The sequence below is a fragment of the Myzus persicae genome, unplaced genomic scaffold, assembly GCF_001856785.1.
Source record: "Myzus persicae strain clone G006 unplaced genomic scaffold, MPER_G0061.0, whole genome shotgun sequence".
In the NCBI taxonomy this organism is placed as follows: Eukaryota; Metazoa; Arthropoda; class Insecta; order Hemiptera; family Aphididae; genus Myzus; species Myzus persicae.
The window spans coordinates 26,470-91,644 of record NW_019101247.1 but is presented as its reverse complement, the minus strand read 5'-3'; the positions used below and the strand labels follow the sequence as shown (position 1 = coordinate 91,644).

At 36.2% G+C, this 65,175-nt stretch overlaps 1 protein-coding gene across 1 annotated transcript; it reads right to left on the bottom strand.

Moving 5' to 3' along the window:
* Nucleotides 1–36,573: 36,573 nt before the first annotated feature.
* Nucleotides 36,574–44,846, bottom strand: LOC111028380. Its single transcript, XM_022307006.1, has 3 exons — nt 44,227–44,846; nt 42,651–43,721; nt 36,574–39,727 (listed from the first exon to the last, which is right to left on the bottom strand). Exons 2-3 carry the CDS (start codon nt 43,708–43,710, stop codon nt 38,511–38,513), a joined length of 2,277 nt encoding a protein of 758 aa, XP_022162698.1. The 5' UTR covers nt 43,711–43,721; nt 44,227–44,846; the 3' UTR covers nt 36,574–38,510.
* Between the last annotated feature and the right edge of the window lie 20,329 nt (nt 44,847–65,175).

Below are 65,175 nucleotides of genomic sequence, written 5' to 3'. Positions count from 1 at the left end.
CCGAAAACCGATGCAATAATAATTTATGTGCACCGAACGGATATAGGTACTATTATACTACCTTACGACCCTTATAATATATAATAATAATAATATTTTATTACATTTATTATATCGTAGACACTAGCCGCCGCCGACTGCATCATAGTAATATTATATATCTACCTATATACGATGCACCGCACTCATTTAAACGATATAATATATATACATATATAGTTGTAATACATAGAGATGGTTTTTCTCGATCAAAAACGTCATATCTTGCTGCTAGCCGAGTGCATGTAGGTACTAATAATAATATAATCCGGCAGTATTTGGAAATACACTGCACTTATAGGCTCATAAACTCACTGCACAGCGTAATACAACCAACGAATGTATAATTTGCGTTAAATACAACCAAACAACCACAAAAAAAAAAAATAATATGATTTGCACCACATTTAAAAGTTAATTAGGGTAATTTATACCTCATCGAACTAGATAATAAGGCGTTGCGTAGTAATTGAAACCTACCTAATTGTGATGAATTGTACGCACGGGTATAAATGAGTAATGTTTCAGTTATTAATAAAATATGTAAAATCGGGATTATTATAGAATTCATTTTCTAATGTTCGTATTAGTAATAGACAACAGTCCATGATATTTATTCACTTATTAGGTGCTATAACTGCAGTTATGATGTGAGCTCAGTAAACTTATCAGGTTAATTTCAATAATTGAAATTGAAAGTGTGGCACAGATTACCAAAATTAATATTTAGGTATATTTAATAATATAAAAATTTAAATCATAAATATTTTTAGGGCAATTATGGTATGGATATTTTTGGGAACCACATTTAATCAGCTCTGGGCCTTCGCTGTTATACAATGCAATAATAATAAACAGAGAGGTTCATCTGCTTGATCAGTATGCTTTACTTACATATTTTTTCCTTCAATAATGCAGTTATTCAAAATATGATTTTTGGATTTTTTTAAATATACTTAAAGACAGTATTTTCAAATCCTTTAGATTTTTTTGTTCTACTTAGTGAGTCCTGCGGAGACACAATAATACAAACTTCTAATTAAAACGATAACCCCTATTCTGCTGTAATTTTTCCTTACATTTTAATGCATTAGAATCAAAATTTGAACAAATAGTTTTTGAATTATTTAACTTTGCGTTGGTACTAAAGATAATAATATGTCCATGATAATGGTTTGTGGGAGCTATAATGATTTGAAAATTTCAGCAATTCTTATCAATCTATCAACATTAATTATTGGTAAAAATGGTCAAGTACCTATACTAAATTCTAGATCCAAATATCCAATATTACATATATTTTATACATCTTTGTAAACCATTTTTAAGAACATTATTTCCAGTAAAAACATTTCAATTACTAAGAAACTGCTGGTTCGAATTTTGAATTAGGTAGATACATCAAAATGTACAAAAAAACATCAGCTAATAATTTATAATAAAAATAGGTATTTTATTTTACGCCACTGGATGTCTTTATAAGTACCTAAGTATATTTAAAAATTCCAAAAGTCAGGATTCGAATAAATTTATTATTAAATGAAAAATGGGGGTTAGCATGCTCGATGAATCACCCTGTATATACCTATTTTGTAGAATATATTTAAGGTCCATACACACATCGGCACGCTCTCACTTTTAATCCACAGTTTATACTCGAAGGAATGGCAAGTGTTTTTTTCATTTTTGTTTTGGGCTTTTTCGTACTTAGTTCTTCTTTTTGTACACGGGCAATATGATTTCAATTTTACGCGCATCGCATTAAAGGTGTACACTATACGATGATAGTAATAATAATAAAATACTATACATTATTCTCCGAGTGTAATTTAAAATTCGTCGCTATCTTGATCGTAAATAGTTTCGAGACGCAATCGGAATAAATTACAACACACGTCATCGTCGTCGACAAGTGACTTTAATGCTTAATAATAATATAATGTATAAAGCTATCGCAGTTGTTCTGTTATTGTTGTTATTATTATTGTTATAACATATATAAAAATACCGAGAAACAATAAAAAATAAAAAAATATTGCAATAACTGCAGCAGTGGTCGCATCGTTTAACCTCCGTTTACAATAATATTTTTACTTATCATCGAGCCCTACCGATAATCAACGAAATATTTAAAAAATAAATATTATATTATTTTAATGTTAACGATCGGTGGTGGAAATAAATCCCAAATTCCCAAACGATGTTCGTTGTACACGTCTTATACATCATAATGTCGTAAACTATTATAATAATAATTATAGTTAATCCCTCGCTCGCGGTGGAAATGTATTGCATCGTAAATTATTAGCGGCATAAGGTCATCGTTTTACACACTCGATGTGATTTTCGACTTGGCCGTTGCATCGATATTTTTCTCGAAATAAACGAACCATATAAAACGAGTATATTATATTATATGACGTAGTGAGTAGTGACTAGTATGTTCAATGGGCATTGACCGAACCGCCGCGGAAGCGAAAAAGCACATAATATATAATATATATGTATGTATCATTTATTATAATATATAACACAATAAAGCGAACAAAATATAAAACAACTCGTTTGAACGAGGAAAAATAATGTTCACTGCAGTCCGTATATATTATACATTACATCAGGTACACACGTTTAATAATAATAATAATAATAATAATACTGTACATTGTGTTGTTAATTTATCGCGTGCGATAATTTTTCATCCGACAACATTTTAAAGGATAATATTATTTATATTATAATATGGAAGGTACCTATACGACTATACGGACGTTCTTATATCTATAATTTTTTATAGTACTCACCTACCGCATGCACGTAGGTATAGTGGTTGCATTTAAAAGTTGCACGAGATTCTTCGTGAAACCGTTTTCGACGAATAATCGCACTTTAAATGGTATACGATTATTATTGCTATTATCATACCGTTTACCGCACGTGAAACTATAACGTCACGACTTGCGATGTTCATGCGCGCGCACGTAAAAGATATTATAGTAATAAATACACGATCGAAGATCTATATTATTTATTATTTATACCTGCATAGGTGATATTATGCGTACAAACTATAATCTGCATAGTATATGCGCCGACAACGAAACGCGGCGATCTGCAGTTTGACCGAAAACGTTTTCCCCGACTTGCGGCGAAGGTCTGAAATTTGAAGAAAAAAAGGGGTTTTTTTGATTTTTCAAGTTGCATTTTCAGAATTCATGTCTCGATCCTCTGCAGCTAGTCCCTTTATAGACTTTCACTCTGGCGTGCTTTTTAAACTTTAAATATAATATTTAAGTGTATTTTTAGACCGTGTATAAATACATCGTCTTCCTATATGCCGGTGGAAAATGATTTCCCATCGCTGTACGTCAATATTCTCCTTATCGACTTTACAGTATAATTTATTGAATTTATTATTTTCATCCGATGTGCAGATAATGCTCTCTGCTTCAGTCCTGCAGCTGATTCTCTCCGTGACGACATTCTCGAATGATTGACTTTCCCGGTGGAAGAGCTATAGGTACATAAAACAGTGATAAAACGGAACGATATCAATTCGATATCGTTAAATATTAAAGCGTACCTATTACCTACGGCGATATATCATTTCGTCCAATTCATAGTTTAAGGCACTGCGGAGACGAGCGCAATTTCACGATTGTTCGGGGGAAAATAAATAATAACAAAAATACAACAAAAAAAAAAAAACGTTAAGAGAACCCTTCGTCGGCGGCGAGCTTTTTTCGTCACTGGCACGTGTGGGGCTCTCAATTAGAACGCGGAGGCGGCGGTGACACCTCGGCGATCGCGACGCCGCGCCGCCGCCGCCGCCCGTCGGTTTATTCACGTGCGCGCGAGCCAAGTTGAACGGCCGCCCGCCACAGCTTACCGGTTAACCCAGGCGCTATTTTGGCCGTCATTGACATAGCCGCCGCCGGTTATTGCACTTTCGTCTGCCGCCGCGAGTACTTAATAAACGCGCGGCCGTCGTCTCAAAGAGCCGCGGCGAGAACAAGGACGAGCGGAACGAGAAAAAATTAAGTAACCGTTTATGAATTTTTTTTCGCCGTTTTATAGCCGAATGTTAAAATAAAAATTCCGCGACATTATGTCCGCGCGCGTAAAAAAAAATAAATATAACATAATATGTTTATAATGTATAACACACATATACGCACACGACATAAAATCGCGTCGATATTATATGTACAATATTATAACTGCGCTGCAGCTGTGCGCGCAGGCGTACATAATAATATAGGTAATACAGGTACATTATTGCGACGTATATATGATTATACTATATCGTACAGCGATGTATTTTTTCACCATTATATTATATTACGCTGCGAAGATATTAATCCTGCCATTCCTGCGCGCAGGCTATAAACGTTTTATATTAACGCCGCGGTACATAGGAGCGGTATGGGTGGGCACGTGTGGGCATCGTATAATGCCCGAGGGTTGGGGCGCGGGGGAAGCGGCGCGTGTCCCGCTTTAACGGGAGGGCGACAAAATATTTACGTAAAATGTATAGATAGCAGAAATACTATGTAGGTATATACTGCAGCAGTCCAAAAGTGAAATATTATTATCGATTGATTTCAATGTAAAGTGCATTATTTTTTGTGGCCTAATGCATTCCTACAAGTATCTACATAATTAGTTTCCACCACTTCAAAGGTGCCTCGCTTCTATTTGACATTTTTTTGTATTTTCAGGTAACTATCAATTTTTAGAACATATTATTAATTACACATTTTACACGGTTATAATACAATGTAAATTATTTATTTAATCGTGGTATTTGCTTTAATAGTTTTTTAGGAATTCCTCATCCGCACCAAATGTCAATCGTTCTATTTATGAATGTAAAGACGTCTTTACATGCACGTATAAACAGCGATTATCGGTCGTGTTGTCTTACCGGGTTTAGTCAAACAAATAACAACCGATTTGTCAGTCGGAGATGGTACATCGGAATCGAGTTTATTTCTAGTGTACACTGTTTATTTATTGTGCGCGTGCCTAAGTTCGGTATTTTGTTTTTGTATTATTGTTTGGCTTCGTTAAGATAAAGAAAACGTGTTAACAACGCTGAAAGTTAAACCGTCGTTTTCCTCTCGTTTGCGTGCCTCTACAGTTCGGACGATTCATTTTTTGAGAGCATTATCGCGTCGAAAATGCAGGTTTTGGTCATTATTTTAAACGTTTTTCGAGTGTAGTACGTAGGGTATTTAAATCCGGGCTCTAGTGTATTATAATTATCATCGTCACATCGTTGTTTTTATTATTATTAATGTACCAACAGACAATAATAACAGTTACAGCAGCAGTGTTGTGTTTACGTCTCGGGTCTCAGGTCTGCGAGTCACGTGCATAGTCCAAGTCATCCGCGCTGGAAGCGGAGGGTTAAAGTATGTAATATTATTAAACGTACAACAATATTATTATTATTCGTCGGACACTATTTATTTCGACCACATCAAAGGGACCCCGAGTTGCGCTATAACGCGTGTAGCCGCAGCTTGTTCCGCATATTCTGACGGGCCGCCCTTAATTTCGACCGGCGTCGAGTATATAATTAATACTTACACGCCGGTTGCCAATACCGTGGTAGCTATATAGCCTCCTTGACGTATATTTACCGTCTGTTTCGGTCTGGTGCTCCAAAGTAAGTCATATACACGCAACCGCGTTTCAGTGACCCCTGCAGCACCTATATACATAATATGGCGACGGACGAACTTGCTGCTCGGAGCCGAATATTAATTCGCCGCTCGTCCCAAATAATATATAATGAATAATGATAATAATACACGTTCTTTTTACACTCGTTATTTTTTTTTTTTGTCCTATGTACATGCTGAAAACGATAAAGTCCAACTCGTCCGAACCGAGACGGTCCAAAAATAAAACGGCTTGATATTTATACTAGCGTTTGAGAAGAATATTGCGTTGTCAAACTCGGTAAAACAATTTTTTTTCCTCTCAGACCGAAAAGTTCTGAATTGCGCCGTGAATGATTGCCCGGAAGAGGACTGTTGTACAGGACAGGATCGGGGCCCATAATAATATAATAACCCTGTTTATCATATAGGCTCTTTCATTTTTTCTCAGCCCTTTAAGTTGTCGTAAATTATTTTTATAAGCATAACGTATAAATATAAAATAATCACATGAGCTCACATACTATTTATTTGAAACAAATATAGTAAAATAATTCACATAAAATGTTCATGATGGTGTGTTGCGGCGAATTAGGGGAGAGCGGGGCAAGTTGAAGAATTTGGTTTTAAAAATGTATTAAGAGTTTTCATTCTTGAAAACATTAAGAATCAATATATTGCTGTTGGGATATAAATTATATCAATAGAAATTGTTATATAATAACACGTGTGCGGCTTGTGTTAGCATATTTTGTTTGTCAATTGCATTACAATATTATAACGTTAAGGCTGTAAACACTAAGGCGTCTACAGTTTTCCAAAATACTAAGTCAAAAAAGCATTACATTGTGTTATATAAATAGTTTGATATAAACTAAACACAGTTTTTACTTATTGCAAATCGATTATTTGAATTTTCCAAAATGTTATTCAACACATAGTAGTAATCCACTGAATTTACCCCCCCTTTTTCCCCATTGAAATTGTCAAAACTGAAAAAATTATTTATAAAACATAAAACACAAAAATATCAATAATCCTTGCTATGATTATAAGCGTTTAAGAAAAATCTCATGTTTTCCATTTACTATAACACCGCAATTTCCTAATCTTATTTCCTTATACCCTAATATGAATTTATGTGATTTATGGTATAAGTTGTAACGTGATCAAGTTTCAGTATAGGTGGAAAAAAAAGTTTTCGTTCCTTATTTGGCCTCTGAAAAACTTACATTTGGGGACTACAAAAATAGCCTTATCAAAAGTTTATCCTCCCTAGGCACGTGCCTATATCACACCTAAACGCGTCAACCTGATCCTGAATTTTTGTATGGAAAAAATTCAGAATTAAACGTGGTTGAACGTGGTTGAATTTAACGACAAAGAATATAAGAGTTAAACATTTTATCATCGTTTATTATCCTTAAATGTATTTTTGCAACTTTAAAGTTTTATACCCGAAGACAATATTATCAGATATTTAGATTTTTTCATACTATTCAAGTGCGGTGCTCAATGTAAACTTTTATAATAAAAATGAAAACTGCTCATTTTCTACTACAGTGAATTTTTAGGCACATGGTTTTTGTTCGAATGGTTAATGCACCTTAATTGAAATTTGAACGAATGGTTTCAGAGTCGGTTATAATAAACTATAGGTATGTACTAAAGATAATAATCCTTAATAATAATAGTCTTACACAAAATCTAAAATAGAATAATAAAATGAATTATTTCGTTTACTGTCTATTACTTATTATACTTGGGAAATTTTTACAGAATAAAATGCTAATATATTTATATTAATAACTTTCAAGAATTTTCAAAGCATCATGGGTAGTCGCAATATGTTCAAATTTTAAGTAACCTATATCATGGACTATTATATCCTTAATACATACAATATAATAACAGTTCATTCAAATTATGATTATTATATGAATATAAAAATAATATGGTTTTCTTAATAATTTACGATGGGAAAAAAAGGATGGTTCTAGTTTAAAAACGAAATGTGTATCGATGGAATCAAGTCAGTAATGGCATACAAAATGACGTATTTGAAAATATAGATTTGACTACTTACAAATTCCAAATATTAGAATTTTAATAAATTCATTATTGAAGGAAAAATGCAGCTTATCGTTTTACTTGGTAAGGCACCCTGTATATTAAACCATAACGACTATCGAAATATATATTATTATAAAATATAATGTTATTGTGTGCAACATTGACAACCAGCTAAACATTTCTGTATAAAGCTCAAATATAGATAAATAAAAACGTTCCATTAAAAATACAAATTGTGTCGACAACGGTATGACAGATGACAGCCAGTTTTCTGGCTGTTGTATTTTATACAATATATTGATATTTAATTAAATAAATTACTATTGCTCTAAAGCACTTTTAAGTTGAACAGCCGCGGTTTAATCTATTCCGGCGCACGTTCGAGCGAGGGGTTAGAACAATACATCAGTGAAAATTAAAGTTATTTAGAAGCGTTCCAGTTTCTTCTTTCCATATTCATTAGGCATATAATACAAAATATTATATACATATAATCAGTATACATCCAATATTTAAGTACAGAATAATATAGATAATATTACAATGCATATACAATTTGACACCCGATTTATTTATTTTGTTATTTGTATTAAATAGGTATCTATTCCGTGAAAAATCACGACCGCAGAAAACGATCAAAATCACTACAACAGCTACCGTACGAGTCGGATGAATTTCGTCTGATGGCGAGCTGATGTGAGGAAAATAAAATAAGACAACGGGTTCGAGTGATATGGCTGTTGTTTTCCGTTTACGAAACAGCCAACAGGGCCGACCTAATATATTATAAGAACAGATTTTTTTCAGCCAACACCGGTCGTCATCGCATGTCTGCAGATGAAGAAGTCACATCGGCCGTGTGCGCAACGACGACTATAATGTATTTGACTTAGGAGTAATATCGGTCACGACACCGATTATTATACAACCGGCGGCGGCTGGGATTGCAGCCTGTTCGGTACGATATTATTACGATGATGGTATACGCGGGTGAATAGGTCGCTAACGAGATGATCTCGATGGTTTTGTACCTATATATATATATATATATATATGGTCCATTGTGAGACACCGCGAGACCGCCTAAATAAAATCTAAGGTAGGCACAGCTTCTTCCCGCAAACAGTTGTGAGAGAAAGGTCGTTACGAAGCTCGAGGTATGACGTGTGTTATTAGGGCGTTGGTAATTTTTCTAAATACTATATTATACGTGTAATACACCTATATATCCACTCTGGAACTGTTAGATTATTACCATAATATGTCCATGTATAATAATATATTATAATCAGTATATAATTATACATGAGTTTTAAAAGGAATTCGTACAGTGTAGGTATTTCATCAGCAGGTATTCTTTTAGAGTCTTAGACCAATACATATGGTATATGCCATCATGGTACATTGCAATGTACTATATGTTGGTTTTCCAAGAGTTGTGGACGTCGGCACGAAGTCTGATATCGATAAAGACAATAAATTATCAAGTATCTCAATATTAACAATAATAATATGACGATTGGCGGCCATAGGCTGTATACCTACTTGCATGCAGGTTAAAATACTTTTGAAATGTGTTTCAAGTAGGCGTTAAAAAGGCAATGCACTTTTAATTTTTAAATACATAATACTTGTCTATATGAGAGCTCTTCATAGAAGTTTTTTTTCTTGTTGATAGGTACCTGTTTAATATTTTCTTAATTAAATGAAGACAATATTATGTTAAATGACAAATTCCAAGATAAGTTATCGTAAAACAATAAAAACGTATACTTGAAATTTCCATTTAGTATTTCGTATTATTTTTCTGATATAAAATCACAAAACGAGTGTTTTAATGCTATTAAGAAGTACCTATTACGGTCCTCCAGCGCGGCTAGGCGCGGCTTATCTCTATATATTCGTAGATATCTAACGCGGTATAATGTATATATGTATATCCGATATATTATAGGCGTATTATTTGGAGTATACTTCCATTATAGGACAGGAAGGAGTGCTCCGAAGTGTAAAATTCGTTTAAGTATTACACACATTTTACAGTATACCTACTTATATACCGCGGGTTACTTTGACGCACTATACTATATTTGCATACCAGTCGGACTGCAACGTGTCCAGGTGGGTTTGCGAGCACTCTGGAGAGACGGCGACTATGAATTTTCATTCATTGATGGCTTTTTATCGTTATCCATAGGCCACCTACATGCAATGTGTTCGTCGATCTGCAAAAATTTAGACGATCGGAAGGTTTAGAATAATATTTTTTAACCTAACTCAAAACTTTTAATGAGTTCCTATATCATTATCATCGAACTCTGGGGTTTGTACAATAATAATTGTACGACGACCCCACGGCACAAAGAAGTTTGTGGAGTACAAATTATTTTTGGCGATGTTAAATAATTTAATTATGTAGGTTTGTATTATACTCGTGTTCCAAGAGTTCCGAAACCACGAACGTTTATTGATTATTTTTCGAATATAGGTACATTATTCATTTGTATAATTATTATTTAATATAACGTCGTATAAAGTATACGTACAACATACTTATAAAAATATTATTGTTTATATAGGTATTACCAAATATTTATTAACCGTTATGTTATATTCAGTATTTCAGTGGTTTATATTGTGGATGATGCGCTTATATTCCAGTATAATGTCTCCAAAAAACGAGTTTTAAGTTATGTATAAAAAAAGAAAAGTTTTTAAGTGGAAATTTAACATAATCGCGCAAACTTTAAAGCCGTTTCCCCGAAAGAAAACAAGCCGCCGGAATATGACATAATGATAACGTATTGCGTTTTAACCGATATGCTATAATAAGGTAAGTTTTTTAATCTTATCAAACTACGCCTGACGTCGGAGGTAAAAGATACGTGTTCAACATTAAAATCTAAGTAGAATATTATGACTATTTTTACATAGGTGGTATGTGCATAAACCATGTTCTTCGCATATTATATATTAGAGACCTAACTGCATATGACGTGCAGTCTTCTTCGCCTACAGCACACTGCACACCACCGCCGTACGGCTATGGTATACGCACACATCTCCACTTCTCCCCCTTTATATATATACGAGACTCATCGACCATGTTGGTCGCAGATGGGGCGGTAATGACCCTTTCGTTGTTGTTTTTTTTTCATTATTCCCCCCGAAAAGTATATGAACGAAAACATTTTTCAGCGTTCCAAATCGTTACTAATATATCAAAACACGAGACTGCAGCTACGGCAGTTATAGAAAAAAAAATATGGAAAAACCTTATAATATTCACATTTCTACGGAATTCGTAGTTGTAACGCATGCGATGTATTTATACAGAGTTCGAGAATCGAGACATGAACTATCTAACGCTTACAAACAGAACATCAAGGAAAATCGTTAACATACGCATTCGTGAAAAAATTTACGAGCCACAAGTATTATTGTAATATTAGATACCAATATTAAATAAAGATTTGGGACAAATCCAAAATCATCATCTCAAAGAATGCACTTATAATGACTAAACATTGAAAAAATGAATTATTCAAAATGGAAATTTTTTAACAATCAAACTTTTTAATGTCTATATTTATATTTTTTTAAATTAACTTTTGTACTGTTTAAAAAAAAAAATTTGAGTGTTTTTACCGTAGCAATCTATAATGAATTATAAAATAATGTTGTACACAATATGTTTAGAATATAACTAGAATAACTATTGTCTAGAGTTTGGTAAATAGCTAACTATAAATTAAAATGAAATAAAATTCCATGGGTTTATAGCCTAGGTCGACGTCAAGCCATAAACACATTGATATCAATGTTTAGTATCATTGTATAAATATTAAACACGACAAATCAAAACTCCTTACGGAAATATGATTTTCGAAATCAAAAATCAAAATCCTTTTATAATTGATTTTGGAATTTGAAAATACAAAGGATTTGAAACCAAGCCCAATTCTGGTTATAAAATATTATTACGTATAGATATGTTGTACTTACAACACGATCGCTGGTACCTACACACCGCATAATATATCGATTAAATAATATACTATCGATTTTAACCGAAAGAAGGATGTACACCGAGATTCGTAAGTCCGTATAAGTGTGTAACTGTCACATCATGCGTGTATATACATATACAGAGAAAACGCATATGTTGCGTCGGGCCATCCTTTTTATTGTTTTCGTCCATCCACCCAAACAGTAAACACCCTCGCCCACTCCTGACGACGTTGTGGGTACGTGACGTTTTTTTATGTATCTACTCCGAGTTAATTAATTGTATTGGTAAATTATTATTATTAGTTCAACAACGAGGGTAGGTATAGACGTAAAGAACTGTGTTTATATAGTAACTATTGTAGTTGCGGTGCAGTGACGAAGATACCATCTATACATCATGTTATACCGAATGGCGATAAATTCGATACGATTGGGGCGGTGCAAACCTCATAGTAAAGTTTTTTTTTTACGTTTTGACTAACACTCGTCTTTTTTATTTTTATTACACCGTGTGAAATTTTTAAGGTGTATAATACGGTCTTAACAAGAATGAAGATCGAAAATAATACGTGCTTCAAGTTTTCGAAGATTAGGTATCGCCTTAAATACGTACCCAAACAATTTGAAAAGTGTAGTTTTAAATCCATTATAATAATTTAGTTTGTATTTCTATACTATAAAATATAAAACGGGGCCTGATATGACACGGCAATTGGCTAGAGTCACTAATGTGTTTTAAGGGCATCGGCTGTGTCATTAGCTCCAGGATGGGTGATCACCCGTGTTTTTAGTGACGAATCCTCACCTCATAACACGTGTTCGAAACTAATCGTATCCACAGTAAAAACTGACCAATAACCATCAGATTATAATTACCTTAAATGTTAAACCCTTTCTGAGGCTAATTTATAAAAATAACTTAGGTACCTATCTATAATTCATAATAATATAATTTTATGTATATTCTATTATTATAGATATTTTGTTAGATTTTATTTATGAAATCGTATGAACTAGTATTCTTCATAATCAATTATTTTAGAAAATATTATGTTGATATGGAAAACGATGACAACGAGATATCAATCAAACATTTAAAAAAAACCATGCGGTCATTTGAACTAAAACGCGTTCTTGAACTTTAAGGGTTGTGGGGAGCGTGTAAATAACTTAACCTATCGACATGCAATTTTATTCACTTAATTTGTATACATGTTAGAACCATTTTAGGTGGTAATATTGAAAGAAATCAAAATTGAGGGCCACCCTGGAATACTATCAAATGTCATATATATCGTTGTACCGAATGGCGATGAATTCGATACGATTGAGCCCCACAACGCATACCTCGTCGTAAAGTTTTTTTAGGTTTCGACTAATACTCGTTTTTTATTTTTATTGTACCTACAGCGTGTGAAATGTTGAAGGTGAACCCGCGAGATACTTAAGTTAACCCCACCCACACCCCTGCCGGCTACAATGTCAACACGCCTGTACACTTCCGCTGCTGCGGTATCCCCTTCGTCAAAAGCTCTATATAATATTATACCGTATACCGTGTTGCCAGTAGATGGTATGTATATACATTTATTATGTACACACGAAACGTCTACACCGCCTATACGTATATGAATTAAACGATCGATGTTCGGTTTTCCGGTGAGAATAATAATAATAAAAACAACAACAACAATAATAAATACGGGCGGTGAAAATGCGTCGCACGATGACATTACGGTTTTCGCCGGATTAGGCGTTACCTATACTATATTTTATAGGTACCTATGCATAATAATATTATTATATAGAGCTATAACATAGTATAGTAACTAGTAAGTGTCCGGTGCCGTCGGCCTTGACATTGACGCGGGTCATTCGTACATTATATTTTATATGCGTTACGATTATTGAATACAATTTAATATTATATTATACTGCAGCGAGCATAGAAAAGACACGACAGTTTTTCTGTTCCCACAATGACTCACTGGAGCCTAATAAATAATAATGGCATGCATCGTTTCCGTCAAAATTAATATTTTACTCGGTTTTTAATTCGTGTTATGCATCCATCGATTAAAATTATTATTCAATTTGTTGGAATCATACCGACTGGTCATGTTATTAAAGCTGTGCAGGCATTATCGTGCAGCGAAGATGACCATTTTTATTTATTGTTTATTAAATTTTGAATTTTTTTCTTGAATAAATTGCGTCTAGTAAACGTAGTAAAAATATACGATGGCAATTGATGAAACTATTTATGAGTAATATAAACCTGTTGAAAATAATTATTCGGGACGGCGTTACTACCTACAAATTTGTACTGCTTTTCTTCACATTGTAGTTCAGACAAATAAGACAATTTTGTCTTTCTCGTAGATTGCGAATTATTCACTTGGTAACGGATACTTCACCATGACGCGAACCTGACTTGTTAAAACCGACCGATGTATGGATGAGTTTAAAAAATCGAGTTAAATATTGTTTTTGGTGGAAACAGGAGTGTTTTTATTTTTAGAGGAAATAATAGCTAGGATCCGGTTATCATAATAATGACATAATGGCAGTAATTATGATAGAAATTAATTGCAAACATTTTCAAGTAGCTAAAATACATTATTCGTTATGCATTATGCATCATTCATCTATATATTAGATGTACATTGTACGGGTATAGGTACAAAGAAAAAAAACTTAAAATTCGACGCTCCCGAAAATTAAGGCATCGTCCGCGTGGGGTGGATAATAGTATAATAATACATGTTAATAATAATATTATACAGTTTAGGTACGCCACAGAGCTTTGCAGCGTTTTCTCTACTTTTTTTAAAATTCTTATGGCCATTCCCGCCAACGCCGATCGTCCGATTTAACATGTGGTACCGCCGGCTGATCGCACGACGATACTATGTATAGCGCCGCGCGGTCAGTAATTTATAAGATTATAATATTATAACGCTCTAGAGAGTAGGAGGAGCAGTAGAAGCGACCGCTTTGTTAGACTACGTTCAGTTTTTTAAGTACATATTTTATTTTTTATTTTTTTGGGGCCAGGCGGCGGCGGCGGTGGACGAGGAAAAGATTCACACGAATAATAATAATAAAAAAACCTAATAATAATAATAATAACGATCCCGGAGATGAGGAGGTAAAGGAGAAGACGATGAAGAAGGCGTTTTGGCACGCGACCGGCGGACTATCGTCGTATATTATACTCTTACATCGTATATAACGCCGCCTCCAAGTTACATCGTATCGTACACTGAACGAGGAAAACGTAATAAAATCCGGCCTATATAGTATACACACACACATGCATGTATATATACTATACAGGGTGTTTCACCAAGCACGCGCATCCCCTTATTTTCTTTGATAATGCAGTTATTTAAAATGTGATTTTTAAAATTTTTCAACATACTAAAATACCATATTTTAAAATTCAATTGGTCACAGGATAATAACCCTTAAATGCACCCTAAAATGCACCCTTGATAAGTGCAAAAAATCTCAAGAATTTAAAAACATAGTCCTTTATAAATGTATTTGAAAATTTTAAAACTCAGAATTTGAAAAATTCTATGAAAAAATGGGGGAGAGCATGTTGGATGAATCATCCTGTATATGTGTATTATGTACACGGTATATGCGTTTTATTATGTAATAAATATTGTATAAAATGACTAGAGCGTGTACTATAGCCCTATATATTTACTCGTATATATATACGTTTCCCCGAGAGACCTGCAGCAGTACCACGACCAGTCCCGTCGGGGTCAGCGCTTTGACATTATGATATTATAGCCGGGTCCGATCGGCCTACACCCCGGAAGGGGCAGGTGCGCGCGATATTACAATAATGTATTGTTTAATATTAACGCGAAGACGGACAGACAGAGAGAGAAAGCGAGAGAGAGTGAGCGGGACAGAAATCGTCGCTGTAATAAACGAAAGCTTCTGGGCGCACTTAACGGCGTAGGTACTAGGCCGTGCGCGTACAATACGTGTTCATGTACATATAGATACACGAAATAATATGTATATACAGAGTGTGCTAAAAGTCGGTACCTTATAACATAATACAAATATAAAATACTTGGCACATGTAACAGTAATAAGTAATAACGCATGACACGCGCGACCTTTGCAGCGACCGTTCAACGCGTAAAACATAATAATATTTCATCGACCGCGATAGCTGTTACACGCCGATCGATATAGGCGGGCTGCCGTGTTTTCGTGCATGCTGTGATTAGCCTTTCGGGAAAACGCGGGTGGCCCGTCGTTTACCCATAAAATAATATGATATCATTATTATTATTATTATTATTATTGTTACATAGTTTGATGCGGACGTGGCTCGGGACTCTGGGCTAGGTGGTACCTATACCTCGTGAATTATTGAGCAACACGATTGTTTAACGATATGAAATGTACTTAAAAACAAACAACTGTGTGTTATAATATTGTTATGAAGTAATATTATAAACTGCTTCGTTAATTATATCTATTAATATTAAAGTTTGTTTTTATTAATATATTATTCTTTTTTTTTATGCTTTACGATTTAATATATTTTGTAGAGTATGTATTTAGTAGTGTTTTTAAATGCTTTATACATCAGTTAATTATTGCTTAGGAATTAATGTAGGTTCGATTTAGTTTTTAGTTACGAGAAAAATCTCGGAATATTTTGACGGAGATATTTCTTGGTAGAGTTTCTGTACTATATAGACGAGACTTTCCTGTTCACGCACTGGTTTACCACGAATCGCATTGGCATAAAACAGAACACGGTACCCGTGGGATCGCCGACACCACGTCCGTCATAGGCCATGGCACATTCGAGTATGTTAATATAAGAATAATATACATTATACATTTAATAATAATAATGTATTCTATAATTATATGAGTATATGACTGGCGATTGGAATTGACGATAACTGATTTAAGTATGCGATTTTGTTTTTAGTCACTGCATTATGTCGTTATAATATAACAATACACAATGGTGGATAGACGTATTACAGTTGAGTCCGATGGACCCAAATGTACGCCTAATTCAGTCCAAAAAATATTCTAGGAAATTAAGTTCAAAACATTTTAAAAAGAAAAAACAATTTCCTTCAAATTTCACAGGTTTAGAAATGTCGACACACAATATTATGTCAAGAAATTCTAGTCAGAGTAAAACATTTGACTCAATTAGGCTTATTATCTGACGGAATTGACTATTGCGTATTGAGCCATACATATAATTCCAAATCTGGGACTGGGACAGAACTGTATAATTTCCAGGGGGATATATTATGGTTAAATGTAGCAGGCTTCAACCTTCAACTTACTATCTATATTTTGCAACCAAACATGATGTAGTAACGTAAATATATATATAAATTATGTACATAAAATATAAATAAATTAAGTGGTAATATTATGTTTTCTTTAATCTTTGATGTAATTTAAAAATTATTAGTCAGTGTAAAGGATGTGTTTTTGAATTCAATGATACATCATTATTATTATTATTATATGTAATAAATGATTCTATGTATTATACTACGATTAGTTATTTCTTAATTCGATAGATTTAACTGATTTTTTCATTATATTTTTGTATCACTGATTTCTACCGAAAATAAGAATAGGGCCAAAAATATATAAACATAACTCTATTTTTAGCACCATTGCCGTGTGCCCACTCTGTATAATACAATTCAGTACCTAACGGCATACCCTAATATATGGCATTTGTGGTGTAATTGTGTAAATAGCTAGTCAAATATTTTAAAAATTGCGATGCTATTTTAGAAAATGTTATACAAGTAATGGCAGACAACCTAAATCTCTATATTATGTTTAATATTTTTTAATAAATTACAATAAACTATCTAAATTGTTCCACAAAAGATCTGTTTTAATCGTTCAAATTTAGACAAATTGAATTGAATTATTAATGAAAAAAATATCGAGACTTAACACTAATTGTTTTTATTTTATTTCTGATAAATTTTCTTTGCGTAGAACCTTGTATTAATATTTTTTAAATAGTTAAATAGACATTTTATGAATTTTTAAGTACAAAATAATTTAGTACATAAAAGTTAAATATCGATCGAATTCTGCTGATGATTGCATATTAAATAATAATACATTGTGACTTAATTGTCTACCTCCTGCTATTCATGATTATATACATTTCGATGTATGTATAATTTATTAAAATAAGACGCAATAATCATTAATCAATATAATATTATATGTCTGATTTAATAAAAATTTATTTCAAAACAATCATACTTAGTCGTATGAATTTGCGATCAGCTATACATAGGTGTGTGCAATGGAACAATAATACAATAATTAAGTAATACCTTTAAAATGTATAATTTTTAGGTTTGAATAATTCTTATAACTCGTAAAATACGATTTTGAATCCAGTCAAATGCCAATACGCTGCCTGATTCATTGGGTCGTGATAAAGTCTGATAATATCAGAAACTCGAGGTCCGCCGCCAAAACCTGGAGGAGTTCTAGACTCTCAATCGACCACGGTATAAATATTCAACCTACGAGGACCGCAGTCCATTTGGTATTACTTATAGGTAATAGGTATATATATATATACCATGATGTGTTCTGTCTGTATACGCAGTCACAGTTCTGAGAAAACGTGCGGTCGTTGTGGCTGCCTTCTTCGCGTCCCTCTGCAGGAAGTGCACATCATAATTTATTATTTTATACGCAAGTGGAACTCCGTGAGAGTTTACCTCGAACAAACCGTTTTCTTAATTTCGTATGCTCGCGCCGACCGCCGCCATCTCGGCAATACGACTTTTGCAGTGTGGAGGAGAGAGTGAACTTTTCGACTGCAAAATCTACGGACAGCCGCTGTCATAGAATCGTGCGCGTAAATCTCCGAGGTGACCGCACGACTTTCATCGGGAAGTACTCACTCGCCACGGGTGGTAACAATGACATTTTCGGTTCGCATAGTTGGCGTCTGCAGCCGGCATTTCGCCGTCAGCTGTTTTCCGAAGTTTTCAAATCGCGGTTATAAGCTGGTTAGCCCCGGGTCACACCGATCGCCGGCAGTGTTACATTATATACCAGCGATCAGATAACAGCGGTAAGTCTACGGAAAACGGTCGCCGTTGACCGTTGGCCATTTTCTCCACGTCACTCTCAAATCTCGATCAAACGCAGGTTTTCGCGTTGCCGTCCGCGAGATAAGCGTAATGTATTATATTATTTGGTGTGGCGTAGAGCGAAGAAATTCCGACGAACGGGTCTTGAACGTGTTTCACTACCACAACCGGTCTGACGAAACGCGTCATCTGTTTCTTGGGGATTATATGCGCACAGTCCAACTTAAGTATTTTCAGGTTCCTTGTAGGGAAATAACCTAGCTGCAGAGTCTTATAGTCACCATAGTAACACTATGCGCTGTCTGACGAATCTTAGTCCAACACATAGTATATAGTATTATTTTATGATGTCGTCGTTTTGTAATTCGTATTGTTCAAATAGATCATATTATATTATATAACGCATAAGCTATTTTTTTTATGTAATGTATATATGGTACATATGGTATATTTTTGTATAGGCTACTAGGGTATTTAACTTGTGAATTAGCCAGGGTGAAAGACCCTGCAGTCAGCGAAGGGCTAAGAATGTAGGTATTCATAGTTATGTTGAATCCTGTTAAAAAAAATGTATTAAATAATCAAATATCAAATACAATTGACTGTCAATTTTATATGTAATATTTATAATTACCAGCTATATGAATAGGAAAAAAAATTATACACAGTTGTCCCCTCACCTTACCTGTTTAGACAGATATATACATCGTACATAATATTATAGAGCTGCGGGGCCCGCGGTATACGCGTGAGACGTGCAGAAGGTAACCGGGTCACTTGGTAATAACCAGCGTATCGGCCATCACCACAAAACAGATAAAGTAACTCGGTCACCCAGTGACACGCCGCGGTGGTGTCTAGCAGACGGTGCAGGGTAACATTATATATTGTGAGGCACATACCTACTGCAGTTTACGCATTACACTGGATCAATTAAGCTTGCACGTCATTGATTTCGCGATGTTTTCTGTTGTTTTTTCATCCATAACTTTAATCGTATGATTGTTATTATTATTATTGTTGTATTGTTTTTCCGTAGGTCAATAAGTGTGTCAAAAACCAAAAAAAAATTAATTCGCATGGTATTAAAAATAAAACCAGTGCGTGATGATGGAGTTCGGGAGGAGAGAAGGCTAGGTAGGTCACTGACACAAACGATGTGTAAAAAAATGCGAAAAAAACTCTAGTCATTCATCAGTAATTTTAAAATAAACAAAACCCATTGTTGTTGCTGTTTTTTATGTTTTACACACACCGCTACAATATTTCCTCGTCTTCGTCAACACTACCGCCACTAAATCTCCGTCCACGGGTATTAAATTCACGGCTCACGCCTAAAAGTCCAAAGAACGCTGAAAGGGTGAGCGCGCACAAGCAGTCGACTAAAATTATCATCCCTCTATTGTAAACATTTTCGATGGCATTTCGCTTATTATAAGCATTACGCACACCGTATATATGGTAAATCCAAAAAGGGAGTGCAATCAAGTGCGTATATATAAGCACCGACTCGCTTTTTGAGAAAACCTCACTTCCACCTCTTGCTGAGTCATTTTCTGCCGTGGTTCAGGTACAGACTTATCCACTATATAGATTTCCTTATTCGTACTTTATACAGCATAAATTGTACAGGGTGTTTCAGAAATAGATTTACCGGCCACTCAGAAAAGCTTTAAAATATATAAATCCACTGGTGAGGTGCCCTATATGTATATTATGATAACGTTATATATAGATATTGTTGTAGTTACATTATATATATACACCCACACTGATGCACGCTGTTTTGCTTTCAATACCCATGTAGCAGGCTTGGGCTTGTTTTTTCTTTCAGACCCTTTGTAGACATGCGCTAGGCTAAACGAGGCGAACGCGTGAATTTTGAAAGCCAATATTTTCTCACAGTTTCCACATGTGTCATACCTATTACCTACCTAACAATTGTATAGGTACGTCATTTTACGATCTTCACAATAATACCTATAAAATATTGTATACTAAATACACATGATGACAGGGTGTCTCGCAGTATTTTACTATGTTCATACAAGTCGCAAATCTAATATTATATACATGCTTCTCTGCCCACATTTTGATACATAAACCAAAAAGTTTAAACATAAGTGCATGTGAAATTCAAACAGTAAGGTTTTAAGTATTCAAATTTAGATTAATTAATGAAAATGAATCATTCAAATTTCAAAATAATTACATAAACCCGAATCCTCTAACTTATAAGAAATACAAAAACAAATATTTCTTATTTTCAGTTAAAATAATCAAACAATTATTATAGATTATAAAAATTGTGGCTCTATAATAGTCTAATATAACAATAATTTCCAAGGCAATTTGAACAATATTAACCAAAGAAAAAGTTATTAACGTTAATTCTATATTATATATAAGAACACATTAAACATATAGTTTAGGTACACGGTTTGTTGCTTTCCTCGAGCAGCGTTTAATATAAAAATATACACTATGTTATGGTATAAGTGTGCGCACACATTAACACATTATCAGGAGGGTAGTGATGTACAATAAGTATTCAATTTAAGTTCTGTTCCAACAGCTATAAGGGTAACAGCCATATTAGTAGCATTTTTTATCCATTATTCACTCAAATACACTAATCAGTCTTTCCATCAACTAAAACATAAGATAATCACAAATCACAATATAATACATAATAATTGCAAATTTCAATACATAACATTAAAAAAAATTATCTTTAGTATTATTTACAGATATAATTATTAATTTATAATGTAATATAAATATAATGTGTTTATAATGTATTTTCATTTACAACTGGTAGATATATATTTTTAGATCAAACGTTATCGTTTAATTTAGTGTATAACACTTATATTATTAATACATTTAACAATAAACTCCTAATATATTATATATATATATATTACTCATATCGTGTACACCTAAAAAATAAAGTTCGCAGAGTATTCTACATTTCAACAGCCTACTGTGACTACCCCATACGCACGCTAATATTTTATACAATAATAATATTACTTTTTATTTCTGTTATTTAACTTTACTGTGCGTGTGTGGTATACCATGATTAAGTGTCATTAAACATTTAATCGTACCATATAATGGTAATGGTTTTACCGTAACCATATAATTCGTTTGATTGAACCCTATTCTAGACAATAAAATGGTATAGACGTACCTAATAAATATTGTATACAAACATTGGTAGAGTAAAAAGTTCAACAGAGAATAGAACAAGGTCTCTTTATAAGAGATATAGTTTTTGACGTTTTGTTTGTGTTTATTTTTCGTCTGAGACGGTTTTCGGGAGAAGAAAAATCAATCAACTGGAAAGTCCTTCCCCGTTTGCCGTCGCCGCGATCCGTTGTTTGTCAATAACGGTTTTCACGTTAATACTTTTTACATGCACTGTTATCATCCATCGTTAACGGTAAATAAATTCAAAAAATATAACTGTTTGTAAACATCAGTCAGTATATATCACAGAAAACTTTTAGATTGTGTTTGCCCTTAACTGCGGAGAGAAAAAAAATAAACAACTCGTCTGGTACGTCATGATGTAAGAAACAAAGTGAAAACTTTTGTTCCCGACGGAACGTTTTAATAATAGATATTATGAATTTGTTTTTATCTTAATTTATTGCCAATAAAACGAAAGAGACGCGACAAACGATATTATTAGCTTTTCATCGTCATTATTATTGTGATGACAACGTAAACGCTCGTGCGTGTAATTTTTTTACCCGCGCTGAATCCGAAGTTAGCGTCTTGCCAATGGTGGGGGAGTATGGTTATTTAATTATTTCTGTTTACGAAATTAAACCGATTCCGTCAAAAAGATGTTTACAACGAAAAACATATAAAACAAAAAATATAAAAATATACGCGTGAAATAATTAATTCATCCCACGTGTTGATGCGATTATGGTATTATCCTCCGAATTATACGATATCTTTTTTTATAATTATATTCTCGCTTTCGCACTCGCAAACGAAAAATCAACACGTGTACTATTTATAATAAATATATTATGGTAAGGTATTCATGAGTTCTATGATTACCTACCATACAGTACCACACTACCATCCGCGCATTACATGTACGAATGTAGGTACTATATGTCGAATTACAATAACTAGAATCATTTTTATGAGTAAATATAAATTATAATCGGTAACCTATAATCACGCGATGAAAAGGAGATCAGACGGGAAGATAATATAAATGTAATAAAAAAATGTCTACAATCCGCGGCGCTCCGTCGATCGATAAAAAGAAAAACGTGGTACGTGCAATGTATTTCGACGTAAAGGGAAGACTCGAGAAATTCGATTAAAAGCTGTGCGCGTGTGTGTGTGTTCGTGTGTGTGTGTGTGTGTGTGTGTCTGTGCATGAGTTTGTTATTCAAACATCCTTGACTTGGATGAAACGGCGTCATCATCGACATCATCATTACCATCATCATTATCAATATTTGCTGATAACAGCGGCGCAGATCTCATAACATGTGACGAAATGTGATATTATAATACACACGCATACATTAGATAATAAAATATCATAGATATCATATTATTATAATAACAGCAATAATGTGTTATGATACCAGTCTAGACATTTTAAAGTTTTCGACACACGCAAAATGTGATGAGCTTTTTGCCTTTCCCCACGCGTCACACTAGTCCACGCGAAATTTGTGCTGTCCGCTCCCAAGTCAGCCGTCGATTGTTGTTCAAATAATTTAAGGGATATACAAGCACCGAAAAAAGAAACAAATCTTAAGATGTCCTAACTCCAGAGTGCATCTGCGGTCCGTAGCCAAAACTTTTAAGAAACAGAACAGACGATCTACTACGAATGTACAATATTACATACGAGTGATTTTTACAACAGCAATGGTAAACTGGTAACCGTGGGGAAACCACATTTTATTTTGAATTGAATAAATGAGGGCAACTTCGACTCATTTACGGTCAATCAGGGGGAATAGTGAACTAATGTACAAACTACTAAACTAGTACTAAAATAGACACGAAGTTGTGAGTGTTTTTATTTTTTAAATTTTTTTTAAAATGAATATGATCGAACTATATACATCCATTATTTTTCAGATTGATACGATCTTAAAAAAAAATACATTATAAAAATGAGTAGGTACATTCACAAAACATAAAATGTGTATAAATGGGGGGTACCTAAGCCAAAAAAATTAATAAAATAATAATAACTAAATAATTTTGGGGTGTAAGCTAAAGTTCACTTCCTCTTGGTACACCCGGGGTAACCTTAATGATCTGGACCATATTCGGGCTATGAGGTCGGTCAAAAATATTTTTTTTTCTAGGAACTCGGAACTCGGGTGAGATACCTTATTTCTGACACAATCGAGAGTAGGTCACATTAAAAAAGGGTAATTTCGGGACGCACTCAAGAAACACTCACAAACACATACACGCACGCGGATATCTACATAATATTAGATACACTACAAAGCGACTTTTGACCAACGAAAAAAAGGTTTCTCACTATAACATGCCATCACGAACGAACTTGTTCGGCTGGACCCATTATCTTCTTAAAGAAATACATTTAACAATTATTACAAGTATAACGCCGCACGTGATCGATTTTCTGGGTACCTACTACGTTGATCTGCGGCTCACAGTATGCGTATTGTGTTGATCGATATATAACATGGTTCGTGTTCCCACCGTCCCGAATATTATATCATAATATGAATTCGACTGTGATAATAATAATATTAATATTATTATTATAATAGTCAGAAGACCTACTCTACAAGTGTCCGCGCCATGCTGCGTTCGATTAAATAATATTATACCTATATTATATTATTAACTCGTTTTTACCCGGCGGCGGCAGTCGTTAATCGAAATCGATCGCGTAAATTGGAATTGTTTCAAAACACAAGCACCAACACTCAAAGTCAAACTCGTCGTCGTGCGGCGGGCACGCTGTGTATTTATTATAAAAGCGCGTCGTCACATTACTATCCACAGGTTGCACGACGCCGACGACGTCACTTCGGCGAAACAGAACATAATATATGTATATGTACATAACACATTATTTCGACAGTTTCCAGCTTATTTTTATTACCGAGCTTTCGTTGATATGCTACGATTTGTCAGTCAAATACAATATTATTTTATAATAAGTACATTAATGTTCGACGATAATGGTTTTTTGGCACAGTTTCGGTTATTATACATAACACGGTGTGTGCATATAGTCATCGTCTACGAATAATTAAATTCTTTATTTTTTCATCGTCATTTAATAACAACACACTTATACAACACTCGGTGTGAGAATTTCGATTGACTTTTTATTAGTGGCGATCCTTTTCCCGACTTATATTACGTATAAGGGTACCCACCTACTTTGTTTTTCTTGTTGTTGTTTTAAATCTATGCACATTATTCCACGGCCCTCTGTTGAAACTATAGGTTTTAAAAATGCCAAGCTGACTGACACCCCTTTCATCATACCTCGCGCTCAGTTATATGTGTTTTGAAAGCTAACGCGATGCTGAGTATATATTGTCATCATCATTATACTCCCTGCAGCGACCCACTTGTTTAATTGTTGTTTATGGGTTAAGTCAATAACGTTTAAATAATTCAAACGACCCTTGACGACTGCCATTGTGTCCAACTCCGATCAAAAAGGCCTGGAAAAGTACCTACCTACTGCATAATGGTGTATAGTGGTCGTTGAAAAGAAAAAAAACGAACAACCCTCTCCGCTCTTGAGTTCCCACTAACACTTGGCACTTTCGGTGTTGGGAAACCAAATACAGTAAAATAAACGAAATCGAAAGTGATCTCAGAGCACAATGGTTTGTGCATATATATATTCAAGCAGCGTCGCAAATATTATATTGGCCCAAATACATACAATTTATATTATTATGGGTAGTTTTCTGTGTACTAAATTCAGCAGATCCGCTGTCACAGCTGACTTTTTTTTGTGGTCCGGTGTTAGATAAATTCACCACATCCCAGTGCACCACTCGAGGGAGAGACACAGCGGGCGGCGGATATTCAAATATATTCAAGTATTCAACAAGTCCCACCGAGTATATTATTGTTCAGAGAAGAGAGTGTGAGAGTTGTTCGGACATTTGTGAAACGCATTTCTACCTTATCGTGTCATATAATACGAATAAACTCGTATGGCACAGCAAATTAAAACTTGAACTGAATATATAGAACAAGACGCCAGCGGAGTGTTCGTATTATTAATTCTATAATATTTTAAACGTTCAACTGATACATCATCATTCATCAATATTTAAGACATTAGGAAAACCATTATGAACAGGATTCACGTTAAACTGTCAAATAGACACAATTTTTTTTCGGGGTGCAGCTGTTGTCCTTATATTTTCACATTATTTATCCGTTAGGATATTTTCCCCCTACACCCCCTCTACTATAACTAGTAAATGTTTGAAAATGGCTTGTGAAAAAATAAACATTCGCATCAATATTTAAGTAGGTATTTATTATAATTTAATGTATCCAGTATAATTTACCAAGCAGTACGATTGTACGAACCCCCTACCCCCGCATTTTTTCATTTATTAAATGTTTTTATTGGAATTTTTAAATATTACCCAGGACCATACTTTCAATTATTTAGATTTATGATTACGAGGTCAGCTTAATAGTTTTATTTACAGGACAAAAATGGTTGATTGTCATTCATATCGATGAATATTATTGTATAATAAAATATGTAAGGGCCTTCTGAGGTATATGCCAATACTACCTTTAGTAGCGGGCTTATATATTTTTGATAATTGACAGTTGACATAACACAACCGGTCGACTTCAAAATAACGACAAAACAGTTTGGATCCGTATAAAAGCGACGAAATTATATAATTTTGTCCGAGCTCGATTTGTGTGCACATATAGATATTAATAATTATCATTGCAGACTTGTGTGCGGGAGACGAGGGAAACTATTATTATTTATTACTCACAATCATTTCAAAAACCAGAAAAATGTTTGTATAAAAAATATGATATTATTTATTATTATCTGAGTAGTGTAGAGGACGCATAAGAAGATAATAATGTTACATTTTACCCACTACCGACCATGTTGCGCACGGGCACACACGCGCATAACATATTTTATGTTTATTATTATCATATCATATTCTACGTAAATATATACGTACACAATATGCAGCACGCCCCCGCACATCGGAGGGGTTTATTTAATATTTTAATGATACGATTGATACGGTTCGGCAGCGCCGCCGTTTTCGTATTATTATTCGTCTACTAATTGGCCGCCACTGCCTCCTATTTACCTCCTACACGCGAATTATACGCCGCCGTTTTACACGCTACGATGCGGCGGCGGCTAACAAAAAGGTTAAGCGGTTTTCCTATATACTTTTTTTCGTAAAATCGTCGCAATAAAAAAAACACCTGACTTAACTTGCAAAGTCCCGGCAAGTATGCGCACCTAGGTGTATATTATTATATTACATGCACATACGCACACTGCCAACTGGCCCTTTGCTTTTTTTTCCTCGTCACATAAATATAATCAGTTAAAAAATACGTCCCGCGACGGCTCACGCACTGGCACATCTAATAACAACTTACAACTGAAATTACTATCGCGTTCGACCGTTGTTTGTTAAATAGGTACACTTGTGCATTATGCGTTTAAAACCGTCGATAAACGTCGAGTTTAATTTTCACTTACACACGACAACGTGTTTATAATAATCTGAGTTCGAATGTTTTTTTTAGATTTATAAATTATAAAAGACATCAAAAAAAAAAAATTACAAGAGTTCACTAAAAATCACTGAAAAGGTCAAATACTTTTTTTTGAAACCCGTTATTTTTAATTCTCGTTTTTAGAATGTCTTATTAGGTATATATATAAAAAAAAAGGTACCTTTCAATATTTTAATTTCTCATCTATTCGACAAAATGAACCATTCAATAGAACAAATGTGTTTAAACCGATTTCAGCCATTATATACACATAACACATTAATACATTCTCGTGCAAAAATAAATATTAACATTTCAAATATTTTAAATAAATATTTATGCTTGTATGACTCATTTTATAAAATTGTTACCTACAGGCACTCGGATAATTTCGAAATGAATTTTTTATATTTTGTGTCAGAAATAAGAAAAAAAATCTTTTTATAGCTATATACATATATTCTGACTCTCCCTACAGTAGTCATATTATTAGCATAATTGTGTAACTCAGAGGATATTCTCTTGAAAAGTGGGGTAATAATTTCTTCGGTTTCTCGAATTTCTCGTACATTTGTAGGAAAGCCTTCTCTTTACTCCTTCAGCATCTGCAATCTCAAGTTAAATTATAATTTTAGTTCGATAATCTGTTGGGACGAATAAGCATAAAAAATAATATAGGTAGGTACTCGAATTCTTCGATTCAAATTATTGTATTTTGCCGTTTGAAAACCGAATGCCGTTACTTTCTTAACGATTAGGGGAGGATGAGAATGTCACATATTACACATAATATATCGTATAATATTAATTAACATAACAATATATTATAAGACAGGCGACAGCAGGTTCCCATACTACTGCAGATATCCTGCACCGTGGGGTAAAAAACAAAACTTGTGAACATTTGCAGCGCGACGCGGTCCAAAAAAATCCAAAAAAATTAAATTATATTGCAGTACATACTTATATACGTAATATAATATATTATTTATACGTTAGCTGGTATATTCATAATAAAACTAGTTGACCGGAGCGCGAGCCGCCGCCGCATATTTACACGCGACTACTTTCGGAAAAAAAAAAAATCAAAAATTGACTACACTCACACCGAGGGCGATTTCACAACGTCCTCCGCTCACCACCGCCGAGTGTGTGTATAAATATAAACATATATATATATATAGTATAAATATTGGTAAAATAATGCTCGCGGCGGCGGTTTTTGGTGGTACAACCAATCAGTGGCGGCATATAAACTAGCTATACACGAGTATATAGGCTTGTCTCTTTTATCATTATGTACAGGGTGTTTCACCGCGAACACGCTCAACCCCGTTTTTTCATTTCACAATGAAATCATTCAAATTCTTCGGATTTCTCATACCACTTGTAACAGAGGAGAGTCATCACTCATCAAGTAGCCTCACAAATTTCTGTTTTTCAAACGAGAACCTGATTAATATTAATTAGTAGGTAATTACTGATAATATGTTTTAATCGCCATCATAGCTCCCGTATCTTTCAAACCCATTGTCGTGGACCTGATTATCCTTAGTATTTATAGTCAGTATACCTGCCCACGTTAAGTTAAATAACTCAAATACTTTTAGTGCGAATTTTGATTCTGACAGTGTCGACATTTTCAAAAACATTATCCGCCAAGCAATTAACTGTAGGTGAGTTCGAGTTTAGAAAAACAAAAGTTTGTTCCCTGCCCGAGGACATTCTTAAGTAGTGCAAAAAATGTCAAGAAGGAATTTGAATGATGTACGGTGTATTAAAGTATATTTAAAAATTCCAAAAATCATATTTCGAATAACTCTGTTTTATTGAAAAATAAAAAGAGGGTGATCATGCTCGGTGAATCACCCTGTATATACAATAGGTATGAACAAGGCGTATGTATACAAATAAATATTACACATATATATAGTCGTCTATAATATCTATATGGGAGCTGCTGATGCCGCGAAATGAATATTCACACACAAACACTTTCACTGTATTTCTTTCCTATACCGCACAATATATGCGAGCACGACCGTCGCCATCACTCGGGCCTCACAGTATTTCGGGTCAAACGAGTGCTTTTATTTTTTTCGGGAGGGGTCTTCGTCTTCGCAGTGAACCCTTATACATGCGTTGCCGATTTACAGGCATATTATAATCAGTGCGTATATACCACTCACGGTTTACTACACCAAAAGTATAGTCCATTACAGGCATGTACATCATTTTTGTTTTTTTTTTTTATACTTACTATAGCTTTCGGTTATAAGCCTCTTCGTACACGGTTCATTTTACTCACCACAAGTTTTTTAAATATTTAAATAATCAGTTTTATTTGTATTCATACATTATAATATCATACTATAAAAGTTTATAACACTCTGAATATATATAATTCTATATATTATTTAGATAATTTAAAAATTGACAGCAACTTTGTATACCAATTACAATACATTATTAATTATTTTATGTACGGTTGACATACAACAGGTCCTTAATCATTACAAAACAACTACATTTTACTGTATTTTATCACAATAATTAATAATTTTAATTTATTCCATATTTCATGTTTACATATGCACAAAAATAATATTGAAGAATACCTACTAGAAAATTGTTGATTATTTTTCGATAAAGGCGAAAGGACAACTAAAAATAAATTCGAGGGCCGATGGTTAAGTTTCCGGGGGAAATTTTGTTCAAAGTTCGCCGCTGTTTCGTATATTGTATTGAATAACGTTGATTTTTTTTATTCTAACATAAACCGTTTGATTTGTGGAATCCACGCGGCCGAACGGTAGAGATTTATTTACTATCGTTTTTTGTGCAGCGGAACGGTCGGAATTATTAAAGCTACCCTTCAACGTTCGCAAGATCTCCACAATGTGGAATTCCGTTGTCTTCGAACGCCTTAAACGTCTTACATTTCGTAAAGTCCATTAAAAAAGAGCTAAAGTTTAATCGTTCGCGGTCAGTACCCCGCGATTGCTATTTTACAAATTACAATCCACTAAATTAATTGCCTAGTTATTTACATTTTGTACATTTTCCAAAACCCGGAAGTTTTACTTTAAAGTTTAAAGTCTATATATAATCATCACAAATATAGGTTTAAATGTATACAGGGTGATTCACCGAGCTTATCCAAGCTGTCAATCGTTTTGTATACTGTTAAATTATTCAATCCGGGTACTTGGAATTTTTAAGTATAATTAATGACGATATTTTCAAACTCTAAGATTTTTTGGCTAAACAAACTTATTTTTTTTCCAGATGAATTATTAAGCACCTGATTTTTTTAAAAATGCTGTTCTAAATCGTAATTTTAAGAAGTATTTTATCTAGTATTCTATATACTACACCTAATGTAACCTAATTAAACTCTCGATCCATTGGTTTTGTCAATACAGCACACAAGTCATACAGCAGTCCTATAATGAACAATCCAAGTATTTGAAAATATGGTCTTAAAATTATATAATATACAAATCCCGAAATTCAAATTTGAATTTAGAATAAATACATTATTAAGTTTTAAAAAAGTGGCCGGTATACATTACAAATGGTGAATTTATATAGATTAATTGTTTTAAGAGTTTTCCTATACCTATGTCGGAAGGAATCGCCATAACTGCAACTCTGCATAACACATGATCGACGACGACTGCGGAGAAAAATGTTTCGAGAACGCGGATAATCTACGTGCGACCTCCTCTTCTTACACCCCCGTCGGTACACTACCTCAGTACCTCTTCTTACAGCCCCCGCACAAAAATTATACACGATATATTATCTGTGTACCGTGTAATATGTAATTTTTTAAAAAAACTTTTCGTGAAAGCGTTTCGGAGTGATTGGTTACATACGCTTGCAGTCGCTAGTCGCTGCGTCGTGAGAGTACGGTGTGGCGACGACCAACAACTGCCGCCGAGACATTATATGAAAAAAGTTTCATAATTGTATTATTTTTCCGGCAGCCCTATATATAGAGGAAAGTCGTAAAACGGCCGTTCGCTTCTCGAAAACTTTATCGTTTTCAATCGAACCACAGTGTCGAGGGCTGCAGTTGCAAACACCCCTGCACGCCGGGCGCGTGTCATTATTACCTGTACAATATCGGCACTGCACTCAACGAGCGGATAAAAAAAAACTCGTCTTCTGCAAAATAAAACAATATATAATAAATCATAACGCACATAGCTAACGATGGTAATATTAAGTTTGATACTTCTGCGGTGGCGTGGCGAAGGTGGTTTTTTGAGCTCTGTGCGGGTGGGTCATAGATGCTTATGCAAACTGTAGATCAGCGAGTTTGAAGTAGGTACTTGCGATAACTACGAGCTGGATTTTAACGCGCGAAAAATGCCCTGAAAAATAATCAAAAATCCCTTTTCACCGCAAAATGCCCTTAAAAATGACCAACATTTTTTTTTTTTGTAGCCACTCGACTGTACGCAACCGAGAAAAATAACGAAACGAAACGACTTTTAACACTTTATCATAACCGAACTAACAATAATACAAAAACTAAATACCAAACTTGGGCAACCGCAATAAATAAACAGTTTACTGGAAATAACTGCGATAGCGATGTATCCCCAACAGACCAATTATCTAGTTGTTATACTGGTCTGAGTAAGACACCACATTCGATAATTGCTTGAGATATAGATAAAGACGTAATCGCTTTCATACATACAACGATTGACTTTTGGGACGGGCGAAAGGTACATAAGAACTAAAAAATTGATATTCTTGAATATTTTGAGTGTCCTAATTTACACTAAAAGGCAAAAGCTCGGACAAAATACAATGCATTAAGCATTAGTAAAATTACCTGAAAACACTATAAGAAAAAATGCAAAATATATAATGATTTTACTTTTTAAGTATCTGCATATTTATACTATTGCACAGTGTATGTAAGTATATTTGAGAAAAGAGTTAACCGGAATGCATTGTCCTGTAACTCCCAAAAATATAACGCAGTTTCCACTGAAATCCCGGTTTGCCTAATAAAAATGTAATACATTTGACTTACCGTATGCAATCTGTGCACAAGTGTAGCCACTAGCCGTGCGTAGGTCATAGTTCGCCACCAAGCACTTCGGGCCCATCATATACCCGAAATATAGTGAGTTATGCTTCTAAGTTCTAGCCTATTTAGTAGTAAATAAATGCCTCTTTATTGAATAGGTGTCTAAAATCGACTACCCAATGGCTGTCACCAACCTAACCGCGAGTTTGCAAATTTACGCCGCGGCTCTTACATTATAATCAGGATAATCGGGACTCGGAAAGTGTAGGAGCTGCATATTGTCCTATGTTCCGGATTTCAAGCAGACCAAACTAGAAATCCGTATTATACATTGGCGAGTTCATAAGTCGAACATTTTAAATGCAATTTATTCTGTTTTAATTTGGGCGGATAACCTAAGTCTTTAGTTTATTTTTTATTTGTTTCGATTCTCTATTATATTAATTGTTTGTATATTATTTATTGATTTGCCTATACGTGCCTATATTATGCATATTTAATGTTTTCTAAAAAATGTGATTCTCTTCTCTTCGAACCCGTGTATTTTAAACAAAATATTAAATATATAAGATTCAATTGTATATAATTACTTAACGTGGTTACCGCCTTCGTCGCAGTCGACTATTACTTTAACGACTATAGGGCGCGTTTAATCTCTTTATCGTGTTAATATCTCTTATCGACGATAAGTTATCGCAAAATCCATATGATATTGTTAATTCTTTAGTAGGGTTGTCGTACACGACTGATGATAGTCTTGTTCGCTATGCGCATTTGTTCAATATTTTATACACGTGTCGGACTTGTATTTTCACTCAAGTGAAGATATTTTAATTCAGTGAAACGCAACAGAAAACGTTAAATTATTATTGTTTTTTTTTTCTCTTCTCGATCGGTCGTCATACATTATTTTCTAGTGACGCGTCGCTCGTCGGGAGACTTGAGGTCTTTTTAGTTTTTCCACGACGAGACCCGCGAACGGTGGCGGTAGACCCCGCAGCCGGATCGACGGCAATGCTCAAATGGTCCGAAAATAAAACTCGCCAGCGCGTGGGGCGGGGGGAAACGTCGAAAATAAAAATTGGCCATAGCCGCCCGGAAGCGGTACCTATACGTCCGTGCGGTGCCCGCGGGAGGCGGTGGTCGGAGGGCAAACCGGTGTCGGCAGCGTGCGCTGGAAAAATGAGTGGAACTGTGTGTAGTCGACTTTCGGCCGGTGTCGTATTTCAACTTTACGCGTTTGGCGCTAGCCCAGCCGAGTGCGGCGGCCGGTTCGGAATTCCTCCGTCGCCGCGCGCGGGCGACGGTGACCGACCGTACGCGACGCACGTACCACCACTCCAGCGGCGTCGACCGCTGTTACCGCGCAGCGACATAACCTTGAACCTGGTCGCCGGGCGCGTTTCACGAAATCCGGTCGGACCGCGCCGCCGCGCCGCCGCCGTGGGTACCTACGCTAGCTAAAGCATCGTGCGACCGACATATGGCAGTGCTTTTTTTCCCATTCTTCCTACGACCAGGTAGGTAGGTATAAGGTACCGGTCGTATATACCGCGGTCAGACGCCGCAGGTATAGGACGTGGTATTTCCGTCTAGTAGCCGTCCGACGACGGTCTGCTGCGTATATTCTTGGTTGTTGAGATTTTTGGTTTTTTGCCCAACGAGGGTGTGTCGTCGGTGACATACCTACAAAACGCTAAACGTCATCTGTCCTGTAGACACATTAATACACGAAACTATATGACTATGATGAGTTGCCAAGAGCTAACATTGTTCGAAAGAGATGCTCAATAGCCATAATAATGGGTTGGTGCATCATAAATGGCATGCAAAAGTTTTTTCGACTTTTTCAAGCTTATTAATGTGTACATAAAAAACTATAATGTTTAATATTTCAGAATCTGGGCGTATAGAGATGAATTAATTGATCTTACAATGTTCTTTTTTGTCTATGTACTATCGACATATTTTAGTTTATTTTTTTAATAGAAACAATATGCTCCGATCACGAACTTTTAAAGAGACTTCTGGTAGCAAATTGAATCTTATCCCTATACGTACGAAGGTTCGTTAAAATATTAAAATAACTGTTTGGGAACTCACCACAAGCATGGTAACCAAAAAGTTCTCTGGTTATAATTCGTTGTTCGTAGTATAGGTATATACCAACGATGATTATTTGATGGTCGAATTAACATTTAAAATACACATATATTACAGCTGCGACCTACTCAGTGACGAGATACACTCGCGACATACCTTTACTGTACAGGAGAGAGAGGTTACCAATTTTGTTACACATTTTACTTGTTATTTAAAACCATAATTATATTTGTAACAAATAAGGACGAAGGAAATTTTTTTCGCATGATGGCGGTCACCCCGGACCTTTCTAACTCTGTTATCGGTCCATTTCCTATAGGCTCCTTCGGTAGTTATACATTATTGTTGTACTAGAAAGTGCCATACTTTTATATAATACACTTACTTCGTCGAGGTAGGGTTGCAGGGTCGACTGGCAGTTAAGTCTTATGTTACCAACGTTTGTCTTAGACACGACAACGCATTGACTGTATTTACACGGAAAGTGTACTTTACTTGACATTCATATGTGTGTGAAGAAATGAGAGGAACGTAGGAAACGTGAACAAGACAATGATGATGACATTAAAATTATAAATAAAAACAAAAGTAATTTTTTTTTTTGCTACACGCCAATTTTTTTTCCATTCCAGATTACAATTTTTTTCCAATATAACAAGACAAATTGCCAAAATATTTTTCACGATTTTTTTTTCATTTTTGCTTTTTTTATCTAATATAAGTATGAATAAAATACAAAACATAGACTCTAAAATATCAATTAATATCGTTTCTTTAAAATATTACATCATATTAAAAAATTGATTATGCACTAATGTTTTTTTTTTGTAATTGTTGTGTAAAAACGATAAAGAGGTACATATGGGTTTTCTTAATTATAATACGACCGTTATAAATTAATTAATCATAAAAAGAAGTCAATACTCAGTTAAGAGTAAAAAAAAAAACAAACTTAAATTATAACAGATAAAAGCAAGTCTAACAACTTTCTAGGCTAATGCCACAGACTGTACATAAAAAATATATTATATATGTTTATAACTTACGTTTCGATAAATATAAATAGGGTAAATTTATGGCTTAGCATTAAGATGAAAATGTAATTTTTTTTTTAAATTATAGGTAGGTAATTTTATCATTAATTTTCCAATAAAATGTTTGCAGCACTTGGTTAACAATCACGTTCAGCCTTAATTATTAAAAATAATAATATCTAATACAAAATTAGTCTCACTAAATTTTACTTTTTTCTCCGGAGTTATAATATACATATATATTATGTATTTATACTTTATATAATATATCATCATATTGTATATCCTCTATATTATAATTAATATATGTGCGACCAATAAAGAGTTAGCGTTTAAAAAATATATCTCTCTTTCGCGCGTGTAATATATGAAAAGAGGGAGGGGTGTATATAATATCATGAATGAGGATGGCACTCGAGACTAGAGTTAAAAAAAAAAATCCAAAAACGAAAATTTTTTCAAAAATTTAGGGACGTTTATTTTACGGCAGAAACGTGTTGTTTTGGAGAAAAAACAAACATATTCTTTTTCGTGGCCTAATAACTAAAACAAAGTCTTAACGATTTATAAAAAACAGCACTTATCACAATATTGTATCGTAGGAGAAAATGTATTTAAAAAATGTCTATGACTTATTTAATTTTTTCTTTAACAAAAACCTAATATTAATGAACACTCCTGTTACTTCCACTGGTATAATTAATTATTTATAAATAATCGCATGAACAATTATTTCAATACGTAATGTATGTATACATAAAACATACATTGTTTATATTTATATCTAAAAATATGAAAGCTTTTACCATTTTGTATTTGATTACGGGGATTCCTTGTTTAATTTAAATCTGTATGTACAAATAAGCGCTTTTATAAATTACTTTCTTTTATAATAATATAATAATAATTGTAATAATAATAATCATAGTAATAATAATAATAATAATAATAATAATAATAATATTGTTTTACGTACATTTTATTTAATTTTTTTTACAAGTGCATTTAAATTAGGTGCCGTCAAGTGAACAAAAAAAAGAATTGTTTAAAAAATGAAATAATAATAATAATAATAAAAATAATAATAATAATAATAATAATAAAGGAAAAATGCGCAAACACAACTTGGAAATGCAACGAAATCAGGTAAAACGTAACAAAAAAAAAAACTAACAAGTATAGTATACCAACATCAGAAAAAATAATAATTATCAATACTACCATCTATAACATTTTAAGATCATACTTAATCTATTTTGTACTGTGCATTAAAAAAACGTGGGGGAGGGGAAGCATTATGTTATAATATCCTCGTAGACTTAACAGTTAATTCATACTTAAAATTATATTTTATTTTATCGTCTACGTTTACGGGTAACGTTAAAAATATTATACAACTAAGTTTTCAATTAAATATTTAAATATATATATATTAAAAAAAAAAAACTGTACAATAGGAACATATCTCGTTTAAACGCGCTGTTTACTTGTGTATTTCACAATATTTTAAATAATAAAGTATTTTCAAATGTATTCAGTAGGTCTATACGTTTGAAAAAAAACCAAATATCCTAAGTGTTACACGATTATTAATAATAATATATTTATATATTTTATATAGTAAATTAAATGTTGATTATTCGTATTTACAAGAATATTTGCTAACAACACTACACACAGCAGTGCCGCGGGAGCAGTGGGAGGGGAGAGGGGAGTAGAGGACGCCGAGGTGGTGGAAAACTCAAATCCAAAAAAGAAAATTGTAGAACACACTACGACGAAATATTAAATGTTATTTCAGACGCAATTTCCATTTCTTTTTTAAACCATTCGTTCTCGCGCAGTACCACCGCGACGACGCACTCACGAGTTGTAATTATATAAAAGACGCACTCCCGCGACATTTATATCATTATGTTCGGCCGTTCGCCGATTGTAAAAAAATAAAACAATATAATATGTATGCTCTTTTTCCATGATTCAAAAAAACCTACTTCCGTGAATTTCGGAAAAAAAAAATTAATAGAAAAACCTCAATAACAACAAACACCACTCGCGCGCGCACTCGTCTCGGGCGAATCGTCATCGTCATAATATAAATATATCCTAACTATATGTACATAAATAATTAACTCGTATGATGCGCGTGTACACATCTATATATATTATATAATTATATGTTATTATACATAAGCATAATATTGTAAGACCGACAACACACACACACACACACACACACACGCGCGTCTAACTACCTAACTACCTCTACATACATATACAATACGTATCGATAATAAAAGTAATTATTATTGTAATAATAATTAATGATAATAATAATAATAATAAATTAATATATGTTTAAAAATATATTTGAGCAACCGTTCTTCGAAATTATAAAAATAATTAATAATTAAATAAAAGGACGCGCAGGACGAACGAGTGCGTGGCGCGAGTGAGTGAGCGAATGTGTGTATGTGTATGCATTTGTTTGTATGTTTGTGTTTGTGTCGTGTGGTGAGAAGATAATGTTATGAGAATAATAATGTTAATATTACAAATATAAGATGCGTTCTCACCGCGACGACTATTGCTGATGCTGTTGCTGTTGGTTGTGTGATAGGTGGTTGGATGATGATGATGATGTTTGTTTCGGCTTGCCGTACCGCCTGTGGTAGTGCTCGCGCCGGAGCTCGAACAGCCGGTCGCGGAGCATGCGCTGCTTCTGCTGCATGACGTGCTTCTCGGACAGCAGCCGCCGCTCGTCGAGCATCATGAGGTCGCATTCCCGCTTGGCGCCGCGCAGTATGCTCAGCTTGGACGGTATCTTGCGGTTGTCGTCCAGGAACGACACCTGCATGCTGAGGTTCATGAACAGCATGCTGGTCTCGACGCGCCGAGACTTCTCCAGGTCGTTGTGCAGCGCCCTCTTGACAGGGTCCATGAGCTTGGTCTTGTAGCTGTAAGCGCCGCCGCCGACGTTCTCGTACTTGATTTTCTTGCCGGCGCCGGACTGGTGATGGTGGTGTAGCTTGGTCGATGACGACTTGGACGACCCGGAAACGGTCGTCTTCTTTTTCTTCTTCTTCTTCTTCTTGCGGCCGCCGCCCGTGGTCGTGGACGACGAGCTGCATGACGACGATCCACCGGAAGACTTGCGGCCGCCACTCGACGTAGAAGCGCCCCGCAACACTTTGTCCCAGTCCATGTCGTGGTCGTCGTCGTAATCGTCGTAATCGTCGTCGAACATGTCGTCCGGTTCGTTTTTCATCAGCGACTCAAAGTCCGCGTCCATGTCGTAATCGTCGTCCTCGTCGTCATCGACTTCGCGGTCTTCGTCTTCGTCCAATGGTTCAGGCTTGATGGGTATCGCGGGAGGAACTGGTAGTTGCCTCTGTTTTCGTCGCTGACGCTGTCGGTTGTCGTATTCTTCGTCGTCACTGCGGTCATCGCCGGCCGACGAACCGTAGTCGTCCAAAGGCTCTTCTTTGATGACGGGCTCTTCCTTGATGACGGTGCCCTTCCAGTTGGTGTTGTCCTTCTTATAGCGGTCTAACAGCGACAATCCACCGCACAACTTCTTGGGAGGCGGCGGGGGCATCGGGTAAGCCGCGGCCACGGCTGCCGCGGTGGCCGACTGACCGGCAGTCTTGTGCTTCCGCTTGACCGTGCTCTTCCACTTGGTCACGGGCGGTTCGCGCTTCTTGACGATGCCGCGTTTCATTATATCCGCCATGGTGGCGCCCTTGCGAGGTGTGTCTGGGGTGTCCCAGCTGTCGTTGACCACGTCGATCTCTTCTTCTTCTGCGAGAAAAACCGGAATAAAAACGAACATTAATAATTTGTACAAAGCGCAAAAAAAATATATTATTAACAAATATTTAATACATAATAATAATAATAATAATAATAATAACAACAATACGTCACGACGAGTCGCGCGGAGGTAAACAGTTTAAATTTTAAATATTCGCGGGGCCGGAGTGAGAGGGCGCGGGAAAGCGCGCATCGTCTGCCGCGGCACCGTTCAAGGGCGGGTCGACGACACCGTCGGCGAGAGCGCGCCGATCGATCGGGCGGCGGCCGTGACGTCAGGGTCGCGGGTGTGCGTGTGTGAGAAGATTGCCGCCGCCGACGATTCCCGCCAACGTGGTGCGGCCGCCCTCAATGGCGTGTGTGGGACGACGACGTCGGTGCGTTTACTCCGCGGCGGCGGCGGCGTTTTTCGCGCGCGCGGAAAATCTCTCTTGCCGGGAAAAACGACGACGACGACGACGACGACGCCGGTGCCGCCGCGATGCGCGCGCAAGCGACACGCCGCGACTAACCACGCCGCGAGGGGCCCCGGTTAGGGTTCAAGGGCAAGTCCACGACCGCCGAAGCCGCCGCCGCCCGTATATCGATCGCCCGTAAAACCGAAATACTTTCCGCCCTCCTATCCTGGACAACCCCTGCCTCCGACCCATCGACACCCTTTCCTCACCCCAAAACACAGGCCGATGCCGTTTTGTAGTAATAGTATTTTTAGACACGTTATCGATACGCGCGCGCGGACACGCCACCGCCGCCGTCCATGTCCATCAGTGATGACACAACATCGTATTCGTCTGTTATAATATATTGTTGTATTCTTTTTTTTTTTTTTCTCCGACGGGGGTGGAGGGATATTAAAAATAATAATATTATTATTGTTTAATATTATTGGTTAATCGTCGGACCAGGAAAAACGCTACGATTCAGTCGCTATTAATAAACGTATAATTTAACGTTGCCGCCACCGACGTCGTCGGAACATTATCATTTATCACTTTCCCCCGCGCCCGATAGGTAGTAGGGGGGAGAGGCCGCCGCCGCTAACCAGAACACTCTTACTTTTTCGTAAAATAACTGCTGCTGCTGCTCCCTCCGCTGCCGCAACGACTATTACGTATGATTTCAATATTATTACACGAATACACCGGAGTTTTGAAGAATGGCGCAAAACACCGGTTCTCACTAGTGACGGGTTAGGTACAAAGCATGTATTGTAGGTTATTATCTTATTCGGAACGCATAAAACGTTTTTACCGAAATAGTCTTTACCTTATATACGGAAAATCGTTGGAAATTGGTATACAAAATGTCTACTTTGAGTCTTTGACCCATTTAAAATACCTCGGCCGTACTTATGTAACGTGTGCAATCAGAAATAGGAATCGTTATTATTGCATTCGACATATACGAAATGTAATATTGAAAATTTAAGACGTTATTTAGTGACTATCAGTATTTATGTTCTAAATTTATGAACGCTCGGCGGGTATTAACACGCAGTCATTAATTTTAATTGAACAAATATTTAATTAAAAATAAGAAATATCAACGATAATGTGCTTATTAAAGATTTATAAAATCATAAACCTGCACTTCGAATACCTATTAGGTGGATATATTTAGCAATCAAAATTACGTGAAATAACATTGGTACTTATTTCGGGAGATGAATTATTTTGTCAAAAGTGAAACGCTATTATTATTCGCGCGCATACCAACACGGTGGCCCGGACGGCGGAGCGGGAGAGCAAATACGGAGAAATCTGTCGGTTATTTGAAAAAAAAATAATAATAATGAGCTGCGAGAGATGTGGTTGGAATTTTTTATCAGATAGAAGACACAGCGACTTTTTTAAGTCCAAAAATAGAATCGATTTGTGTTTATTATTGCCAGTTAGATGTTTATTATCGTTTGCACGCGCGCATTTTTTATAAATAATAATATGTGACCAGCCGATTCACAGAAAAGTACAAACACGATATGGAGTGAAAAAAATAAAAAACCACAACATCGTCGATTACACCACCCCCCGAACACCCCGCGTGGAACGGATCAGATATCAACAACAACAACAACGACGACGACGAAGACCACGACCAAAACGAAGACACGAAAAAGACGGAGTTTGAACTGTGCGCCACCACCGATGAACGGTGGAACGGCGGAGGGAAGCGATGGCGTAAATAAAAAAAAAACGTAGTAATGTCGCGGGTTATTTTGGGAGGGAAAATAACCGCCACCGACCGGACAATATTATTACGGTAACACAGTATTAATACATGTTGTACGATAAAAGTCCGACGACGACGACGACGAACATCTCTCTTTCTGCGGGCGGACGTCCGCAAACGGATTGGGGCAGGCCCGAGACGAAAATACACCTCTCTATCGGGCGTTCGTAGATAGCGAATGAATCTCGTAACGGCGGGCTATTTTGTTATTATTATTATTATTATTATTATTACACAATTTGATATTATTTAACAACTCTTCTTCGCGGAACACCCGGTGTGCGGGATTTACGACTGATAAAAACGAGCAGCAGACGACTACCACGACCACGACCACCTCCATCGAGTAGTGTAATCTCGTCGTCGTCGTCGTGGCCGCCCAAACGAGCAGTAGACGTGTCGAGGAGGGGAATAAAAACGAAATTAAACGAAACCGCCGAGTGGAGACGACGGGCCTTGAACTAGGCCACCGTTTCCCGCGCGTTTCCCCCAACGCGCGCGCGGTGCGTGTACGCGGTGGACGACGACGACGATGCGCGCGCAATCACGTCTCGGCCAGAGCCGGCACGCATGTTGCGCAACCTCCAAGTCCCGAGAAAATTAAAATCTTTCGTTACAAAACCCAATATTGCCATTATTATTATTATTATGTTTATTAATAATTACGATTCTGTGCACTTACCGGAAGACTGTGAACGGGACGGGGGTGGAGTGACGAGTCCAAGCATGTCCACTAAGTGGTTGGGGTGAAGTTTGGCAGGCGACACGGCCGCCGACGAACTGGTTGAACCGCAGCCGCCGCCGCTGTTGTGGTGGTTGGGCGTCTGTAGGTAACTGTGGTCCAGTTCTGTGATCTGTAGTATGTCAGCGTTGGGTTCCGCCTTGAGTATGATCGGTAGCAAGTGGTTGTCGCTGGTCCACAAGTAGTCGTCGTCCGGTTCTGACTTGATGGTCACGCCGCCGACGATCGCTGCCGCCGCGGCGGCTGCAGCTACCGCGGCCACAGCCGGGGAGTCGCCGACATCCAGGGGGATGTCCGCTGCGTTGTTGTTGTTCCTCTTGACGTGTTTAGTAGCCGGTTCGGCCACGTAACCTGTCACCTCGCCAGGTGGCACCATCTGGAACGCTTTCTGCACCTTTTCGCGGTTCTCATCTGTGAGCGCATACCGGTCAGCGTAGAATATCCAATCGCAAATGTCCAGGTAACTGTTGTCGGCTGTATCGAACTCGCACCCGTCGAACTGGCACCAACTGATGTCCATCGTCGTCTCGGCGGTCTGCTGCTGTGAGGGTGTGGATGAGGCCGACGACGGCGTCGACGAGGCGCTGGATGATGGCGGTGTCGCGGATGCAGACGCCAACGGACCGCCGCTTGTAGCTGTACAGCCACTCGGCGAGTAGAGGTCGGCGGCCGCAGCGGCAGCGGCGTTCCTGGCGAGACATGCGTCGCAAGAGTCACAACCCGCTGCGCCCATGTAACTGTTTTTCTTGCACAGGTCGGTGGGCGGCCGGCCGCAGCAGCCGCCCGCAGTCCCCGCGGTGCCGGCCACCAGGCTGCAAAGCAGGCCTCCAGCGGACGCGCCGTCACTGGCGGCTGCGACCACTACGTCACGTTCGAACTCGAAGAGGTCGCTCTTGCACACATCGCTCATCGGCGACGCGGGCAACACGTAGTCCAGGGCGATGTCCATGGCCAGGTTGGTCATCTGGTTCAGTATAGATTCCGTGCTCGGGTTCACCATTTTGGCGGCACCTGTGACGAGACAAGACAGAGGTCAGTAAGTCATTTTAGGGTGCACGCGAGTGGGAGGGGTCGAAGGAAGACGACGACGAACTTCAGAAAAAATATTTGATAGGTGCTACCGGAAAAAAGGTTTTAGATCATTGTTGAAGGGGGCGTCCTAGTTGTGGGGTACACGGGGGGATACGATACGAGTGCCGTGACCGGTGAGATACCAGCGTGACAGTTCCCCGGGCGCGCCGGCGGCCTGCCGGGCGGGAACGACGGTGTGGGGAAAAAAGGTTCGATAACAAGCGCGCGCAAAAGTGAAGGGCGAACGTCGCGCCGGCGCGTCGCCGACGCCGGCCGGCATACGCCCAACGCGCGCGCCACGTTGGTCGCGGAAACCGCCGCCGGCTGGCGGGAAACGCGACGGCCGCTCTAAACTTGGCGGGCTCGTCGATCGAGCTGTTCGCCGACCACCTACAATTAGTGTCGTCGGCAGGAGATTACCATTGAGAAAAATTGTACCACTTACCCGGCAATGTGATTTTAGTCCGCGTAATCCCACCGGTCGTTTTCGACTGTCACTCGGCGTGTCGCCAACGCGCACGCACTCACGATGAGATGTACCAAAAAAAAAATATATATTTAACCGTAGTTCCTTCCGGAAGAAAACCGGGAAAAATTCCCGCGCAGGGCCGTCTTCCACGGGAAAACGAAATAATATCAAACTCGACGACGACGGATTGTCTATTTAACTATCGTCTGGGGCGTCCGGTCGAAAATCGAAAAAAACTCGTAGCACGACAGTATATTATAATTGATTAATTATCGTACGGAACGCGCGCGAGACCGATGTGCAGATCGAAATCGGAAGACGAAAAAAAAATTTTATAAAAATGTCAACGAAATTACATTCAAACGATATTGCGGATATAACGGCCACGCGCACCACGTTCACTACCGGCGCCGGTGCGGATGAGACTGTAGTACTGTATGCGACGGCGGTCGTCGTCACTACTACTACTACTACTACCGCGGTATCGGTGGTGGTGGTGATGGTGATGGTGGTGGTGGTGGTGGTGGTAGTGGGCCTGCACACACGAGCGGTGCGTGTGTTGCGCGCGGGCAATGGAAGTGCGTACGAAACGGTCTCCGTATATGGACTGACGTGGGGCCGGGGCGAGGTGTCGGCGGTACAGTCACACGCACACACACGCTCGGAAACGGGCAGGCGCGCGCACTCGCACGGCCACGGCGTGCCCCCCAGCCGCCGCCGCCTGAAAACGCCGGCCGGCGTGCCACCCCGCCTCGTCACCACCCGCCAGATCCGTCTGTTGACAATGCCCGCCGCCGCTCTCTCCCACCATCGGCCACGAGGATAGGACCGATCGCGCCGCGTACCCTGTGCGTGCGCGCGAGCGCCGGCAACGTTTTGCGTCTCGCCGCCCGTCCGCCCCACGGCCAGTGGAGCACCGCCGCCGCCGCCGCCGCCGACTCCACCACCGCTCCCCCCATCACCACCGACGCGAGTGCGGCGATCCGTCTGCCGCCCGTGACGCCGCGACTCTCCCGGTGAGATTACGCACCGCGGCGGCGGCGGCGCTGCGTGCTCGTCGGCGGTCGCGCGCGCGGGAAACGCCGACGGATTTTCGGCGGGAACGCTTCTGCCGCCGCCGGTATCGTGTTGTCGATATTGCGGTATAATTAAAAATGAGCGGTGGACTCGGTGTACCACCCGTCCGACGATATTGTTGTTGTTGTTGTTGTTGTTGTTGTTGTTGTTGTTGTTGTTGTTGTTGGTGGTGAATGAATAGACTTTGAGTATACTTTTGGCCCACTGGATTTTAACAGTAATTGCTCGTCCAAATTGTTTTCGTCTTCGTCAACCCAATTCGTGTTAGCAATGACACCGAATATCGATTGAACGTTATTTGTGTTTTTTTTCGTTGCTTATTTATTTCGGAATAATTATTTGGTGATTTCAGCTCGAATAAAATTTTATAATTTTACAATTCTTATTATTCTACAACATCTAAGAATAATTTTACTTTAGAGTTGTAATTCTATGAAAAACAATTGGTTAGTAATTTTTAATTTTTCAGAAAGTTTTAAATAGTTCATATTTCAGTTAAAAACCAAAAACGTTAGTTTTAAGAATTGTTTATACTTACCCAAGTATAATTAATTACGTAACTGTAGCACTCCGAAGTTGTAGGCTTAATATATGCAAATGACAAACGTACCAAAGTTTATTAAATGTTTGGAGTTAGATATGGAATATATTATTATAAACATTGTAGGCAGCTTTTATAATTGTCGGGGAAGAAGACTTAGTTCCAAGCGAATCGACGAGGCCTAATAGTTGTTCTAGTGTTGGATAATTATTATTTATTTCACTATAAAATTATGATTAGAACACAACTGGCAGTAGTCACATACAAGTGGGTGGATCGTCAGCAAATCGGTCTTCTGCAAACTCGCGAATATATTATTATCATGAACACGACGATAAAACTCGTAAGAGGTTTTTAATTGCCAGAAAAAAATCGAATAAAATAGAATCTGGCCGTGGCGCGCAATCGTAAGCCGGCCGAGTCACCACATGCGTCCATGCAAATAAATTGCGGCGCTGCTCGTCGGGCGCAAACTACACATTGGTACAATGATGATATTATTACTGTAATAAAAATAAATATTATGACGACGACGTTTTCAGAAAACGTTGTCGTGCGGTCTCTTCTCTGAGTTCTGAGTATCATTGGAGATGTATACAAAACCATATTAAATGTTATTATAAAAATGCTTCTACCCTTCAAATTCAAAGGAATTCACAAATATTACGATCTAAGATTTTTTTATTTCAAATGGGTTTTGAACCAAAAAATATTTGTATTTAATTAAAAAAATGTTTTGATGAACTGCACGTTTTCGAGTCTTTCCTATGTGTACTTGAAATTGACTAATAATTCTCATTTAATTTTCAGTCGCCACTCGTAATCTCAATTTTACGAATAAAATGTTACTATGTAAAATGAAAAAATTTTAAAATACATATGAAAACACAGTAAATTAAATAAAAAATTCAAAATAAAAACTGTTTCTGTTTGAAAAATACATGAAACTATATTTATATAAAAATGGCACCCTAGCTTTTTAAAATAATACAAAATTCTCGAAATCCCAGTCGTTAGGTATCGACAAGAGTCATACAAGAGTCGTTGACGTATTCTTTTACGGTACTTCATTCAGTATTGTACTTAGCTGAATCGTTGGACTTAGATTATTAATTCGTCATAATCGTAATTCAACGAAATCGAACAACGGCAGGAAACCATCGTATAATATTATTTGTTCATTCCTGGAACGACTGCGGAGTCAGACAACGGGTCCTCTATGGCCGGAAGTTAGTGCTAGCCCGAAATAGACTTGGAAATTAAACGTTATCAAATCCCGGATAACACTAGACGCCGTCGAAAATATAACAACAATGTTATTATTTCATGCGGGTAGTGAGTTGATCGAAAACCGATCATAATATTTATTACTATTATTACTGCGTCACACAATAAACTATTATACTTATCGGTACCCGAAAATTCTTATTTTCTCGAATAGTCGAATGGTGTTCAAGTCTGAATCTATCTGCCGATCACCGATTTACTACTCAGTAAGTTCACGAAATTAAAATAATAGAACATAATTTAATTCGAGGACGTTATGCGCTATATTATGACGTGTTTGTATAAAAAGGAAATACAAGTAAAAATATTATGTAAAAAAAGGACGAATTCACGTACAAGAAAATATAATAATGTCTTATATAAACTCGTATTATAATCGTACTGTTTTTATATGGTTTTTCGGTACATTTGTCACATTCATGACCGTGAACTTAAAAAAGCGTCTTATCTTATACCCGTTTTCGTGTAGTATAATTTTCGAACTGTCGTGCCAATATTTTGTTGTTCAGTACATTGAAAACCTCTCCGTATAAATTGACAACGATAATTTTATTATCGTGATAATTGAAATTGGATGCGAACACGATAACAATCTCGATAGAATAATATTGAAGGGAAGTCTCTAACGTTTATCAGAGGCGGGCTAAAAGATTTATTTTTAAAATACGAAAATGTCCACTCACTTATAGTACCTATCGAAAGAATTATTTATTTTGTAATTTACAATAATTGCTTATTGGCATTTAGGGCCACGAGCAAATTACACATACACACTACATTCTTACAGGCTACAAGGCACTTCGTACCTTTACAAAATAAAAAATTGAATTAACAAATTTATAATTTGATGATTGCATAATATTATTCAAATTAACTGTCGTGTTGTACACAAATAATTATTTTCAGACAAAAAAATGTAATTAAATTTTAATATTTATGCACAAAATGTTTCCTGTATTATATTTCTATTCACCTTTAATTTGGTTTACTTGCGATTACTTTCTGAATAATATTGAAGTACCAAACAGTTGACATAAAACAATATTATAAATTGATGCAATGTTTAAAAACATTTTATTGTCAATGATGTCGTTTTAACTTTTCTAAAACAAGTTTAGAACTTCCGTCCGTTTTTTTATTTTTTCACATAATAATATTATTATCATCGGCGAACGTTCCGAGCGTTTTTCACATGCACCGACGACGTCGAAAATAAATCCCAAACTTTTCGCGCTAAATTCACTCTCATGGCGTTTCGCCCCCTCCTCTCGGACGACGTACACATATATTATTGCAAGCTTAAGCGGCACTCGAGCCGGCAGATCTATGATATTATCGGCGACATATATATAACAATAATAATATTAACGTCACGCCGGCGTTCACAAATCAAAACACGGAGAGCAAAAAGAAAACCCATAAAATCCCATCGTCGTGTTTACATATATATATTATATATGCACACGATATATCTCATAAAACGTCCAGTGTTGTATCAGGGTATATAATATGTACAACTGTCTACGCCATTTCTGCAGATTTTCGCGTATGCACACGAAAAATGTACACAATATTATTAAGAATTATGAAATACTAATGCGACTTTGATATTATTTTACGGTCGTCGGGTCCTATCCGACACTGCGAAGTGTTTTACTGCGTACTTCACACCGTCTGTACCTTTTTTTCTAAATTACCAATATTTTTTATTTAAAATATACTTCCAGTATTTTCTTCAACTAACTTGTCAGTTCACATTGTAGCTATACTGAATTTACACGGATCGTAATTATTTTTTAAAAGTACAGTCAATATTTTTTGTATAAAAAATTAATAATAATATTGTCAAACAAGAATTTGAAAAAATATAATTATTGATTATATTTTATAATTTGATTGACTGAAATTGAGAATAAAATTGTTTTTGCGTTACTTAAACATTATAAACGAAATTATCGATGGTTGCCAGTTGTCACAACTGGTACCTAAATGTTACAACTTAAGAGTGAGACAATATAAAGCATTGAATCTCTTTTGAATTTAGAATTTTATATATGTCTTGATGAATTCGTTCATGCTAACGCGCGTTTTTTAGAATTATATTCAAGTTTATTTCCATTGAGAGTACAATTATTTTAAAATGTTCAATCGAAATGATTCAGAATTTTCTTTTCCTGAGATATTTTTTTTCAAAAGATTGGTGTTAACGTGTTTAACCTCGATATTATCTCTAACCGGAAATGCAACACGACCACTGATAATAAATATCACATTGATAGGACCACCCCCAAGCCTGACTTTGAATCTCTATAATCCAACAATATTCCACCACCCTTGGTGTTTTATATAGTGTCGTGATGGGTGGTGCGGTACTGCAATGGTGTCCTACCGAGTACCGAGTTACCAACCCCGCTCGCCTACAATCAGACCACCGGTAAACTTCGACCGATAATAATAATAATACAATATTATAGTCATGTATTGTTATTGTACCGTCAGTTGTCACTCACTAGGACGATGGCGTCTGTCTACGACATCGAATCGGTCTTTCTCATCAGACCCATTTTGGCGCCGACGATCCTATATATTTTATATTATGATTTTTGCGCAGACAACGGTGACAAGTCGGGTGAAATATAAACGCACGAAAATAATATCATAAAATAATATATTCATGATAATTACTGTTACCGAGCAAACGAACGGAAGGGCTGCAGCTGTATAAATGTTTAAATATTATAGTACGGCGCGGCGGCGGCGGCGTCCGACCGATTACTATACACCCGAGTGGATTCCACCCGTCGTGAATCGAATTTATTTTTCAAGGTCACGTCGATTTCCTCGTGCACGACGACAACAACAACAACAACAACAACAACAACAACACCACCACCACCACCAACGTCATAACCCCTTTAACTCTATGTACAGTCGTGTACATTTTATATACTTGAGAGTTGAGGGGTGTCCACGGAGATATTACCCCATCGTCCGTCACAACCGTCATGGCACGTCGTAATGTGTATAGGTACCCAATTTCCGAATTACGTAATTAAAAATCGTCGCATTGTCTGTGCACACCTTTTTTCGTCTACACTTTTCACGTTATTTTATTTATTGTGTATCGATTCATCACCGTACGAGTTGCAGATAATATAAAATATAATCATCCAGGCTGGATCTCTCTATCGCATGTTAAATGACTGCGAGGAGAATCAAAATACATATCAGATCCACCATGGTGGCCCAAAACAGATTCAGTGATCTAGCTATGAATATGAATATAAATAGAAAGAAAATTAGGTAACTAATATGATAATCGATAATGATTTTTCATAAGAAAACATCATGATATTTGCATCTAATTATACCTATGGGCAATTGGCTTATCCAGCAATTATAAAACATGTATATTATATTTGTTTAACTTTTAACGACGAGGGGAAAGGGAATTTTTGCCTTCTAGTTATTTTCAACTTTGATTTTACAGCTCTACTTGTAACTACAAACTCCGATGACGCTCGTGATGGAGATTATGGGGGTTTTGCCCCACCTGCTTATTTTGAACTTTGGATTCATAGAACTCTGTGTATAGTCCCTGTAGTCTATTAATATTAAACCTGCCTAGCCTGCAACGCGGACACTCCGATCGCCACCGGCAAGTCCATTTGTTTATATTACCTAGTTTATACCAACCGCGTTTCTATGCATTTCTGCACCTGTACGACGATATTGCTGCAGATTTGCAGTAAATATGTTTTTGACCGTCATTGTTGGATAATTAATTTTCCAAAAATCCGTTGACCTCCGGTCCTCCCTTTTGTGGCTCGGTGACTACTGATGACTTTAGAGTCAGGATCCGGATCCCTGCTTATGCTAAAAAACGCTATACATAATATTATTATTTATAAATGTATAATGTACGACCACTGTCGTTCCCGTACTGCAGTGCGCGAATGAATACAGGCTTTCATCACGAAACGACGGCGGCCTCCTGTCTCCCAGGACCCTCTCTACGGCGTAATATTGTGCCATTATTATTACTTTAATATTCGTTTTTCATAAACTTTCATTAATTGTTTGAATTTGTTATAATAATAAATTTTATAAAATAACGATGGTTTGAACTGTTTGAATCCTTACTTTAAATAAAAATAAAATAATAATGATGGTTTCCGTTTTATTCTATTAGTACGCCGGTATAAAGTCGCCGCGTATTTCATTATTACTGCGATAATAACAATCGTTTTTGTCTATCGAACCGAAAACAAAAATATTTATATTTTACATCGGTTAAGAGTAAAACGTATTAATTGTGTTTGGTTTTTACACACTGTAATGACGTAAAATACCTGCATACTGCAACAAGTCTGATACCATACTATTACAATACAAAATAAATTAATAACATATCTAACTGTTCGCAAAAACATTACCTTCAGTTACATCATGATTCATTTATAAATAATAATGAAAACCAATCATTAATGTGAACAAAAAAAACAAACCGCTCGACGGTTTTTTGGATTTTAATTGAATTCTTGACGTCGATTTCAATTTATCCGTACAAATACGAATATATAGTTTTGCATTCCCTATTACTATTATTATTTTCACCTCGATTCAATGTATATAATATTATTCGTTACTAACCCACTAATAATATGAGCAATACATTTCAAGAATATATTATAAATATCAACATATTATTCAATCGTTGTAATAATAACAATCAATTACAATAACGTATATAGGTAATACTAGGTAATTGGAACAAAAAATCCCAAGAAAAAAATCTACCCTTACTAGGAATAAAACTCCGGAAAAAAATTAATCATTTTTTAAAATTGAATATTAACAGTACCATTATACCTGAAAATGTTATTCAATATAAAATTAATATTAACAGAAAGTATACAAACTTTTCAATTGTCAATGATATTATGTCATAATAAAATAAAATATTGAGTTAAAATATACAGGTATAATAGCTCCATAAAGATTTAATGGGTACTATACTCGTATTATTATATTATACGAAATATAATATTAATATTGCTGTATATACATTATATTGCTTAAATTGAATGTGTTAATACTTCATTGTATTATTGCTATTGTCACGCTCATCAACAGTCACAATTTACTTAATATTTACCCGATTGTTGTGCTTGTTTTAATATTTATGAATTCGCTTTATTTTAAAAATTTAATTTAATTATTACATTGTATAAAAAGAAAGATTTATTATTTACACACTACTACATTTCAACTTTTAAACATATCATTTTATTGATTTTTACACTGAAACTTTTTTTTCCGCAATTCAAGGTATCAAGGTACCTAGTATAAGGTCTTAGCATACTTTCAATGTGCCATCTCTACTGTATACAGTATAATATTATGTAGTACAACTCATAAGCAGTAGGTAAACCTTAGCAAATAATTATTAAGTAAACTAAACTATGTAAACTATTGTATTATGTAATATAAGTATAAATGAAATCTGCATAAATGCATAATATTATCATTATCTTATATTGTCAATTATCGCATATAGATAATTAATGTAAATTGTAAATACTAGATAAATAAAAAATTAAAAAAAAACGATTTAAAAAATGTGTATAAATTAAATATATGTCAATAGCATTCTCTACCAATATTATGGCTTGCTTTAAACATAATTACGTTTATTAATTATTATGTAACATAATATAGTATTATACAAGTATACCTACAATCTGCATTCTGCATATTTTTTTTTTCCCGGTAGGGGGGTTTCCAGGGCTTTTTTCTCTCGAATACCAACTGGTATAATACCTGTAGACGAAATGAAGACGGCACCGATGCAGTAATGTTCGTAACAATAATAAATCGAGGTTGATGTACAAAGCGCATATCATCTCGTGTACAACAATTTGTATTGTATTGGAACCTTAGCACATTTGCCATTCATAACATTGAGCGTAGTTTTCGTCGGTGTCACGTCACATAATGTTATTATAAATATTAAATTCCGTGTAATACATATACATATATATATAAGTAAGTAGGCATGCAAACCCTTTTGACGGGGCTGTGGCGCGTTGACGACGACGAATATTTAATTTGAGCCTTGTGCCGCAGCAGTGTTGAGTATTTGCATAATGCAACGGAGTAGACGCTTTATGGGGGTATAAATACTAATAAAATAAGTCTACAATAATGATAAAAGTGTCTGCGGAATCCGACGGAGGCCTCGGGGAGCGACAGTGAGAAAAGGGCGCATTATTTTTTTGCCGGCATCTCGCGAGTACGTATTCTCAGCGACGGCCGGAGGGGATTTCGAAGCACGTACGAAATTTCCACGAGAGGAATCGATTTGCGTATAGTCCGCGGGGGCTGCGAGGCGGGAAAAAAAAATTATATTAAAATTCTACCCACGCGCCCGCCGAAGACTTCATTTCTATAAAATATATAAAGTAATATAATATAAGCTTCATCAGGAGCCGTAGACAGCAGTTCACAGGACACTGCGAATATTGTGGTCTGAATTTTCGGGAAAATATACCTATTAATACAATTATTATTAGTATTCGCTACGAGACGACAACTGCTGGACGAGGGTGCATCGGTCATGCTATTATTATTATTATTATTATTACTACTAATGTACATAGATCGCATTGTTCGCGATAATGGCCTGTATACCTGCAGAGACGTGTGACGGTCACTATAGACGTCTGCACCTTTCGTCCAGTGCAGTACATAATAATACTTTGATATAATATAATATTATTTATAGGTACTTATATTATAAGGTACGCGCTATAATAATATCGTAGAGTCGATGAATATTGTGATAATAATATTTAATAATAATGGTGATACGACTTCTTCATCGGTGTCCGGTGGCGAGTATGGTACCTCTCACTCAATATATTATATATTCTTGCCTATATATAGACACATTACCATTAGTACTTACGCATTTCGGAGAATTCGGGTGAGTGTGTTGGTGATGTGTATGTATGTACGTAGGTATATATGCATTCAATTATATATATATGTATATAATAATATCGTAGAGTCGATGAATATTGTGATAATAATATTTAATAATAATGGTGATACGACTTCTTCATCGGTGTCCGGTGGCGAGTATGGTACCTCTCACTCAATATATTATATATTCTTGCCTATATATAGACACATTACCATTAGTACTTACGCATTTCGGAGAATTCGGGTGAGTGTGTTGGTGATGTGTATGTATGTACGTAGGTATATATGCATTCAATTATATATATATGTATATATGTGTGTGTGTGTATAGGTATAGGCCGGTCGGGGGCAGACCCGTCGAACCGTTTTTCATGTGTGTGCGTGTGTGTGTTGTTATCTATCGCCGCCGATCTCTGGATACTCCGGCGACCAAAGAGCCGACAAAGTTTTGTCCAGAGATCAGATGATGTTTATCAGAACATGTCTCTCGCCGGTCGGCTGCTAGTGCTGGCTACTATATGTTTAAGTCATATTTTCTGGACTGAAAAAATAGAAATTTCATATTGTTTAGGAACTATTCTCACCCAACCCCGCTCCACACCGATGGGCGACGCGGGTCGTACGTGAAGCATAATAATATAATATATAGGTAGGTAATATTGTTCGAGTGCATATACCGCCAGTTGCAGCTGCGAGTTTAAACGGGAATTTAAGGCGAAGTCCTCTCACCCCCAGCCTAACAACTTAACACACACACACACACACACACACACACACACACACACACACACACACACGAAATGAGACAATTTTTTTCATAATATTATTGTGGAAGAAAATTCCAAAAACACTGTTTTTTTCTTATCCCATTAAATAGGTATTCGTTTTGTTTTTTATATTCGCTATGTGGCCGAACAACGATCATATACCTATAATAGTTAAAATCGATAATATATCTTAGTTGACTTATTTTTTCGAAAAACATCGCCGGGTAACGTCGGGAATATTTGAAATAATTAATTTACGGAGGTCTAGAATAAAAAAAATCTGTCGTCATAAAAGCTATACAACGTTTTATTTTCGTATCTCAAACTTGATATGTGCAAACTGGTAAATTAACTATTTGTTACAAAATTTTATTTAAAAATGTACAATAGCTTATATTGCATTTTCATCGGCATTGACTTCATAAACAAAGAGTGCATTTATTTGTATTATTAATTATTATAAAATAAATTGAAATCAATGTTTAGGGTCCTGCAGTTTCTTACTTTCCACCTTCTTGAACCGGATATGAACCCCTGGCCGGTACAGCCCCGATTTAGCCAAATATCTGCACACTCCCGGCTAGGACACCAAACCAATACTACCCGACCAGAGGAAATATTATTGTCTAAATATTGTGCCTAACGCATTTATTGCGTGAAAAATACCCTCGGACAGTGAACACACACGGTGGGACGAAATGTCCTAATAATTTTTTGTAGACAATGCGCTGACGGTATCGTATTCATGAAATTGTACACTTGAATTAATATATTATATAGATGAATTTATCGCGTTACCATCATGGGAGAGCTGATAGTAAAGTGATGTATGTCAATGTGAACTATGGAAAAGACTAGGTTTGCATAGGATGACTCTATGATAAAAATGAAAAAATTTTACGCGAAAAAATATCTAGGAGTCGCAATAAAATTTTTGATTACACCGAGTTGAAATTTGAAATCGGACTCGTACCGTCAGCGGTGTTCTGGGAAAAACGAACGTATTCCCACGCACAACGCTGGACGAGGACGACCTACGACTACACACACACACTATACCTATGTCTACAATGTAAGTGCTAAATCGTAGCCTTGAGATTATCCGATTTCGTCACCGTTCGTTTTTATTAATATTTACATATTTAGCACATAGTGTTTGTGTGTGTGTGTGTGTGTACTGTGTATGTGTGTCCATAACAATAATAATAATAAATAATAATAATAATAACAATAAGATAATGTTCGCGATTTACGTGTAGCGTTGTCGTCGCAGTAAGTATATGTATATTGTATTATGCGTGTACCTGTATAATATGAATGGAAAGCGTCTGTGTTGGCGGCGACGCGTTTGTTGTAAAAACGGAAAGAGTCGACGAAATAACTTGTGCGAAAGAAGTTTACGAAACTCCGATCAGGTTTACGTTGCGTAAACATAATTTATCGAAACACCGGTGGAATCGTGTTTCCGTCTGTCTGCTGGGGCATTATTATAATACGAATTTCCATATTATATTTTATTATTATACAAATAATATACCGGTGGCCGCACTAATAGTTTCGTAGCGGTAGATGACCCGAGTCGGCAGAATAAAAAGAAACTAGACTATTCCACTATATTATTTTATACGGTCTATACATTTCATCGCTGATTCCTGGGCAATTTTTTTTATTTTAAAGCGAATCCTTTGCAGTGACAGATACAAGGGGGCCAAGGGGCAACTCCTTCCCGTCGAGATTACACCACGCACATAAAATAATTAAATCAATATTTATACATCCATTGCACTCGGACAGTAGACATATTTTAGTCAATAATAAATATATAATAAAAATAATAGAAATATAATATTTTGCTGATATCTTTTTATTTGTTTATTTTTGTTTAATTATTGTATTATTTTAATATATATGTACGTTTCAAGTAAAAATCCCTAATAATGAATATCATAGATTAAATGTACTTAATAAACTAGAATATTTAATCTATGTGCATAATTACTTAGATCGAACAGAGCTTGTTTTGCTGTCACGCCCCTTACGTCCCGACTTGAAATCATCGGACAAATAAACAAACCGCATATTATTTACATGTTACCTAACTATTGTCTGCAGTATTTCAGTCATGCAAAATCATAATCAATAAGGCTTTATTCGCATTATTTAACCGTATGGTTAGCGCCGTGCACTTGGTCGCTGCAAACCGTTTACTATGAATAATGTGATTATAAGTAGGTATTAGCCTTGTCTGTGCCCTCTTGTTAATACCACACATTATTTCGTATACAAGATGGCTTATACTATATTAATATTATTATCATCTTTGAACATAATTATAAAGACGACGATAAACGCTTATATATAGTTCATCCCTGTCCATTTCAGTAGTGCTTAGATGATTGCTTCAAACAACCCCCTAATCCCGTGCCGCCACACCGATGTAAACAATACATATATATATATACATGTATATATATGCGTGTATATACACATATACACCAAAATATGATACGATCAGTGGTGGACTTATTTAAGGAAGTGGCCAGAGGCGGCCCATAAGATGTGAAAGAATGTACGAGTTACTGTGACTTAAAACTTATAATCACGAAAAATTCATCATCAAATCGAAATAAAACCAGAAGAAGTAATAGATTTGTTTGCAAAACAACATTGGATACGTTTACAAAACACTTTCAATCATATTTTTTTTGTTTACAAATATTTTTAATTTTAATACTTTGTTATGTGCGTACACTTATGTAATACATTATAATTAATAATATATTTTAAAACACCGTTATACTAATATAAGTGTTTATATGTTTTTACAATAAAAATATAGAACCCATCTATGATGTAATACATAGTTTAATAACCCATTTCATCACTGACGACAATAACCGCTTTTCGGCGATGATAAGAGTACCTACAATAAAAAAAAAAAAACATTTGCGAAGAAAAATAGTAAGTACCCAATAAATAGGTAATCAGATATAGTAAAAAAATGTTATGCCTGACGATTATGTACGTATAATAGATATAAATTAAATAATAATAATAACAGTAATAATAATAATATAATGATCAAACGGATACAAATTGAAGTTATACACTTATATACCCAACATAATATTACCGGATTTACATCACATACGCCGTGGGAGTTGTAGGTTGTCTGTGGTATTAATTAATCATGTTTTAATGGAATTCTACCAAGATGTACTGTTAATACTTTGCATTGGCATTTATTTCATAATTTTAGACCAAATCGTGGAAAACGTCGGCTCGTTTTTAATGTTGAAATAGTATAATACACTATTATCAATATCTGCATTTTTTTTTTACTTGTATCATAAATTTACAATGTATAATTCAATAAATGAATTCGTTTCCAAGGCCGTCGAGATAAACGCGGTCAATACTATAATATTATTAATCTTCGACCATTTAAAACCGGTAATAATGGTACACACGCGTCACTATACAATTTAAAATTTGTCATAATTTGATACGTACCTACTTATTCCTATACTACTACAGGTAGGCAATATAAGTATAATAATTATTAATAACCGACAAACGTTGCGGCGGCGGCTGCCGATGAATGGAGGTGTATATTTTTCGGCTGCACGTCCACATAATAATTTTAGAATATTATATACCGGCTACCGAGTGGTGCTAAGTGGTATAATGTTACCGTCGCCGCCGTCGTTATACCGCAACCGTGTTGTCGCGTATAGGAGCATATTTTATTTCGTAAGAGCTCCCCGTATTATAGTCATCACACGATGCGGTGAAATTCGGACCAGACCGCGACCAGGATAATAATAATATTACCTACCCGCCAGAAATAATGCCTCTTGCGGTGTGCAGCGTATATGTAATGCGTGCGACGAGTCCCGAATAATTTCTAGAAAGTATGATCCGCTGGGACGTGGGTATATGGGGTAGGAGGGGAACGAATATGTCCTTTTGCGGCTTTTCGCGTCCCCGTACGAGGATTGCAAAGGATATCCCGCGGGATATTTGCCACCGCAGACTCCAGTATAATAATAATAATAATAATAATAAATCCTGCACCCGCCGCCCGTCTCTGATTTTTGGATCTCGTACACTGCAGTTAAATCGCTCACGTATACTCGCGACCTGTGACACAATAGTAATAACATTTTAAGTAGCATTATTATTATACCTACGCTTGTAACGGATTTCAATGCATTATTCTGAGTCGCAATGTAAACAGTACATTCAGTAACGTAATCAGGATTTCTGTAATTTATAAAAATTAAATATGTATTGTTCGGGCTAAAGAGAGATGACTTTTGTAGTTTCATATATAATTATTTGTTATTATACATCATTAACACACACATTTTAACAACTTTTCATCTATATTCATTTATTACAAAACAACTTACATCTTAATAATGGTAGGTAAGTACGTACTTGTAATATTATATTAGAATTCCAAGTATCCAAGTCTAATCTAAAACTTTCATGACATTTTTTCATGAAAGCGGTCAATATTTATTTTTCTAAATAATCGTCACATTTGACAAATATATAATAGCTCATTAGGGGATGCACCTGACGATGGAGAGATCGTGACCAAACCACTCGGCGCGTTTTCACACAGATCGTTGTGTTTGGTAGTCGAAATTCGAAAACATGCCACACGAAATTCTCCGTTTTATGCGTCAGAAACGAGTAAATGATTGTAATGTACGATCACGTACTCACGAACGACTTACGGCGTCGGCGAGATATTGTGTGATACAGTGAAACGAAATTTCGATCGATAATGACCGACAATATGAATCACCGTTAAGACACTCGGGCGAAAATATTCGAAAAATTTAAAAAATTTTTTCGATGCAGTCTTGTAAACAATACAATAATATAGTTGGTGTGATATGCTCTCGGCGGTGTACCTACACGTATTTTAACGATCTCGCCCACGGGCCATGTAACTGCGATTACAAGACAGAGTAAATTATTATTAACAACAATTATTTGCGGCCCGAGTCGTCGTCATGACTACCTACAGAGTATACCTGCTCATACCAGCCATACCTAATGGCTAATGCTATTGCTAATCGTTCGGTAACAGCGCGGTAACCCGTGATATCCAAACCCAATACTCGGAGGCCACTTTATTTCGTCACTCTTTAGCAGTCGCCCAAGTTGTGTACGCACCGATCGATGTTTAGCTGTTTTTGTGCTTTGACACAATAACGTTGATATTATGTTAATGACATATTCTCATTTATTATTTCTTTCGGTATTTTCCCTCGCATTATGTTACGGATCATAATAATGATAAAAAATGATTATTATACGTTTAATACATTGTATACCACGATGCTCTATATAATATCCGTGCAGTCCCACGCCACAGCCTCGACGACGATTTATCGTTTCGCCGACAACCGAGTGCGTTACACATGCGAGTATGCGACAACCCGATTCCCAGTCCATTTTTGACGAACGTCTCTCCGAGAATTTGGGTGGTCCCTTTCGCAGAGTGTGGCGTGTACACTTGCTCATACGGTATATACACGATAATACTATATTATATTATTGTGCGTCATTTCGTTGAGTAAAAGGACCCTGCAGGATAGCAGTCCGTGACCGGTCGCGGCGGCGTTGGCTTTCGTTTCTTATAATGACACAATCTTGTGTTATACCGCGTATATACCACACATAACACATTATTATAGTAACGTATCATATGTTCGTATCGTACGAAACGCAACACTATATAATATTACGCTCACGCCCTGCACGGCTACGCACACATATGTCGACACTTGCTTGGCGTGGGCCTTGGGGTCAGGACCGATGTGATAATTCGGGGCTGCCGCGAGGAAAAGCCGAACGCTTGTTTTTCCCGAAATTTCGTCACCTCCTCCTCCTCCACCTCCACCTCTCCCGCCTCTTCATAAGCTACATTATACATTATCGCCGTCCGCCGGCGTGGCGTTTGCCCCTCAAAAATTCAACGGCCCTCGAGTTTTGTGTTTATTTTTTTCCTTATATTCCACTCCCCGCTGCATATACCTACCCTAGAGTACATTATACACGCTGCTCGGGGTAAAATTATTGTTAGAGAAATTTCTATTATTTACTGGGTTCTCGGGGTGGAAATGAGAAAGACGGAGCGAGAGAGAGCGCGCGAACGCATACACAGAAAAACAGACAGAGAGTAATTGAAAAAAACGCTAATTCATTACGCGAACGGAATAAAAACGAAGGGTGAAATTCGGGGCTTTATTTTTTTATTTTTTCATTAGGGTCGCGACGCAAGTCATGGGTTAAAAAAAAAACCGTTCTTTTTGCGGTCGCGGTCGAGAAGGAAAAACAATTCATAAAAACGTAGTGCGACGTGCGTCGCCATATCGTCGTCGTCGTCGTCGTCGTCGCCGTCGTTACCGCGTCGTGCATTTTGATCGGAAAAATGTCAAACACGATACACACAAGTCATATTATTATTGTGTGCAGGTTAACAGGTACAAGGGTTATACACGTACTATTATGTGTTTTATCGCATTCATCGTTGTAGTCGTCGTGGTTATCGGTGTATAGTCGATAATAATATTACTATTAGTAATATACGAATGTTCGAATGTTTTTGAAAGCTCATAATTATTTTCGGAACGTTTTCCCACTTTTCCCTCCTACGGTGGGCCGGGTCGCCTGTATAATACCAGTATAATACCAGTATAAACTACTTATAACGGCAATAATAATATGATATTTGCTGTTTACTCCGCGTAGTGTACCTATATATTATAAAAGGATATCATGATAACATTACGTCGTGGTTGTACCGACAGTTATGGCCGGCATCATTAATCCGATACCGAGTTCCGATATCGTCGTGTCGTAACTGTTATTGAGATAAGTCTATTTGTGCTTTTGGAATTTTTGACCGATGGCGTAATATTGTACAATTTATTTAACACTCCTCGGCTGCTAACGGTTTCTCGTTCTTTGCAAAACGTTTCTTATCAATAATGTTATTGTCCAATTTTAATTCGTCGGCGGAAGACTGATCCAATAAATTGTCGTCCTTGCGTGGCGTTTACGAAATTTCGACGGTGACCGTGGAAGTGCGAATAATTTAATTTATCGTGGATTAAAGGCGTATTGCCGTCTTGGCATCCATATACGTCTTGTATCCACTTGGACCGTTTTCTCGCGGTTGTCGGTACCACGAGCCGGTCACAAGTCACAACTCCGGTTGGTTTTAAATAACATAAAATACAGTAAACGCCGTTTTTTCCGGACATTCTGTTTGTGTAAAGACGCATATTTATTTTATATTATTTCTAGAAAATTTTTTCCCCACAGACGGCCCAAAATCCTATACAACAACTGCAGCAGTCGTAACGGTACGGTTATGCTGGACATCGGAACCCTGGAGGCTAGAATACGAGTGGAGACAATAATATTATTATTATTTCGCCGGAATGTTTTCGAGTTTTGGAAAATCGAAAAAGGTCCAGAAGACTGATCGACATGTCGGATGATCACCAATGCACCATTGTACAGTGTAGGTTCCCTTCAACTGTGATGTTTTTTTATTATGTCTCATATTTACTGTGCCTCTCATGGCAGGCGACCGCTATCACAATGTACTGCAGAATAAAGCATTTGGGTGTTCTATCGGCGTTTTGGGTAAAATAAAATACAAATACCATCTGCGGGCGTCTGCGCATGTTTATCTGCTTTGACAATAAATTTAATGCCTATACCAACAGAAATTTTTAATGTTAAAAAAAAATAAAAGGAAAAAAAATGCAGACACATCAAACCGAGAGTTAGACCGAAAAAAAATAACCTAACTGCCGTGTTTGGGACTGGAAACTATTTTCATTATTTCGTTTACATTTTGACGTCCGCACGAAACCGGATGCTGCATGCATACTTCAATAGTAGAAATAGCATTGGGTAGTATTTAAGGATAATCTATGTATTATTATACCGTACTGACAACTGCGAGATCTCTTTTGTATTAGATGGTTCTCGAAAATTCCGGTACATTTGTGTATTATTATCTATTATTGAATGAGAGACGGTCCCCGAGACGAGACGGACACGGTCGTGCTGTGCGAATAATAGAGTTTGTAATTTTGTATCTTGTATGGCCGTCTAAAGCTACTCAATTGGCGGCTCTCGGTGGCACCAAAAATTCGGAAGAAGTATAACCTCCATAAATTATTGTAGGAGTATGATTTTTTATTTCCTACCGAATTCCGAGTATCGGACCAGAATCCAAGTATTCTTCGGTAATTATACCGTTCGACCAGTTGTTGTGTGCTATATAATGATATACGCATTACTTGTATACGTATCGTATTCGCGTTTATTATCATCAACAATTTCAATTATTTTAAGTGACAATATCGGTGCAAATTCAGACAACGAAATCAGATTTTTTTTACACGTGCGCAGTGACATATTATTATAGTATTAATTGTAGTAATGTACTAACGGTTCACGGCCGCTATCAAAATTTTGAATAATAAACAATTAATATTATCTCCATACCGAATATACGATAATAGTATATATTAATAACAATTACGTGCTTAATACCAGAATAATTTAACTAATGCCATTCGGGCCACGAATACGCGTAGCGACATAAATAATATTATATTATATTTATAAATAATATTTAATATAATAATTCATAAAGTGGAGTAAATTGGGATGGGCTGAAAATTCGTGAGGGCAAACATGTAGGTTTTTCGAATAGCGATAGTAGGTGGGCACTATTTTCACAAAATTATTTGAAAACTGCAGACAAGTATCGACTATAACGATGGCTATAAATAGGGCTCGGACTTTGTGGTGTTTGCACGTTTTATTTAGATCATTAAAATTATTTCGATGGATAATCTAAAAAAAGTCCGAAAATGCAAAGTATTCTTTTAAATTATTACATTACTATATACTATGTATAGTTGATATTCATTTGGAAAATGTAATTAATTTTAATAGGTATTCTAATAATTAATTAGGTAATTTTAATTTAGTATAGTTATACAAACAAATACTTAAAAATAGTTTGTAATGAGTTGACAATATAGAAGAATTTTATATCTCATATTATATCATTGTTAAAGAAAACGTTAATTATCTTAAATTGTTATTATTGTGAAGTGATTAAAAGTTTGTGTTGACTATATTTTTAAACATAACTTATTTTAAATGATTATTATTATTATAGAGATCGATATTTGTATAGTAAACTGTAGATAAGTTTAAGGCGTAGTAATCAAGATCAAATATAATATATTAATAAAGTAAATAATAAATAAAAATAGTAATAATAATTAAGTACATTTTTAAAATGAATATTAATTATATAAAAAAAAACCACACGTCATATAATATAATTATAAATTAAAATTGAATAGTTTTTTTTGTGTTTTCGGACATTTTGTCCATGAAATTTTCGTCTCCGGACTTTTTACCAGCTGTACACAGAGTGTTCTACACGTTTAGACTTTTTACCGCTTTCGCTGGCTGTATATTTTGAATTTTGATTTGTTCATTTAGACAACTAGGTGAAGACTCCATAATCGGCGCATATAATATTCTATAATGATGCATAAAATGTACTTACATTTAAAATCAACTTATCTACTGAGATATTCGATGAAAATACAAGGGAATCTGAGGGTGAAAAAAAAAATTATATAATGATTGCATAGAGTTGACATCGCAAAAGCATCAAGTGCATTTCACGGGGCTTATAGCTACAAATAAAATACACATCAGCTATTGTTTATCAGCTCACTCTAACCTCTTATTTTTGTCATAATTAATTGAGACATGATTGAGTAATAAAGAACGGAATCATAATAATACATAGGTAGGTAACATTAATTTCTCCCCGAGCACTGTACATTACAAGGCCGTAGCCAGAAAAATATGGTATTCGGAAAATAAACCCCCAGAAAAAAAATCCCCGGAAAAAAAATCCACAGGAAAAAAAACCCCCAGAAAAAAATCCCCAAAGTTTGCTTTGTAAGGTTTGCAAAATTTACTTTGGGAAATTTTTGACAGCTGTGACTCTGTGAGTAATAACATACTCAAGAGAACTGATTACCTTTTTATTATATAGGTAAATAGATATTATTTTTATTTTATACGCAATGTGATTTGTTCATTATTATCATAATTATTTTTAATTTTTGCGTAATCTAGCTGTGTGATCAAGATAATATTATAATAGTTATCATTCAAATTTTATAT

What these genes read in the sequence shown, in the direction of transcription:
- LOC111028380 (XM_022307006.1), bottom strand. Translation starts at nt 43,710, where the DNA reads ATGGTGAACCCGAGCACGGAATCTATACTGAACCAGATGACCAACCTG. An exon ending in GTCCCGTTCACAGTCTTCCG is followed by an intron (nt 39,728 to 42,650) that starts GTAAGTGCACAG and finishes TTTTTCTCGCAG; the next exon opens with AAGAAGAAGAGATCGACGTG.